General features: G+C 34.3%; 1 protein-coding gene across 1 annotated transcript; it reads right to left on the reverse strand.

Moving 5' to 3' along the window:
* Positions 1–23,259: 23,259 nt before the first annotated feature.
* LOC105486417 (high mobility group protein B1-like) lies at positions 23,260–24,497 on the reverse strand. The gene has a single exon (XM_071093106.1). The coding sequence runs from the start codon at positions 24,337–24,339 to the stop codon at positions 23,725–23,727; it is 615 nt and encodes a 204-aa protein (XP_070949207.1). The 5' UTR covers positions 24,340–24,497; the 3' UTR covers positions 23,260–23,724.
* Positions 24,498–72,089: the final 47,592 nt, after the last annotated feature.

The raw sequence follows: 72,089 nt of genomic DNA on the forward strand, positions 1-72,089 counted from the left end.
TTTCTTGGAGAGGTTGAAAATTTCAAAAAAATGATTCTAATCAATAATGGAAGTTTAAGTTTTTCAACTTTTATTTTAGGTTCTAAGGTACATGTGAAGGTTTGTTAGATAGATAAACACTTGTCATGGGGGTTTGTTGTACATATTATTTCATCACCCAGGTATTAAGCCCAGTAACCAACAGTTATCTTTTTTCTCCTTCTCCACACTACCACCCTCCCCCTCAAGAAGACCCCACTGTCTATTATTTTCTTCTTTGTGTTCATAAATTATTATCATTTAACTCCTACTTATACATGAGAACATGTGAAAGTACAGGTATGGGAACCACTAAGGCATTAAATACACCAAAGACTTGGGCAAAAAAGACATGTGTTTGAATCTCAGCACCAAGAATTTTTTTTTTTTTTTTTGAAACAAGACTCTCACTCTGTCGCCTAGGCTAGAGGGTAGTGGCAAGATCTCTGCTCACTGCAAGCTCCGCCTCCTGGGTTCACACTATTCTCCTGCCCCAGACTCCCGAATTGCTGGGACTACAGGCACCCGCCACCAAGTCCGGTTAATTTTTTGCATTTTTAATAGAGACAGGGTTTCACTGTGTTAGCCAGGATGATTTTGATCTCTTGACCTCATGATCTGCCTGCCTCAGCCTCCCAAAGCACTGGGATTACAGGTGTGAGCCACCGTGCCTGGTCAATACCAATATATTTCTTTTTTTTTCCTTCAAAAATTATTTTTAACAGTTGTACAACATTCTATTAAACGGATGTAGCATAATTTAAATATTGTTAAATTGTATGTTTAGGTTTTTTCCAATTTATCACATAAAAATATATATAAGCAAACGAAAGTAATGTGAGATATCATATTTGTAAATGCTTCCCCACATCTCTGAATTTTTCTTTAGCTTAAATTCCTAAAAGTAGGATAGCTAAGTCAAAAGATAATGAAAACTTGTGTTTTAGCCAAAAACATAAGAAAACATAAATTTGTATTTCCAGCTAACATTTAATTTTTAACAACACTGGATATTGTTCTTCTAAATATGTGGTGGTTCATTATTTCTTTTTGTTTGCATTTCCATGAATATTGGTGAGGTTGAACATTTTTTCATGTGTTTATTATCCATATTCTGTTACAGATCATTCATGTCTCTTGCCAGTCTGTCTGTCTGTCCTTCCTTCCTTCCTTTCAAAATTGTCCGTTTGTAGATGACATGATTGTATATTTAGAAAACCCCATCATCTCAGCCCAAAATCTCCTAAAGCTGATAAGCAACTTCAGCAAAGTCTCAGGATACAAAATTAATGTGCAAAAATCACAAGCATTCTTATACACCAGTAACAGACAGAGAGCCAAATCATGAATGAACTTCCATTCACAATTGCTTCAAAGAGAATAAAATACCTAGGAATCCAACTTACAAGGGATGTAAAGGACCTCTTCAAGGAGAACTACAAACCACTGTTCAGTGAAATCAAAGAGGACACAAACAAATGGAAGATACCATGCTCATGGATAGGAAGAATCAATATCGTGAAAATGGCCATACTGCCCAAGGTAATTTATAGATTCAATGCCATTCCCATCAAGCTACCAATGACTTTCTTCACAGAATTGGAAAAAAAACTGCTTTAAAGTTCATATGGAACCAAAAAAGAGCCCAAATTGCCAAGACAATCCTAAGTCAAAAGAACAAAGCTGGAGGCATCACGCTACCTGACTTCAAACCATACTACAAGGCTACAGTAACCAAAACAGCATGGTACTGGTACCAAGACAGAGATATAGACTAATGGAAGAGAACAGAGCCCTCAGAAATACCACATATCTATAGCCATCTGATCTTTGACAAACCTGAGAAAAACAAGAAATGGGGAAAGGATTCCCTATTTAATAAATGGTGCTGGGAAAATTGGCTAGCCATAAGTAGAAAGCTGAAACTGGATCCTTTCCTTATGCCTTATACGAAAATTAATTCAAGATGGATTAGAGACTTAAATGTTAGACCTAAAACCATAAAAACCCTAGAAGAAAACCTAGGTAATACCATTCAGGACATAGGTATGGGCAAGGACTTTATGTCTAAAACACCAAAAGCAATGGCAGCAAAAGCCAAAATTGACAAATGGGATCTCATTAAACTAAAGAGCTTCTGCACAGCAAAAGAAACTACCATCAGAGTGAACAGGCAACCTACAGAATGGGAGAAAATTTTTGCATCTACTCATCTGACAAAAGGCTAATATCCAGAACCTACAAAGAACTCAATCAAATTTACAAGAAAAAAACAAACAACCCCATCAAAAAGTGGGTAAAGGATATGAACAGACATTTCTCAAAAGAAGACATGCATACAGCCAATAAATACATGAAAAAATGCTCATCATCGCTGGCCATCAGAGAAATGCAAATCAAAACCACAATGAGATACTATCTCACACCAGTTAGAATGGCAATCATTAAAAAGTCAGGAAACAACAGGTGCTGGAGAGGATGTGGAGAAATAGGAACACTTTTATACTGTTGGTGGGATTGTAAACTGGTTCAACCACTGTGGAAAACAGTATGGTGATTCCTCAAGGATCTAGAACTAGAAATACCACATGACCCAGCCATCCCATTACTGGGTATATACCCAAAGGATTATAAATCATGCTGCTATAAAGACACGTGCACACGTATGTTTAGTGTGGCACTATTCACAATAGCAACGACTTGGAATCAACCCAAATGTCCATCAGTGACAAGACTGGATTAAGAAAATGTGGCACATATTGGAATAGAATGGCACATATGGCACATATGGAATACTATGCAGCCATAAGAAAGGATGAATTCATGTCCTTTGTCGGGACATCGGTGAAGCTGGAAACCATCATTCTCAGCAAACTACCGCAAGAACTGCAAACCAAACACCGCATGTTCTCACTCATAGGTGGGAATTGATCAATGAGATCACTTGGACTCTGGAAGAGGAACATCACACACCGGGGCCTATTATGGGGAGAGGGTGGTGGGGAGGGATGGCATATGGGAGTTATACCTGATGTAAATGACGAGTTGATGGGTGCAGCACACCAACATGGCACAAGTATACATATGTAACAAACCTGCACGTTGTGCACATGTACCCTAGAACTTAAAGTATAAAAAAAAAAAGAAAAAAAAACCAATATATTTCTTTTGTTGCCCTGGGAAAGTCACTTAGCCAGTCTGGGTCTGTTTTCTGTCTTTCTGGGTTTATATAGAGAGGATTGTTATTATTTGCCTTGCAGGGCCACTTTGAGGATTAAGTGTGATATGTAATATATAATAAATAGGACCTGACCAATAAATGTTAGTTATTATCTTTCAAAAATAAAAGAACATGTGATATTTGGTTTTCTGTTCTTGCATTAGTTTGCTAGGTATAATGGCCTCCAAATCCATCCGTGTTCCTGCAAAAGACTTGATCTTATTCTTTTTTATGGTTGCATAGTATTCAACGGTGTATATGTACCATATTTTATTTATCCAGTCTATCACTGACAGTCATTTAGGTTGATACCATGTCTTTGCTATTGTGAATAGTGCTGCAATAAACATTTGCATGCCTGTGTCTTTATGGTATAATGATTTATATTCCTCTGGGTATAAACCCAGTCATGGGATTGCTGAGTCAAATGATAGTTCTGCTTTTTTAAAAAAATATTTTTTACTAAATAAGCAGTTTTTAATTTTTTTTAAATTTCAATCCATTTTTAGGGAGCAGGTGGTGTTTGGTTACATTAATAACTTCTTATTAGGGATTTGTGAGATTTTGGTGCACCCATCACCTAAGCAGTGTTCACTGTACCCAATGTACCCAATACATAGTCTTTTATCCCTCATCCCCACACGCCCTTTCCTCTAAGTACCCAAAGTCCAATATATCCTTATACCTTTGCTTCCTCATAGCTTAGCTTCCACTTGTGAGTGAGACTGAGTTACTTCACTTAGAATAATAGTCTCCAATTCCATCCAGGTTGTTGCAAATGCCATTAACTCTTTGAGTAATAACCCGCTTTCCACAATGGTTGAAATAATTACACTTTCATCAACAGTGTACAAGTGTTCTGTTTCCTCTGCAACCTCACTAGCATCTGTTATTTTTTGACTTTCTAATAATAACCATTCTGACTGGTGTGAGATAGTGTCTCATTGTGGTTTTGATTTGCATTCCTCTAATGATCAGTGATACTGAACTTTTATTTCATATGCTTGTTGATCACATTTATGTATTCTTTTGAGAAGTATCTGTTCATGTCCTTTGTCCACTTTTTAATGGGGTTGTTTGGTTTTCTCTTACAAATTTGGTTAAGTTCCTGATAGATGCTAGATAATAGACCTTTGTAAGGTGCATAGTTTGCAATAATTTTTCCCCATTCTGTAGGTTGTTTGTTTACTATGTTGATAGTTGTTTGGGCTGTGCAAAAGCTTTTTAGTTTAATTATATTCCATTTGTCAATTGTTTGCTTTGGTTGCAATTGCTTTTGGTGTCTCCACTACAATGTTTTATAGGCTTCACCTGTTATTATTTCTGTTGAATAATGAAATGGAGAAAACAGAAAAAGGCAGAGCCTAGATTTCTGAGTACTTGCCTGAGTACTTTTCTTGATTATGGAGATAGGTATCTGACAGTTTTCTTTACGAAAATACCAGTGAGGTGTTTTTTTCGTCACTGATAGGACCCGACTCTAACTGACACCACCTGACAGAGAGTTGAAAATTATATAGATGCATCCTTGAAAACAAGAGTATGCTATAATGTCATGGCAATTTTGGCACAGTCCCTAACCTGAGTGGCATGCCCTGCAAATTGCATTCTGTAAGATAACAGAATTTTTGTTTTGCTTGTTGTTTCTGTGTGGATAATAAAATGTAACTATGAGGTACCTGTGATTTATTTTTACTTTTGGAGATTTGTGTAAGGAAACATTTTAAAAGATGATCATGGAATAGGATAAGTAGAAAACATGCAAATTTATATGTTGCTATAAGTAAATAAAACAAATTTCATAGTATCTATCTACATATCTGTCTCTCTGTCCATCTGTCTGTCTATCTATCTATGAATTGGTTTTGGTTCCAATACAAATTGGAATTTGTATTGTAGAGTTAACCCCAAAATGGAGCCACCTGTCGACATTATTGAGTGGTCTTAAACAGCATTACACTGTTCTTAATTTTATCTTCCTTTTATGACAAAACATAGCATCATTATTTCTTTTTAATTTTTATGGGTACATTAAAATAGTTACAAGGCATCATTATTTCTGATCCATGCCTTAATCTTCAGGATTAATTCTTTTAAAAAATGGCTTTAAAAATCAAGTCACATACCAAATGATAATAATTTTTTGAATGACATATAATAATTCCTCCATAGACATTTCTATACCTTCATATATAATGATAAGATGTCACTATGCACAGACTAGAAGTTCTGTGTTAAACTTGACCATTAATTTTTGATTCTAGCATTAACTTGAACAATCTATGACACATTTTTTATAAAGGTATCTGAGGTTCTGAAATAATTTTTCTTTTTTTCTAAGTCATAGAGTGCCTTCTCTGCCAGGAAATATATGTCTACGTAGCTCAATTAAAAATTTAACACCCCCTTATTCCTCAGAGTGATGATTTTGTTAAATTCTGTTTAACTGATATCCTTAAACTTAATGGTTCTTTTTTTCACTCTTATCAGTTATAGAATGTCACTATTCTTTCACAACTAACTGATTCCTCAGTCAGCCTTGCTTTTTCCCTGAGGCACTGATACAGGAAGATCGTAAATTCTCTCACTGTAAGGAATTAATTGGCTATACAATACATCCAGCCTAGAAAACTCACTTGCCCAGCTCTGCTGCTGTTTGAATATGAGAGTTAAGACCACTGTAGAGAGGAAGTAGAGAATGGTGTCTCTGTTGTTATTGAACTCTATCTAGCCTTGTTAGTTTTGAGACTTCAAATAGGTTAATGGTCTGGACCATAGCTGTTTCCTCATGTGTGTAGACTGAATATTTATAACATTTATCTATGTGTTCTGCATTATTAAATATGATGATATGTGTAAAGTGTTTAGTACATATTTGTCACATTGATTGTTTAATAAATATTAGATGACATCATTGTTGCTGTTATTTTACATCAAGTTCCAAAGGGAGCTTGTATCCTAAGAACCCTCTGGGATACATCCCAAATTTACTAAAAGTCTTCTGTAACTTATGATATTGAACTAAATAATATGATGCAATAGTTTTCTATAATTTAACGTTAAATATTTTCTGAAGTTATGTTTCTTTTTCTAGAGTCTGCATGTTTACTGTTGGCTTAAATATGCTTTTTCATAATTGAAGAATTTAAAAATGTTTCATATGTTTAAAAGAATAAGTGTATTATGATATAGCCAACTACAAACACATCTACATACAAAATCATACAAAAAAATACGTTTTGTTTTTTGAGATGTGCTAGCACTGGTTCTGCCTTCAAACAGGGCAGAAAATAAGATGATATCAGAGGTTTTGCCAGCTCTGAACACATAAACATGTGCAACTTCTATAAACTAATATGCAGTACATCTTGTTTAAATGCATTGCAAGAGCAAAGAGGCATTTTGTTTACTTACTGAGATTTGAATGATGAATGTTTTGAATACTTCAGGGCACATTCTAATTATGTCTCTATTCTTTCAAAGAGCAAGATAGAATATATGGGGATGTTGAATTATAACATTTAAATTAATAGCAAAATTATTAATATATTGTAAAAAAAAATCTTTACCATGGTAAATATATAAACATAGCAAAAGGGCAATTTCTCCCTATTCTGAGCTGATCAATGATCACTGGAAATGGAAATGAACATCAGGCTTGTCACCCTTTCTTGCTCCATGTACGGGTCATTTTATCTTCTCTTTATGCATATAGGTTACATGAGGGGAAGTGTGAACACCTGAAAAAGATAGATGTTCAGATAGAAAGGAGAAAGAATAGATACTTGTAGGCACACAGTAAGATACTTACATATACAATATGCTCATATGTTTACAAAAAGATATTTATTAGATCTCTTGTTTTGTTGGGTTTTGATTTTCTTTTATGATACGGCATTAAAAATGCCCAATACTATTTTTAATATGTTTACTCTAGAGCTATAAATGCTTTAGATGAGATCCAGCATTATAATTTTCTGCCAGTTTAATTGTTGTTTTAAAATTTCTAACTATTTATTTACTTATCTAGGGATCTCTTAATTATGAAAAAGTAAGTGTGCAAAAGATGTCATTCAGTTTAAGCACTAATTAGCCTCTCTACTTGATTTAACATGATCTCCCCCTCTCGTAATGATTTCAATCAATCAATAAGCATGTAGATATGGGCACCCAGAAAGTATATTCAAAAGCATGCTGTCTATGTATGATTGGTTTGCTGGATCCATAGTAGGGCAATAAGCTTTGCTCTTTCAGAAATTTGTGACTTAAACTTAAAATGCTTTGCATTGAGGTAGATTAATGATAATGTCCTAGAGAAACATAGGTAAACATTTTTGCTCCTAAGGACTCTAGAAGTTCTAAGATTGGTGGCTTTCTCAAGATTTTGTGGTTTAATTATATCTTCTTTTCTATGAAATAATACTGTATCCTTCACAAATTTTTCCTCTGTTCTACAGATCCAAAGTCAATATTTCTCACTGGAAAGGAAAAGCAATTTAGCTCCAACAATAACAAAAAGTGAAATTTTATTGTAGTTGAAATGGCAGGAAAATAAAGCCATCGATATCACCCTTCATCTCTTAATCATTTCAGACATGGATTTGGGCACCAGTGCATGTAGCTACCAAATAATCTCTTCTGAATGAGTGGAAATGGTCAGTTATATAAAAGCTTTAAAAGTGTAGGTCTGTAAAAAGTATAAACCCATAATGATACCAGCTATTCTTCCCTGATTCTCCAATGCTCGCAAAACAGATGAGCAGACAGACTCCATCTGTCAAGGAACGTTGTAAAGAAAAAACATATTGTTAATTTCACTTGAGCTGCATTGTTTTTAGCTGAACCTCTGCGACTATTTTTTTTAACATTTTGGAAACTTACTTCTTGCTAGTGATTTCTTCTACTGCTTGAATTTAACATGGACATCAAGTTGTGTAGCCTAAAGCAAATATTTGTTTACTGAAGGTTATTGTGTAACTTGTAAGATAATTAATGTTTCTGTTTTACACTTGACACTTAATATGTAGTGACATTTACATCTGTATATTTCAGTAAGCACATATTCTACAAATCCAGATCGAGATGAAATTCCCCATTGCAGTATTGACTGTTTCAATAAAAGATATTAGAAGAAGCATATTACTCTTTATATAGATATTTTCATTTTCAAATTGTATAGTTTTTGCAGGGTGTATTATGTTGCAAATTAACTACAAAGATGAAGAAAATTACTAAACCAATCATGTATGGGATAGATTTTTCCTACCAATACGACTTTATTCTAAGAGATTGTGTTATAATTACCAAACAAAGTACTCTTTGTTGTGGCTTCAACCAATTTTCTCTTGTTTGATTTACAGTTTTGTGACGTCTTTATGTATAATAAACTATAAAATTTATGCTAATATAAACAGATTATTTCTATCTGTTCTTTTTAAACAGTTCTGTGACTTTATCATGAGGAAGAATACATAGTTACTTAAACAAATAGTGAATTTAATTGATTACATTGTACGTGTGTATGTGTGTGTGCATGTGTGTCTGTGCCTTGCTCATTTGTGGGTATACAATTCTGGACTAGGCTATAAGATATAATATAGGGCCTCATAAGTTTGCTTGGAAAGTAAAATATATACATATGTATATATAAAAGAGAGCAAATATATATATATAAAAAAGAGAGTAAATATATATATGCAATATATATGTATGGACACATATCTGTATATTAACAGACATATAGACATGTGGACAGATATGTAGATAAATAAAGCTATACTACAGAAGATAATATTCGATAACATAATATGAGCTGCATAATGCTTGAGGCATTGCGAAGGTGTGTCATGATGAAGAGTTTTCCGACAGGTAACTGTGGTACTAGGCCCGGAAATAATTATATTTTCATGCAGAAGAGAGATAGAGGGAGAGAAATGTTGAGAAAGTGTGAGATAAAATAACCTGGCAAAGAGCATTATAGTCTGTATTTTAGTGCTATGTTAAATGTATTACATAGTTTTTTATTTCATTCTTGTTTGTCTTATTTAAGACAGAAAACAGACAAGAAGATAGATATAGCTTTGATTAACTAGTCAGGCCGAATTCTACCCAATTGCAGAATGTGATTTATTCAGATGATATATCTCTGTTAACTTTTAGTGTAACATACAGGATTTCAGTTTTAAAAATAGTAATAACCATGCTTTAAAAATATGAGCATTCTACAATTATCTTTTAGATTTAGTGTTCTCTGCAACTATTTGGAGATTCATTTAAAATATCTATTAAAATATTTATTTCAGCAAGTCATTACTTCAACACACATCATTTTGCATCAAATGATTAGTACATCTTTGTTTAAATAAGTTCTCCATTTATTTATGTGAAAATGAGAGATTAAGAAGACCTGCTGTAAATTATACAATATGACACTAGGAAGCCCAATGGGAATAACTTTTAACATAGGCTTTCAAAAAAAAAATGTATACACGCACACACACACACACACACACACACATATATATATATATATATGATTTGATGAAATTAAAAGCCTTAAGTTCTAATACATTTTAACTGATGTCTGTGGTGTTACATTCTTGGGTATTTATTTTAAAGTATTGATTTATTTGTGTATTCATTTTAAGGCTATTGACTAAGAGTGAACATTGTTGCCTTATAAAGCATGCTAAATGTGACAAAGTAATTTCATTAACATGTTTCTTTTTCCTACCCTTTTTCCCCTAAAGTATCCCTGATAATGTAAGAAAACTAAGTGAAGAGGCTAACAAATTTAAGTGGAAAAGAGTGGCATAAAAAGAAGAAACACAGCATCTCTCTCGGATAGGCCATAAACCTTTAAGCAAGGAGAGTGATGATTGGGTAGAATTCCAAGACCTTTCCTGCAAGGGTAGAAGTTGTGCTTCCTTTTGCTAAGTATCAGAAGACCTTCGAGGAGTGGTAAAGAGTCTTTGAACAGAGTTTCTTTAATTCACATCCAGCCCAGGTTTAATCCACATCTAACCTAGTGACGTCTGTTAGAATTTATTTTTGTTATTTTATAACTAAGGGAGCAAGTGCCTCTTTTCTTGCTTCAGTAAAACAATATTGTATGCAGATGAGGTCTATGTATGCCTTGCATAGTAGCTGATGCTCACTTTCACAATAACAAATGATCTGTGTTTGAGCTATGTAGTTTCTAATTTACTTTTGAACAGTTTTCACTAAGTCATTCACTGGAACAAGAAGTCCCATTTAAACACTGTGAGCTTTTCAGGATAGGGCTAAGTTATTCTCATATTACCCATCAATAAACAATAAATGTTATTTTCATTTCAAAATTATAAGTTGATAATCCATTGAATTTTCCATTTTAAATATTATCTTAGGTCATTCCTAAGACAATCTCAAAAACATTGCTTCCTTGACATTCCAGAATACCAATTTTGAAAAACTATTCAAGTGTTTAAACAGAAAAGAAGGGAGTTTATGGTAGTGGAATACATCAACATCTCTAACAGAATACTTTACCTTAAGGAAAACAGGTCTCAACTTGGAAACAATAAAAATGTTAAGGATTGGCCGGGCACAGTGCTCACGCCTGTAATTCCAGCACTTTGGGATGCTGACACGGGTGGATCATGAAGTCAAGAGATCAAGACTATGCTGGCCAACATGGTGAAACCCAGATCTAGTAAAAATACAAAAAAAATTAGCCGGGCATGGTGGCAGGCACCTGTAATCCCCGGTACTTGGGAGGCTGAGGCAGGAGAATTGCTTGAACTTGCTAGGCAGAGGTTGCAGTGAGCTGAGATCATGCCATTGCACTCAAGCCTGGGCAAAAACAGTGAAACTGTCAAAAAAAAAAAAAAAAAAAAAGTTAAGGATTTGCTGATATTTTAATTTTTAAAAAATGTCATAAAGATCAACAATTTGATTTTTTCTTCTTTGTGCTTTCACTAGGATGGAAACATTTAAGATGTTTACCAACTTTTCCTAAGTAATATCATATCTACGATTAATTTTAAAACTCATTTGCTCATATATTCAGTTATAAGCTTCCTATAAAACATTGCTGCATATTTTCTGTTAAACTCATACAGCTAACACATCTGACCAAAAGTGTATTGTTTCTGTCTTTGCAATATTTACCAATTGTTATAACAGACAATTGTGATAAGGGTAATAACTCTTCTTTAATACACCACTTATGGTTTACAGTTACTTAAATAAACCTTGCTATGCTACAGAAATCTTAATAAATCATAAGGACAAGCTTGGTCACAGTGACTTGTTTCTTGATTACCTGAAAGCATACTGGGTGAATTTTGACCATTCTAGCAACTTTCTATATGGACACATTTGATTTCTATAATTAAATATCTGTTTAGATTCCAGATCTTGTGATTTTGTCACAGCTGACTTCCTGACTGATTTATTCGTTGTCTTCACATGAATATGTTACATTCATATACTGCAGGTTTTTCTGCATCTTCCTGCTGTTCCTTTGGGATAGGCATGGAAAACAAAACATCTCACCTTACAGCCTCACATTTTTATGGGCATTATAAGGCTATCTTAACACACCTTACTTTGACTGAAAATGATGAGTTTCATCTTTGTGCCTCATTATTTTTTGTCTTTGATTTGTTAGGAATTGTGAGTTCTAAAGCAAACCTTCTGACGAGGGCACTATTTTTCCTAAAATTGCATTAGTGAAACAGAGAGTCAGGCTTTTCTTATAGACCACACCACATCTTCTAATTTCATTTGATTTAAAAAGCATGTGGACAATTTTAACATATGTAATATGTAATTTTAGGTAATGACAAGCCCAAGATGAGCAAGATCATCTCAGTCCCAAGATGATAACCCTGGTTCAGCAGATGAGAAGTTACTGGCTAAAGAGTCGTCTCTCTTAACTCTGCCAGCTTCTCTACAGTAACCATTATTATCATAGGAAACTAGCCAATATTTATTTTAATTAGACAATAAATAACACGTATCTAACTTATCTAGTGAAAGTGTCTTATCTACCATGGACCTTAAAGATAATTAGCTGGCTGATTTTATCTGAGATTCAGTTTTGGGGTGGGTCCTGATGATAGTAAGGTACTAAATATATGATTTTTCATGGATTGTTATAGGAATAATTAAATAAAAAACAATAAGAAGCATGAAAAATGAATAATGAAATATTTTTACTTTAACTTCTGATTTTATTTATAGCAATAGATCGTAAAAATGATAAAGTCAAAAATAAACATTGAAAGTATATTATAATTATGAGCTTATGTTAAAAATGAATGTTTCAGATATTCAGAACATTCATACAATTCAAATTTTAAAACCCATCCTCACCTAGATAAGCAGGAAATACATGCATCATTTACATTCTTCCTCCTTCTTCATGTTCCACATTTTACTGCTCCTCCACCTTTTTTTTTTCTAGTGGGAGAAGATTAAGATTCTTTTCTTTAGATATTTTTCCCCAAGTCATTTAATTTAAGCTTCAAAAGTGAATTAAAACCCAAGCCATTTCATCTCTCTGCTGCTCCACATTAAAAAAAAAAAAAAAAAAAGTATTCATTTTTTTTTTCTTGGTAGGTTTCACTTAGTGTAAGAGTGAACAGGAAGAATCACATCAACAGAAGGGCTAACAAAGTACAAAATCTACATTTTGAAACCTGATAAATTATCTGCCCTCCAAAACTATTTTTTCAGTTACCATTAGAACAACTCAAATAAAATTTTAGAGTTTCTGAAACTGAACTAATGTTTTACCCTTCTGCTGTGTACAAGGATAACAAGAGAAGCTGGGTTAATCATTTTAAGATTCTAAATATAGGTAATCTAGGACCTTAGATGTGTTATCTTGGTTTCAAATTTTCAGCTATGATTTCTCTCTCTGGATAAGGAAAACACATTACCTGAATTATAGCAAAAACACAAAAATGCTTTTCTAAGGAATAAATGAAGTAATGTATATGCATGTGCTTGGTAAGTAAAACATCTGATGTAAGCAAAAGATATTCTTGTTTGCATAATTGAAGCAACAAGAATAATCAATTTAAGAAATAATAAATATGCTAAAGATTCTATAATTATTACTGTTAGTAACCATTTACAAAAATAAGCTTTTTTGTAGAGCAATTTAGGTTCATAGAAAATTGAGTAGAAATTACAGAGAGTTTCTCTATAGCAACTGTCCCTAAACACAGACAGCTTTCCCAACTATGGCTGATCCATACCACAGTTGTATATTCATCACAATTGATGATACTTATTGAATATGGCACATGTTCAACATTACAGTATCATATAGACAAGTTTCACTGCCATGAAAATCTTTTGTGCTATGGCTATTCATCTCTTCCTCCACTAAACCCTAGCAACCACTGACTTTTTACTGTTTCCATCATATTGCTTTTTCCAGAATGTCATATAATCATATACTATGCAGCCAGGGACATACTGCATGCTTCCCGACAGGCTTTCATTAGGTTTATTTGGATTAGGAATATGAATTTAAATTTCCTCCATGTCTTATCATGAGAGTTCATTTTGTTTTAGTAATGAATAATATTCCATCATCTGCACATACCACTGTTTATCCATTGACTTTAAGAAAAACGTGTTTGTTGCTTCCAAGTTTGGCAATTATGAATAAATGGGTTGTAAACATATATGTGCAAGTTTTTGTATGGACATAATTCTTCAATTCATTTGGATAAATATCAAGGAGTGTGGTTTCTGAATCACATGGTAAGACTATACTTATTTTGTAAGAAACCAAGAGTTTTTTAGGGTGGATGTACCATTTTGCATTACTACCTACAATGTATGAGAAATCCCATTGCTCTGCATTCTTGTTAGCATTCGGTGTTGTCAGTGTTTTTCATTATGGCCATTCTAATAGATATGCAGCGTTATCTCATTGCTGCCTTAATTTGCAATTCCTTAATGACATATGATGTTAAAAAAAAACAACTTTGCATGTATTTACTTGCCATATGCATATCTTCTTTGGTCAAGGATATGTTAAAGAAGTATTTGAGTCATATTTTAATCTGGTCTTTCATTTTCCTATTGCTGAATTTAAAGAGTTCTTTGGTAACAGTTGTTTATCAGATGTGTCTCTTGAAAATAGTTTATACCCAACCTGTATCTTGTATTTTCATTATCTTGACATTGTCTTATACAGAGTAAAGTTTTTAAATTTTAATTAAGCCAAACTTATCTATTTTTTCCTTCATGTATTCTGCCATTGATGTTGTATCTAAAAAGTCATCACTATACCTCGGTTACCAAGTTTGCCCTTCTGTTATCTTCTAGGACTTTTAGTGTTTTGCATTTGATATTTAAGTCTATTATATATTCAGAAATAATTTTTATGAAGGATTTAAAGTCTGTGTACAGGTTCTTTCTTTGCATATGTATGTCTAGTTGTTCCTCTACTATTTGTTGAAAAGACTATATTATATTGTCTTTGACTATATTATAATATAATATAAGACTATATTATATTTGTCTCCATTATATTGTCTTTGTCAAAGATCAATTGAAGACAGTTACATGGACCTATGTCTGGCCTCTCTATTCTCTTCCCTTGATTCATTTGTCTATTGTTTCTGCAATACTTCAATGTCCTGAGGACTGTAGCTTTAAATAAGACTCAAAATTGGTTAATATCCGTCCTTTTACTGTGTTCTATTCTTTCATAATTGTGTTGTCTATTCTGAGTCTTTTGACCTTTTATATAAACTTTAGAATGAGTTTGTTGATAGCAAAAAATAACTTGCTGGAATTTTCATTAATATTACACTAAACCTATATATCAAATAGGGAAGAACTGACATCTTGATGGCCTTGATTTTTTTCTATCCATGAACATGAAGAATCTCTCTATTTATTCAATTAATTAAAAATCTTAATCAGAATTGTGTAGTTTTCCTCATATAGTTCTTGTACATATTTTGTTAGACTTATATCTATGTGTTTTATTTATTAGAATGATAATATAAATGGTAATGTTTTTTTAATTTCAAATTGTAATTGTTCATTCCTGGTATATGGGAAAGTGATTAACCTTTGTATATTAACTTTGTATCTTATAACCATTCTATAGTCACTTATTAATTCCAGAATTGTTGTGTTGATACTTTTGGAATTTCTACATAGACAATACATTATTTGTGAACAAATAAAATTTTATTTCTTATGTTCCAGTCTGTATTGTTTTTTATTTCCTTTACTTTTCTTATTGCAATTTCTAGGACTTCCAGTATGATATTGAAAAGCAGCTGTGGGAGGCCACATGCTGGTTTTATTCTTGATCTTAGCAGAAGAGTTTTGAGCTTCTCACAATTAAGTATGATGTTAGCTGTAGGTTTTTGTAGATGCTCTTTATCAAGTTGAAGACATTCCTCACTCTTACTAGTTTATTAAGAGTTTTTATTGTAAATGGGTTTTGGATTTTGTAAAATGCAGTTTTTTTCTGCACCTACTGATGTGATTATGTAATTGTTCTTCTTTAGCCTGCTGACATGGTGGATGACACTGATTGATTTTCAAATACTGAACCTCCCTTGAACACCTGAAATAAATCTTACTTGATTACAGTGAATAATTCTTTTCACACATTGTTGGATTTGATTTACTAATATTTTTGAGGATTTTTGTGTGTATGTTAATGAAACATATTGGACTATTTGTTTTTCTTGAATATATTTGTCTGAATATACAATCATTTAATTTTTACAGTCAAGCAAAAAAGATTGTTTTGATCAGTGTCAGCACAAAAAATATAGCAAAGTCTTTTTATCTGTGTGAGTCATCTGCCGTGATGTAAATATGTGAAAAGGTACTCCACATCATGTGTTGTCAGGAAAATGGCAATCAAAACAAAAATGAGTACCACTATGTTGTAGGACTGATAGGGTTTGACTGTGTCTCTGCCCAAATCTCATCTTGTACCTCCCATAATTACCACGTGTTGTGGGAGGGAGCCAGTGAGAGATAATTTAATCATGGGGGTGGGTCTGTTTCATGCTGTTCTCATGACAGCAAATAAGTCTCACAAGATCTGATGGTTTTTAAAATGAAAGTTTTCCTGCTGCCATCCATGTAAAACGTGACTTGCTCCTTGCCTTCTGGCATGATTGTGAGGCTTCCCCCGTCATGGGGAACTGTAAGTTCACTAAACCCCTTTCTTTTGTAACTTGCCCAGTTTCCGGTACGCCTTTATCAGCAGCGTGAAAGTGGAATAATACAAAGACTTTCTCCTTCGTTCAGCTAAAAATCGGGTTCTTGTCACACAACCATGAAAGATTAGCCTTGCAGACGCTTTGAGAAAGACAGGGTTTATTGGGTGAAAAGTAAATAAAAGGGAAACAGGGATTCTCAGCAAAGCCAAAGGCCTGCTAGCTGGCTTCCCGCCTCACTGATCAAATCCCCAGTAACCACACAGGAACAGGAGGGGCCAGGCTACTGGCGCAAACTTCCGTGGCTCCTCCCTGCTCTGTCAGTGCACAGGCCAGTTTTAGGTTCTCCGGGGACCATTTTATACTTGGGTGTCTCATTCCCACCTCTAAAGAAGTACATCTAACTGCCCTTGTAAGGATAAGGATAAGGATAAGGATAAGGATAAGGATAAGGATAAGGATAAGGATAAGGACAAGGACAAGGACAAGGATAAATATAACAATAAGAAGCAGGAGCGGCAGTGGGAGAAAGAGGAGGAGGAGGAAGAGGAGGAGGAGGAGGCAGAGGCAGAGAAGGATGAAGACCTATCTTAACTCCTTCCTGTTGACAGGGGGCGCTGTTTTAGGGAAAAGGCAGTCAGATCTCCCTCAGAGAATTATCTAAGAGTCCCTAGCAGAAAATGCCCTCTGTCCAAGACTTCAGTTGCATGACTGTTTGATGGCTTGAAGGCAAGAAGAGATAAACCTAATTATTAGAAAACATGTATCAAAACAAGAAAAGGAGGAGGTAAAGACAACTCAAAAATCCTGAGGCCTTTTACCAGTTTGCACAGGGAGAGGGAGGCTGAAATCCTGACTGGTCAAAAACTAATGTTTTCCTGGCATGTTGGGCTTCTGAGTTCCCTTTCCCTGTGCCCAATCGTAAGCCACCCAGTTTAAGGTTTGGGAAATTAACTCTTCCCTGTTTGGAGGATGCACCTGAGGGGAGTGTATCCTGTAGCACACAGACACAATTACCTATCAATAAAGAAAGGACAGAGGAGGAGAAATAAAAAAAGAAGACTTTTTTTTTTTTTTTTTTTCAAAGGAGTCCTAGGAGTTCAGGATGCATTTGAAAGGAATACAGGGATGAATGGTTACTCATCTAGAAAAAGGGGAACAGGCATCCCTGGTTCCTTTCACTTCCTAACAAATACCCAGGGTATGTGAGAGAGAGGAGGAAGAACATCCTCTTTCCCTCTTCCGTCCTTGGATCCCTGAGCACCAGTGACCTTGGCAGGTGCCAGCCATTGGTGTCTAAGCGGCTTGCATCCATCATCCATGAAACAGGGAGTGCTTAGAGAATAAGAAAAATCTACTCTCACCTATGCAAGTAGGGAATATCCACTACGTTCAGTAGTTTTGGAGTTCCCTAGACCTCATTTATGCCATGGATACTAGTATGACCTTTAGCTATGAAACAGGAGGCTTGGCTTAATCAACAGAAATTAGCCACACTCACCTGTGCCATGCCTTTTAATCTTTATTATCATCTTCCTCTGGATCCCTCAGATTCAGTTTTTCTTCCCAGGGCTTTGATTGGAAGCTTGAAATTGAGTTTAGTACAAAAATGTGTCTTGGGGGTTTGTGGTTGCATGAACTCTTTATCATAAGCCAAATGTTAAGGTGAAGCTGTGGAATTGAGTCCTCCAACAAGAAAGAGAAAAGGATGTCTAGTGACATGCCGACATAACTGGTGGCTTATATTTATGCTTGCTAAGATTTAGGTGCATGGTTCTTGCCTTTGGTTAGCTCCCGTGATCTTATTTTCCCAAAATTGTTAGCGATGGGCATCCTATTCATTCCCATCACCTGGGAGGATTTGCAGGATAATTGTTAGAACTAGAATATTAATCCAGATTTTTATATTACCCATCTCCTTTTGTTTCTTCTGAGCTGCAGTCAGAGATCTCTGATATGTTCACAGGAAAATGCAGAGTTAATACAAAATATATGCAAAAACTTAAAAATAACTAATGAATTTAGAGTTTAATGACAAATGTATGATAAATTTTGGAACATAATTTATCTCTGTCCAGTACTCATTTTTTTAAAAAAAGCTAATCATGATAGGACTGAGTTGTTTGCACAATAGACTTTACTCTTATACTTGGCCAGATTATTTGCATAAAGTGCAGAAAGAACAACTATTTCTACACAGGTCTTTTAGATTGGCTTTGTGGAACAGATATAGAACTCTGTTCCACAAGGAATGTCAGATAACTCCTATTAAAGCTGAACCCAGCCATGGGTTTGTATTCTCAGATATCTGTGAGTTGGGTGATCCTTTCCTCTTAAGGTTCCAAGACAAATTTGGAGCTCCTGGACTTGTTAGAAAGTGACATTCTTTACTGACCACAGGTCAGAAATCCTGTGCAGGGACTGCGTAGGCAAAAGTATTAGGCCAGATTTTTCCCAAGGGGCTTTTGTCGGCTCTGCAAGTCAAGCTCAATTCCTTAAAGGGAAGAACACCCTTGTAGTCTTGTTTACAAGCTTTGGTAAAACAACAACTTTCTCCAATTATGTCCTGTTGCAAAACAAAATGGATTCTTATTGCACTGATGCAAACAACTATATTGCCATAAGTTAAGAATACTCACAGATAGTTTTCAAATTCTATGGGAACCAGGCAAAGAGAAAAAAAAATGCTCCAGATTTTATTCAAAGGCATATCCTATATTTAATTATCAAGGTCTGTAAATAGTTCAAAATAAATTTCCTTGACTCTGAAAAACACAACAAGGATTAGCAATATTCCAACCAAAAGTCAAAAAGTTTACTTCAGTTTCCTGAGTTCATTCATTTAGCTCTTGTTTTGCTTTTTATTTGTGAACATTTTAGCTCTTCATGAGTCCTGTCCATTTTTCCTTTATTCCAATGTTACAGACTGCAAAGTTATCAGAAACCTGTATTTGACAGCACCTTCATGCTCTATAGCTTATTATAAATTATCTTTTGAGAAGGATTAAAACAAGACAATTCTCTGTGAATAACAAAATGTCCAGTACAGTTACAGTTAGAAACACAATTGACAAAGACATTTGGTTGTCCCTGTGGTTTACGATAACTTAACATAACCTTAATTATCATTGATAGCATGTGCTTAGACATTAGAATTTTAGAAATCACATGCAATTTTGGAACATAAATTAGTACCGTTCAACAAAATATAAACTAAAAAAGATTGAATATCATTTTTGCAACCTTATGTAATTAAATATGTCAAATAATTCTGTTTACCTCTTTTCTGGATGTTCCAAGGGCTTTCTGAACCATCCAAAAAGCCAGTCATCAGGAAAGATAATTTTGAAACTGAATTTTGATTTGGGGAAGCCTGTTAATGATGTTAAATATTTAAAATAATTGATGTTATGAAATAGAATTCCAGATTGCCATAATTTATTTATTTTGTCAAAGTGATGACTCAAAAACTTAAAAAGTAAAAAATCATTTATAACCCTTTATAAATTTTGGCAAAGAGCATATTAGTATCTTAAGATTACCTTGTTGTGTTTTTATTTCAATGCTCAATTTACAGATAAACCATATAATGCTTTTTTTTTTTTTTTTGCATTTAGTCAACCTGTTTATACATGGAATTTTTGCAAGGCTAATTTTTACAACTCTTTTACCACTAGTTTGAACTTTTAGCTTTATCTTATCTAATTTAAGACAATTCTTTAACCGTTGGCAAGAATTTACATTTTTATGCCTTCTGACATGGTTTGGCTGTGTCCCCACCCAAATCTCATCTTGAATTCCCATGTGGCATGGGAGGGATCCAGGGGGAGGTAATTGAATCATGGGGGCAAGTCTTCCTCGAGCCGTTCTCATAGCAATGAATAAATCTCATGAGATCTGAGGGTTTTAAAAATGGGAGTTTCCCTGAACAACTTTTGCTTTGTCTGCTGCCACCCATTAAGACATGACTTGCTCCTTTTTGCCTTCCATGATTGTGAGTTTTCCCCAGCCAGATGGAACTATAAGTCTAATAAATTTCTGCTTTGGTAAATTGCGCAGTCTCAGGTATGTTTTAATCAGTAGCTTGAAAACAAACTAATGCACCTTCTTATAACCTTTTACTAAGAAAAACATTTTACTGTTCTTATGCGCCTTGCATGTAAATCTATTTCCAGTAGTCTCAATTATCTGTCATAATGGTAACATTTAGCAATTTTTAACTTTAATGTAAAGCCCGGTAAGTTGTTTTGATTATGTGTTAGGTGCAGCCAAGGTTTGACTCCTTCCAGCATTGGTAAGTGTGTGGTTAGTTCCATATGTTTCCCAGGCCTTACTAAGTTGTACAGTTCTCAAAAACCAAAAAGCAATTTATAACCTCAAAACATTTAGCAAACCTTGCATCCGACCTGCATAATTTAGTTCACCTATTTACATTTTGACAACATCTGCATTTTACCGATAACCTTTAGGTCTGTTTTTACTTCCCAAGGATTCAAGTTACATGAACTGAAAGGTAACACAACTTTTATCTTCCCTTTTAAAAAATACCTGATCCAAGTGCTTATCTTCCTTTAAGTCAATTAATCAGAGCTCTTTTGTAGATATCACACACAACATGCATAATGACACAGACAAGCAGAAGAAAACCCAGTCACTGGGTGGAGCCCTTTAAGGGACAGGGCTAGGAAAACATGCAGATATCAAACCAAAGAGGATTCATTTCCTAAGCTTTATCCATGTCTCTGCAAAGGACATGATCTCATTCTTTTTTATGACCGCATAGTATTCCATGGGGTATATGTACCACATTTTCTTGAACCAGCCGATCGTTGATGAGCATTTGGGTTGATTCCATGACTTTGCTAATAATGCTGCAATAAACATACATGTGCATGTGTCTTTATAGTGGAATGATTTACATTCCTTTGGGTATATAGCTAATAATGAGATTGCTGGGTCAAATGGTATTTCTGGTTCTAGATCCTTGAGGAATCGCCACACTGTCTTCCACAATAGTTGAACAAATTTACTATCCCATCAAAGGCATAAAAGCTTTCCTATTTCTCCACAGCATCACCAGAATCTATTGTTCCTTTATGTTTTAATAATCACCATTCTTACTGGTGTGAGATGATATCTCATTGTGGCTTTTATCTGCCTTTCTCTAATGATCAATTATGATGAGCTTTCTTTTTACAATATGTTTATTGGCGATGTGAATATCTTCTTTTGAGAAGTGTCTGTTCATATCCTTTGCCCACTTTTTGATGAGGTTGCTTTATTTTTTCTTGTAAATGTGTTTAAGTTCCTTGTAGTTTCTGGATATTAGACCTTTGTCAGATGGGTAGATTGCAAAAATTTCCTCCTATTCTGTAGGTTGCCTGTTCACTCTAACACTGTCAGTTTCATTTGCTGTACAGGAGTTCTTTCATTTAACTAGATGCCAATTGGTCAATTTTGGCTTTTGTTGCAATTGCTTTTGGTGTTTTAGTCATGAAGTCTTTGCCCATGCCTATACCTGAATAGTATTGCCTAGGTTTTCTTCTAGGGTTTTTATGGTTTTGGGTTTTAAATTTAAGTCTTTAATCCATCTTGAGTTAATTTTTATATAAGATGTAAGGAAGGGATCCAGTTTCAGTTTTCTGCATATGGTGAGCCAGTTTTCTCAGCACAGTTTATCAAATAGGGAATCCTTTCCCCGTTGCTTATTTTTGTCAGGTTTGTCAAAGATCAGATGGTTGTAGATGTGTGGTGTTATTTCTTTCTTTTTTTTTTTTTTTAAACCTCTGCAATTATTAGTTTATTAGTATCATCCAGGACTCAGATGTTCAGTATTCCTCCTGAAATTACATAAACAAATGCAAATGGAAAGAATCCAAGTCAAAATTATATAACAAAACAGCACTCCATCACAAAAGCGTGTAAAATTACAAGAACGCTATTTTAAAATACTGGCACTTTAAGAAAACGATAATCTCGAAAAACCACAAAATTGCCAAATTGTTCCCTAAACTGCTAAGCAGATAATGACTAATGAGTTTGTTTTGTAAAGAAAAATCATTCAAATCAATTGAATAATTCATACTGAGATGCAAAGTTTAAGTGTCTTCTTTCCTCCTATCTACTTCGATTTATAAAGGGGCAAACCATAATATAGGAAAATACACCCTATTTTGAATGTGGCATCTTCATTTTAAAAGCTGGCCCAATTAATTAAAAATACTTGTAATGGAAAGTCTCGTTTCCTGAGCAGTCCATATTGAGATAAATGGGAAAAGACATCTATAGCCAGCATTTTCATAGTCTTCACTGAGACTAATGTCAACAAAAAATTTAATATGGCAATCTTGTATTTTAAGCTCACGCTTTTGGGGATACATTCTCAGGTCTTCTTTAATGTGGGAACTGCAAAATATAACTGCCATTACATGGTAATGGGAGTTAAAGAATAGAGTCCTCATGTAAAGGTTAGAACATACTTTTCTATTAGTCCTTCAAGGACAGACTTTCAAAATGTTTGATTCTAATAATCCCATGCTTTGAGTAGACTGATTACTCTTCAGTTTGTAAATGTAAATGGGCTATGTGAAATTTCTTAACTGATCAAGATTTTCGATGTTCAGTTATGGATGAAAACTATCTCAACTTAACTTTACCCCCATTATGGTATGCAGGGTGTGTAGACAAAAGCTTTTTATTAGCTAACTATATGAAAGGATAAACACTGTAATAATTCATGTGATTCAAAATGGGCAAAAGCAAAAGACTAGCTTCCCCTCAAGAAGAAAAATTTCAGACCTATGAAAAGGACAACAATACTAATAAAAAAAATTGTATTTACTTAGAAGCATTCAGAATGTCAACAAAACAGCTGCAACTTTTTTTTTTTTTTTTTTGCAATTACAGAGTGGTATTCAGTTAACAGAACAACAATTATTTCGTATAAGCTGCATCAGAGACAACTGAAGATGAAAAAACTACCATCCCCATATATAACTAATTTGTGCTGTGCACCAACAAGAACCTGCTTTAAATTTCCATGCCAATTTACAACCCCCATACTGTACCAGGCAAGGTTAGTGGCTATTGAAAATACCACCAGGACAGGGCTATCTAAAGACACATTCGGTAGTGTGTTAACTATACAAAAAAAGACACTGTACAGTTTAAAAACAAATCTTACACAGCCTTACATTTCAATTTTTTTCTTTAAAAGGAGTGAGTTGTGTACAGGGGGGTTAAATGCTTTATAGAAAAGAAAAAAAAAACTGCGCTAGAACCAACTTATTCATCATCATCATCATCTTCTTCTTCATCTTCATCTTCTTCATCTTCCTCCTCCTCCTCATCCTCTTCATCTTCCTCATCTTCCTCCTCTTCCTTCTTTTTCTTGCTTTTTTCAGCCTTGACAACTCCCTTTTTTGCTGCATCAGGCTTTCCTTTAGCTCGATATGCAGCAATATCCTTTTCGTATTTTTCCTTCAGCTTCGCAGCCTTCTTTTCATAAGGCTGCTTGTCATCTGCAGCAGTGTTATTCCACATCTCTCCCAGTTTCTTCGCAACATCACCAATGGACAGGCCAGGATGTTCTCCTTTGATTTTTGGGCGATACTCAGAGCAGAACAGGAAGAAGGCCGAAGGAGACCTCTTGGGTACATTGGGATCCTTGAACTTCTTTTTTGTCTCCCCTTTGGGAGGGATATATGTTTTCATTTCTCTTTCGTAACGGGCCTTGTCCGCCTTTGCCATATCTTCAAATTTTCCTTTCTCTTTAGCAGACATGGTCTTCCACCTCTCTAAGCACTTCTTAGAAAACTCTGAGAAGTTGACTGAAGCATCTGGGTGCTTCTTCTTATGCTCCTCCCGACAAGTTTGCACAAAAAATGCATATGATGACATTTTGCCTCTCGGCTTCTTAGGATCTCCTTTGCCTATGTTTAGTTATTTTTCCTCAGCGAGGCACAGAGTCGCCCAGTGCCCATCCGGCTCTCACTTGCCCCGGCGCTGTCTCTATGGAGCTCAATGTACTGCAATGGCTGTGAGAGCGGGAGCCAGACCGTGTGGTGTTATTTCTGAGGTCTGTGTTCTGTTCCATTGGTCTATATGTCTGTTTCAGTAGCAGTACCATGCTGTTTTGATTACTGTAGCCTTGTAGTATAGTTTGAAGTCAGGTAGCATGACTCCTCTAGCTTTGTTCTTTTCGCTTTGGGTTGTCTTGGATATATGGGCTCATTTTTGGTTTTATATGAACTTCAAAGTAGTGATCTTCTAATTCTGTGAAGGAAGTCAATGGTAGTTTGATGGGAATAGCATTGAATCTATATATTACATTTGGCAGTATTGCCATTTTCGTGATATTGATTCTTTCTCTCCATGAGTATGGAATGTTTTTCTATTTGTTTGCGTACTTCCTTATTTCCTTAATCAGTAGTTCGTAGTTCTCCTTGAAGAGGTCCTTCACATCCCTAGTATGCTTTCTTCCTATATATTTTATTCTCTTTGTAGCAGTTCTGAAAGGAGGTTCACTCATGATATGTCTCTCTGTTTGTCTATTGGTGTATATAAATTATTGTGACTTTTGCACGATTTTGTATCCTGAGACTTTATTGAAGTTGCTTATAAGCTTAAGGAGTATTTGGGCTGAGATGCTGTGGTTTTCTAAATATAGAATCATCAAATGCAAACAGAGACAATTTGACTTCATCTCTTTCTATTTGTATACCCTTTATTTATTTCTCTTGCCTGATTGCCCTGGCCAGAAATTCCCAAACTTTGTTGAGTAGGAGTGGTGACAGAGAGGATCTTTATCTTGTGCCAGTTTTCAAAGGGAATGCTTCCAGCTTTTGCCCATTCAGTATGATATTGACTATGGGTTTGTCATAAATAGCTTTTATTATTTTGAGATATGTTCCATCAATATCTTGTTTATTGAGAATTTTTAACAGGAAGGAATGTTGAATTTAATCAAAGGCTTCTTCTGTGTCTATTAAGATAATCATGTGGTTTTTGTCATTGATTCTGTTTAAGTGATGGATTATGTTTATTGATTTGCATATGTAGAACCAACCTTGCATCCCAGAGATGAAACCGACTTGATCATGGTGAATAAACTTTTTGATGTGCTGCTGGATTTGGTTTACTAGTATTTTTTTGAGGATTTTCACATTGATATTCATCAGGTATATTGCCCTAAAGTTTTCTCTTTTTGTTGTGTCTCTGCCAGGTTTTGTTATCAAGAAGATGCTGGCCTCATAAAATGAGTTAGGGAAAAGTCTCTATCAATTTTTTGGAATAGTTTCAGAAGAAATGGTACCAGCTCCTCTTTGTACCTCCATAATTTGGCTGTGAATCTGTCTGGTCCTGGGAATTTTTTGTTGGTAGGCTAATAATTACTGTCTCAATTTCAGAACTTGTTATTGGTCAATTTAGGGATTTAACTTCTTCCTGGTTTAGTCTTTGGAGGGCATATATGTCCAGGAATTTATCCATTTCTTCTAGGTTTTCTAGTTTCTTTGCATAGAGGTGTTTATAGTATTCTCTGATGGTATTTTGTATTTCTGTGGTATCAGTGGTGATATACCCTTTATTATTTTTTGTGTGTGTCTTTTTTATTTTTCTGTCTTTCTTCTTTATTAGTCTAGCTAGCTATCTTTTTTTTTTTTTTTTTTCCCCCAAAGAACCAACCCCTGGATTCATTGATTTTTTTAAGGATTTTCCATGTCTCTATCTCCTTCAGTTTTGCTCTGATCTTAGTTATTTCTTGTCTTGTGCTAGCTTTTGAATATGTTTGCTCTTGCTTCTCTAGTTCTTTTAATTGTTATGTTAGGGTGTTCATTGGAGATCTTTCCAGCTTTCCAATGTGGTCAATTAGTGATATAAATTTCCCTCTTAACACTACTTCAGCTGTGTCCCAGAGATTCTGGTACATTGTCTCTTTGTTCTCCTTGGTTTCAAAGAACTTCTTGATTTCTGTATTAATTTTATTGTTACCCAGGAGTCTTTACATGTGAGATAGGTCTCCTGAATTCAGCACATCGATGGGTCTTGACTCTATCCAGTTTTCCAGGCTGTGTCTTTCAAATGGGGCATTTAGTCCATTTACATTAAAGTTAATATTGTTATGTGTGAATTTGATTCTATCTTCATGATGCTAGCTGGTTATTTTGCACATTAGTTGATGTAGTTTCTTCGAAGTGTCATTGGTCTTTATATTTTGGTGTGTTTTTGCAGTGGCTGGTACTAGTTTTTCCTTTCCATATTTAGTGCTTCCTTTAGGAGTTATTGTGAGGCAGTCCTGGTGGTGACAAGATCCCTCAAAATTTGCTTGTCTGGAAAGGATTTTATTTCTCCTTCATTTATGAAGTTTTGTTTGGCCGGATATAAAATTCTGGGTTGAAAATTATTTTATTTAAGAATGTTGAATATTGGCCTCCATTCTCTTCTGGCTTGTAGGATTTCTGCTGGGAGATTCACTGGCATAGGTTACTATGTATCAAAGAAAGTAAAATCTTATTGAAAGTGAAGCTGACAGCTTGCTCTTTAATTGACTAACTAATGCAGCATATTTTCTTGGTGATAGAGAACATTTGGAATATTTTAAATATTTAAATCACTGACAAGCCAACAACAAATATTGTGTTACATTAGTGCAACTAATTTAATTTTTTATTTGCAATTAAACAGAATTTTGTCTACTGAACAAAAAGTTTTAGATTACCAGCTTTACTTTTTTTGTGTGGTCCAGTAGCTCTTATTTAACACTTCTTGTCTATCCATGCACTTTTAAGTTAATTCGTTAATATAAAGTGGACACAATATGCGTAACAAATGAATTGTAGGCAAAGAAGTCCCTGATTGTATAATACACATTATGTAACTTGTTAATAAGTGAAGGGAAGTTAATTGCATGTTAGAGTAGCAATAGTATGATTTCAGAGGTATTGGTGAAGGTATGATGTTAATTCTGGGAGGTGGAGATACATGTAGATATCATCTGGTTTCTAGCACTGATGCTGAATGAACTATGCTCTCACACGTTTTCTAGAATTCATTTCAACATTTATTTCTGCATTTAAAAGAGTGAATTTTACTATTGTGCTGGCTTATTTAACTTGAAATTGAGTTGAAAGAAGAAAGACTCCTTCGATATTGAAGGGTTTTTTTTCTCTCAAAATTTATTTTCAGAAATGGGAAATGGAAATATAGCCAACAACTCATAACTAACAACAACTTTAACCAAATAATTTTGAAGTTTGTATGACATGGCAGCCCAACGTTTTTCATTGTCTTCTTGCTTCATGGGCAACTAGTCACAGGCCCATTAGCATATAAAAACAATATTGATATGCATTGCTACATAGTTTTCTCTACAGTTATGTGTCATATATTAAATTCACTCATGTATACTGACATCATTGGAATATTAATGTTAAATGTGTATGTTCATTCTCAATTGTAATGTGGGTTAATATTTTGTAAATCTATTTTCTCAGATATTAATGAATTTTATACAAAACTTAGTGCTCTTTGGCAAATGTGTAAAATTAGTTGTAATTGCTTAAATCTGTTCAAATATCTTATTTGCATGTGCTTTATTTTTTTTCTTTTTTGTGTTTTTACAGAAAAATAGCTTAGCTGCTGTCTATTTTGGGTTTGATTTTAAAGTAATTTCCTATCCTGAAAATGATATTTTAGTCATAGAAAATAATGTGAATGAGCTACAAGTTCACTTCTAATAATTCACCAGTCTTAGCTTCTCTTTGTAACTGTCATTTTGCAAATGATAAATTGAAACAATGGTAGCGATAATAGAAATGACAATGACAGCTAAACCATTCTGAATGTTCACTCTTGGTCATCTGTGACACTATGCTATTTACATATTTTAAATAATGTTTAAAATGACTAGATAAAGGAGGTATTATTATTTGACAAATTTTACAGATGAAACAGGTTTGAAAAGTTTGGCTTCATAGATTTAGAATTGAGACAGTTCAGATGCTTAATCTACCATTCAACCTCTGGACACAAGTTTTATGTCACAAAGTGGAAATCATAATGACTGTGTCATAAAGTCATTGCAATGATAAAATATATTCTGTGACTGGTGAAGGATAAACATTTAATAAAGGTTATTATTATTATAGAGTATAAACCTTCTATCCATGATTTTGAACTTATTTTCTTCTATCTTCGGAACTTGGTTCTATTATTTTTGTCTCCTTTCATTTAAATTATCAAATTTGCTCTATCCACTGGAATTTCTATTTTACAAATTTATTTTCATCGACTTTATAGTAAAACAAAAAAATCTGTATTCTCAAAGCAACCCTGAATATTGCTCCATACCTCAAGTTATTCTACCTTTTCTTAACTACTAAATTATTAGAGTATCTTACCAAAGTAATTTACAATAACAGATAACACTTACTACTCATTCACTTAAGAAGTGCATTAGAGTTAGCAAAATGATACATGTGTTAAACTCAAATGCTACTTAGAGCTTAAGATCAATAATAACATTGATTAAAACAAAAATCATTAGCCAGCCCACTCCAAGCTCCAGTCAGTGGATGTCTACGCCACGTAGGTAAACTCATTTAAATTATTTACTGATTTATTGTATTTACCGCCATATTGCCAAATAATATGCTTATAATGCTATTATTGATTATGTCCCTCATAAATAATTATCTATTTATTTCATACTGTTTTATGAGTATACTGATGTCTAATTCTACCCCAACGCACCGTCATTTCTACCTTCCTTCATTTTCTCAATATATTGAAAGACACAGAAAAAGCCTTTTCATCCCAGTTAAAAAACAAAAACAAATACAAATAATCTATCTGCTTTATCTCCTTTTGAAGCTGCTTCCATCTGTCCTGGGTGAACTCGAGTCTGCTGCACATTCCGAGACCAAGACATTTCCTCACAACATCCATCTTCTTGTCTTGTTGGGTTCCTGGTTTTCTGTATTTTATGTCTTTGTCATTTATAACTTATTTTTCCCTTTTGTAGGATGCTTAGTCTGCAGTAGTTTCTTGAGAAAGGCTACATGGAAAGTAAGGTTTCTGTAAAGCCTTGAAAAGAGAAAATAATTGTTGTCTCAATCTTGGTGGTCTCTTCGTTATGGAGTTCTAAATTGATAATCGATTGTTATCAGCATTCTGAAAGCATACACTAATGATATTATGTCTCAGTATTAATCTTAAGCAGTCTGAAAATATTCTGTTCCATTACTTGAAATCTGGTTTTTGTTTATTCTTTTTGCTGCTTTTACAATTATTTTCTTTATTCCTTTTTTTCTCAAATTTTAGATTTATAGTCTTTGAATGAATCACCTTTTTATTTCTGATAATAGATACTTGGTAGAATCTTTCAATTTGGACACAAATATCAATGCTTTTGGATTTTAAAAAATAATACTCTCTCATTTATTTTATCTGCTGACACTTTTCTTTTTTTCTTTCTTTCTTTTTTTTTTTTTTTTTTTTTTTGAGACAGAGTCTTGCTCTGTCACCCGGGTTGGAGTAGAGTGGCATAATCTCGGCTCACTGCAGCCTCCATCTCCCAGGTTCAAGTGATTCTACTGTTTCAGCCTCCTGAGAAGCTGGAATTACAAGTGTGTGCCACCATACCCCGCTAATTTTTTTTTATTTTTAGAAGAGATGGGTTTTTACCATGTTGGCCAGACTGATCTCGAACTCCTGACCTCGAGTGATTCACCTGCCTCAGTCTCCCAAAGTGCTGGGATTACACGGATGAGCCACCGCGCCCGGATATGCACACACTTTCTAAAATACATATAGTTGGAAATTGGATTTCCTACTATAATAGTTTATTTTTCTTTTCTATTTTCTATTTCTGCCTTTTCCCTTTTTACTTTCTAGGAGATAGTCTCAACATCATTATGTTGTAGGTTTTCATAAAATTTCTATTAATCCTTGGCAGTTGATTCATAATTTAGAGTGAAACATTAAAAGCTTATTGGGACTTCGTGTTTATTTATGTGTGTAGATGGATGAAAGGGCTTGTTGAAAGATGGACTTCTTTCATAACGAAATTATATTGTGGAACACCAAATCGTTTAGTACTGTAGTTTTTGTTACGGTTATTGTTTATTTTTTGTTTTTTCACTTTTTAAAAAAATATTTTTAGGCCAGACAGTTTCTATAGAGATGAATTTTCAAATCTCTGGCCTATTTCCATATATCTATATGTATTCTTACTGATTTTTGGAGAAGAAGAGTCAGAATTATAATATGCAATGTGTAGTTTTATGTCCTTTCTGATGGTCACGACAGTTTTTGCCCTCACTTTCACCCTCAGCACTCAACACTGCTATCTCTTGTGTTCCTGAAACTAGGATTACTTTGACTCAATTTTTCCTGAGAACAACATTCCTCAATCACCTTTCCAAGAAGGGATGTTCATATAGTTACATGGTTTGGAAAGGGTATTTGGATAATAACTTCTCCTTCAGTAAAATGTTAACAACTAAATCTTAATCCAATCTACCTGAGGTATTTGGCATTTCTATTCCAGGAAGCATTCAGTGGGTTTTTGTTGCACAGATATCTTGCTTCTTCATGTCATCCTCCTATGCAGGCACTTAACTCTCAGCTTTCTCTGTGCTATAGGTAATTACCCCTCATCCTTCTTTCTGTCTCCGGAAAACGTGCTATACTTCTCACCCACTGTCATCTCCTCTTTAGTATTCTATGTAGTTTTAGGTTTATACATTTATATTTTATCACTGGCATTTCAAATTATGAGAAGAATCAGAGAAAGATACATGTTCCGATTTTCATGCTTAATGATTCCCCTAAATTCTTGACCACTGCCTTCATGAAATCTCCCTTTGCTGTCTCACACAAGACCTATTAATGGCCAAGTCTAATGATCTCATTTAAGCTTGTTTCTCCTTGAATTAATTATATTTGCCAAATTTTCATTTATTTCCTGAAAGTCTTTCCCCTCCCCTTGTTTTCATCACCACATTCTCTATGTTTTTCTCAAAAACCTGCTTCTCTCCAATTACATCTTACATTTGTTGACAGGACAGGAATAGAAAGACTTTAGCATATTTGTAATCCCAATGTGTCTGTGCTGTATTATTTAAATCTCCATGAGGATTTGGCATTGCTACTCTTTAAAATCAGACCAGTCCTCCAAGGAGAGAGAATTATTGATCTATATGCACTGTTCCTTGGGTTCTAGTTGATAAAATTTAAAGATAAATTTATAATAATTCTTCCTATAGTTATCTCATTTCTTTGATTCCAAAATAACTCAACCTCATTTGTAATGTTTCTGACAGTGAGACAATTTTCCAATTCAGTAACATTCCTACTTGTGGATTAGAAAAGAATAAATTAACCCATTTTCTTTAACGAGAGCAAAATTTTGAAACTGTCCTGAGCTAGAAAGAAAAAATTCCAGGCCATTACATTATCACAAGAATAGCATAATAACTATTAAATGTGAATTAGGAAATAACAAAAAATTTGAATACCTAGACAACTCTGTCTACCACTTCAGAAAAAAATGGTGATATCTGTCTCAAAATTTTCATTCTCTCAATTATTGTCATTGTTAGCATATTTAAATATCTGTAGGGTGTGGACATAAAACAAGCTAAAGTAACCTAAGACACACAAACCAACTTTTGAATCAAAATTGCTTTGCTTTGCAATGTCTGTATAATTGTGTACTTGTTTGTTTTACAATTTTTGGTAAATACATGTTTAAAAATAAAAATCTTTTATAAATATGTCCATTTCAATTAATTTATTCTTATATGATCTGAAATATTTAATATTTGACAGATGTTAAATTATAGATATGAAGTACTTAAGACATTTAAGACTTATACTTATATATTTTAAATAACTACAACATACCTAACCTGATCAGTACATAGAATAATGTGTTTCACAGAAAATGTATGATGGCGTTATAAGTTCATAATACTAACTGGTAATTGCTTTTTTGCTATAAAAGTAAATAAAAAATTATAACTAAGCTATGGTTCTTTAAATAGTAATGCATTTTTTTATCATGTGACTGTGTTTTTAAAATTTGTTATAAATGTAAACAGATGTCAGATTTTCAAAGGTAGTTACAGAACTACTCTTATTATGGAGATGCATTTGATATAAGCTGTAACATACAGCTTGATTATTAGAGAGAATGATATTGCATTTTGCTTTCAGAATGGATTTATTTGACCAGAGATATAGTTTCTGTGTTGGATTGTCTTCTTTTGCTGGTGGGGTTATTTTAACTGCAAAGAGATAAGAAAAATGCAGAAATATCTCTTTCTGTCCATTTAAGTCACACCAACAAAACAACATTTTGTAACTATAGAGGTACATTTTTTTTTTACCATGTGAACAATAAAATAAGTGTTTTAGATAAATTCATATTTATGTAAGCTCCTTGGAGATATTACTATCTCAGCCTTCATCGAAAGCCTGCAATTTGCTATATTTCTAATACATGAATCATGTTTTAGTTTATGGTTTGATACTTGTTATGGGTAAAATGCATTTTTTGAAATAGAAAAACCTTTTTATATGGAGTGTGTATAGATGTCATGGTAGATAGATTGATGCCAAAGCCTGTTCACATACCTATTATCCATGAAAGAGAAAAGAAAAGAAGAAATCTCTGGCTGGCCATTATTTTTCATTTCTTTTTGTCAACTATTTTTCTACACCTTCTTTTGTTTTTCAGCCTCTATTTTAGCTCCTTATCTTCTTACTCTAGAGTCCAACTGTCCATCTCTGTCCGTGAAATGTCCTCTCTGAAGCCTCTTTTATAATTGGTCCCTGGGCCCCAAGACACCAGAGCTGCTACCTCTTCATCTCATGATTCCCCTCTCAGCTTTCAGAAATAGTAGCAAGTCCTTTATGCCCTATTCCTGATGATTTTCCACATTCTGTGGTCTGATAGGTGACTCCGCAACTTCTGTAGACCTGTTCTCACCAGGGTCACCAGTAACTTCTAGCTCAGATAGGCAGGGACTGTCTCTCTCTTTCTCTTTATCTCTTTCTGTTCCTCCCTCATTCCCTCACTCTCTCTTCCTCTCTTTAACATATGGTGACATTAATTATTTTCTTCGGAAACTCTATGATATCATGCTACTCTGCCATTCTTTACTACATCTGTACCTAAATCATCAAATGCCACTTTTCAGTCAACTTTCCTGCTGGGATACACTCTTTACAGGTTGGCATTCACTAAGGTACTGCTTTGGTTCCCCTTTTTTCTTTTTGTATATATTCTCTTTCATTCTCCTAGTTGTTCACAAATATTTCTTAAATTGCTACGTTATTCTATGTACTTAGTTATGGTAGATAAAAATATGACACTGCCTCTAAGGGTCATAGTCTAATGAGGAAAGCAAACAATACAAAGATACCATATTGTGTGATAAGTGCTAGCATTATGCATGTATATCTAGGAGGATTTATTTAAATTGTATTCCAGTTAACTCAATAAGAGTGACCTCTGGGCCTAAGTTCAAAGAGTAGAGAAATAAATTACCAACTGAAACAGAATTAGAGTGACTGGACACAAGAGAAAAGCCTTATGCAAAGTTTGGCTGTACATGTGTAAATAACAGGATACTTTTTGTAACTACAAGTGGATTAATATTATTATACCATTGACCACATGTAAGAGTGATGTGAGAGATAAAAATTAAAGAGATAGGAAAAGATTAGAATATAAAAGTCCTTTTATGCCATCACAGATAGTTTGGATTTTATCCCAGCAGTGATTAATAACAACCTAATATTGTCAGGGTCGGCACTGATATTAAGTTATTGTTCTGGAGGGTATATTCTTTTTTTTTTTTTTGAAGTAGTCTCACTCTGTCACCCAGGCTAGAGTGCATCGGCACAATCTTGGCTCACTGCAGTCTCCTCCTCCCCAAGCTGGAGCATATTGGAGTGCAATGAGACTAGATTTAGAAAGGTCCGCTTGAACTATTTCCATAACCCAATCTGAAAAATGGCAGTGCGAGCAAACATAGAGTGAGGGCAATGGATTAAGGAAGACAGAATTTTCCAAGATTAACTGACCAGATGTGTTCAGTGAGGAAATGTTCTAAAATAATTTCCAGATGTCTTGTTTTGCAAGTAGTAAGAAAATGCTGCATTCACTGGCAAATTAAAAACAGAACACAACGACTATGGCAGGTGTGTATGTGTGTGTGTGTGTGTGTGTTTCTCCTATGTTTTTTCCTTTGGGGAAAGAGAGAAAATAAGCAGTCTGAGACTACCTTAATATTTGAAAGATATTAATGCAGAAATGTTCAGTATGCAACTGCATTTACTGTTTTGGAATTTAAGACACCAACTTTGTCTGGACTTTGGGTGTAGATTTAGGAATTGTGTGCATCACACTGAAAGATAAAACCTTGAGAAATGATTTATTTACCATACAGAGAACATGGAATTAAAGAAAGACCAAGTGTGGATTCCTGGTTAACACTATTAATGTTTCAGAGGATTACCAAAAATAAATCAGAAACTGTAAGCAAAAAGGAACAAAATAAAGAAAAGAAATTCTGTGGATGTATATCACACACACATTTTGAGCACTACACGGTTAGCAGTTTCACATGTTTGGGGATAATGACTTGCAACTGTGAATTGAACTTAATAGTGAAGAGTTTAGCCATTAAGTAGCTAGTGGTGATTTGGAGATAAAGTGACAGTAGTAGGTGCTGGCTTGCTAATTCTCAAGGAGTGAATGGAGAACAGTAGTGATGGCTTGATTTGAAGAAATAGATATATATACTGGACCATTAAATAAGAATTCCTTTGAGATCTTTGTATAAGTATTTTACCTAATCATATACACAAGCAAACATTCCAACAAAAAGTGAAACGTTTCTTTTATGGGTAAAAGAGATAAATGATATTGTACAGATCTTAAAGGGACAATTGGAGGTGATACAGAATATTGTTGAAGAGATTTATAGATAGGTATAGATAGATATATCTATACATATATACATATGTTAGTATATATATTCATATACATATGCATTTGTATATATATAAACACACATATTCTTTCTTGCATAAAAGGTATCCTACTACACACACACACACACACACACACATTTTTGCTCCTAGAACATTTGGTTTAATAATATACTCTGAATCATGCATGCCATTTCAGAGAGACTGCACTGCTTATTTTTTATAACTGTCTAGTATACCAATATGTGGATGTATCCTACGGTATTCAACCTATCCCTAGGCATGGTATTTTCCCCACACTTATTTTAATATTATTAGTAATACTGTGATGAATAGTCGCCTACATATGTTGTTTTCATGGTTGGATGCATATCTTCAGAAGGAGTTCCTAAAAATTGGAACTACCAGTTTAAAGCCTAAACACATACTGGCTTTGCCAAATTCTACTCCATACAGTTTCGAACACTACACACTCTCAATTCCAATATTTGGGATGCCCGTTTCTCCATAGACTCAACAGATTCTATTGTCAAGCTTTTATTTTATTCATATTTTTAATCTGATATAAGAAATGGTATCTCAACCTATTTTTCATTTGATATTTGCTATGGTCTGAATATTGATGTTCCCCACAAAATTCATATATTGAAATATTAACATCCAAGGAGATGGTATTAGGAAGCAGGAACTTTGGAATATGATTAGATTATGAGGGCGGAGATCTCATGAATAGGATTAGTACCCCATAAAGGAGGCTTCAAGGATTTACCATGTGAGAACACAGTGAGAAGAGGCAATCACCAGACATTGAATCTGCCAGCACCTTGATCTTGAACATCTCAGCCTTCAGACCTAAGGGAAATAAATTGTTATTGTTTATAAACTATCCAGTTTACAGTGTTTTAGCTGTCCAAACAGACTAAGACAGTTGATTTGGTTTGGCTGTGTCCCTACCCCAACTCTCATCTTGAATTGTAATCCCCACAACTCTCATAATCCCCATGTGTATAGGGAGAGACCAGGTGAAGGTAATTGAATCGTGGGGGCAGTTTCCCCCACGCAGTTCTTATGATAGCAAGTTAATTCTCAAAAGATCTGATGGTTTTATAAGTGTTATATAGTGCCTCCTGCAGTCACTTTTTAATGAGTTTTCTGCAGTGTGCCAAAAGGAATCAGCAACTGGCTGGTATAAAATGATCAATTATAACCATGTTGTTCAAAAGGTTTTTTTTTTTTTTTTTTCAATTTTGTAATTTATCTATTTAAGCCTACTGTGGAATTTAGAAATCTAATATCCAGTATAACTCTGTGAACATCAAATACTCATAATGTTTTACACTCAAGAGCACAGAATCCACAAGGGCAAAATATCAAGGGGTAAACCAGAGTAAAAGATAATGGAATTTCCATCACCACTTTCTACTATCAAAGATATGTAACAACACTAAAATAAGTCTAAACATTACAAAATTTAACCTAAAATATATACAGTATAGTTCACAATTATGTTATCCATATTTGGACTGTCTGGTGTAGAATGATTAGGTGCAGGACAAATCAGAGAAAGAAGACCCAGCGAGGGGTTTCACAGAAAGCCAGGGAGAGGTGGAATGGGCAGGGCCATGATTTGGATATAAAGAAAATAGAAGGCCGGGCGCGGTGGCTCAAGCCTGTAATCCCAGCACTTTGGGAGGCCGAGACGGGCGGATCACAAGGTCAGGAGATCGAGACCATCCTGGCTAACACGGCGAAACCCCGTCTCTACTAAAAACACAAAAAATTAGCCGGGCGAGGTGGCGGCGCCTGTGGTCCCAGCTACTCGGGAGGCTGAGGCAGGAGAATGGCGTGAACCCGGGAGGCGGAGCTTGCAGTGAGCTGAGATCCGGCCACTGCACTCCAGCCTGGGCGACAGAGCGAGACTCCGTCTCAAAAAAAAAAAAAAAAAAAAAAAAAAGAAAATAGAAAAATAAAGGACAAAGGAAGACACAGGCAGAGAGCATATCAGGGCAAAGAGAGACAGAACAGTGTCAAAACCAGGCCATTTGACATGCCTGAATCCAAGTAGCCCTATCAAAAACAGTATAAATCTCTGCGTTTTTACTTTTGTTTTTAAGAAATATTTTAAAGACTTATTTTCTTATATAAGTTTTTGTTTCACAGAAAAATTGAGAAGGTATAGAGATTTCCCATACAACCTCTGCCTCCACACATGCATAGACTCCTTCATCATCAGCATCTGCAATCTGAGTGGTACATTTGTTACAATTGATGAAGGTATATTGACACATCATAATCACTCAAAGTTCAAAGTTTACATTAGGGTTTACTCTTGGTGTTGTGTACTCTGTGTACAAGGTATAATGTTATGTATCCAGCATTAGAGCATCTTACAAACTATTTTTATATCTCCCACAATCCTCTGTACTCTGTCTTCTCATTCCTTTCCACTTCCAATCCTTGGCAATCACTGATCCTTTTACTATCTTCACAGTTTTGCCTTTTCCAGAATGTCATATAGATGAAATCATATGGTAGGTTGGCAGACTTTTCAGATAGGCTTATTTTGTTTAGTGATATGTATTTATGATTTCTCAATGTTCTTTTGGAATAATAATAAATAATGAAATAGTTTGTCATATTTTAGTGCTAAATAATATTCCATTGTTTGGCTGTACCACAGTTTATTTACTCACTTGCCTACTGGAGGACTCTTGGTTGCTTTCAAGTGTTGGCAATTACGAACAAAGCTGCTATGAACATCAAGATGCAAGATTTGGTGTTGATGTAAGTTTTCAGCTCCTTTGGGATACATACAAATTGCTGGATCATATGATAAAAGTGTATTTTATTTTGCAAGTAAATGCCAAACTATCTTGCAAAGTGGCTGCACCATTCTGTACCTGTAAGTAATGAATGAGAGTTCCTGTTGCCTCACATCTTTATCAGCATTGATGTTGTCAGTTTTCTGGATTTTAGTCATGTGGCTAGTTACTACAGTTTTGAAAAATATTTAGGCTATATGTAATAAGGATTTGTCTGCAGGCTTTCACTCCCTGCAAACAATTATTATTATTTGTTTCACTAATAATAACAAATAAATATTATTATCTATTTGTAATTTTATTTGACTTACCTTCATGGTATAGATTGGATCTATAACTTCACTATGATCTAATACTTTAGAAATTTGAAGAGAATATTTGCATTAACCTATGTATTTTTACTATGAGTGTAATACATGCTTAATAAGAAGTAAACTAACTACATCACAGAATCTCATAAAAATAAAAATTTGACATATTTCTGTTGTTTACAAATTATTTATATTAAGATTTTAATATATATTTTTCTAAAGTATATGCATATATATTAAATATTAGTATATACACACTAGGGTATCAATTAAAAATATTAAAAATGTTCATTATTTTATATTGATATTATAAGAAATACTACTTTTTATTATAAAATACATAAAATGTATTCATAAACAAATCATCTGTATTTAATGAATCACTTCATGTTAAATATTAGTTTATTTTCAGTTTTTATATTAAAGATTGAACTCTTAAATCTCAAAGTTCAAAATTTAAAAGGATCCAAAATCTGAAACTTTTTGACCACTGACATGACACTCAAAGGATTGTATTATATTGATGCTCAAAGGATTGTATTTATGTATTGATAACACCTAGACTCTGTATGTTTTATGTATTAATTATATTTTAATATCTGGTAGTCAACCTTATTTTTCTGTTTCAGGAATTTTGAGGCTAATCTCTCATGTCAACTACTGTGTCTCATCACTTTGAGATGGTGCACTGGTTTTTAAGTGGAAATGAAAGTTTCAGAGACAATTTCAGTTTTATTACACACACTCTCCACTTACGTTAATAAATATTTATTTATCATTGTGATATTTCTAATATTTTAGAATAAACTATAAAATTTTACAGAAAAATAAAGTGGATATTTGGCAAACTTTATTTTCTTTTACACATGCTAGATATACAAAGTCTGGATTTACCCATAAGTTTTTCTACCTTGAAAGTCTAGGTTTCCTAATAATGCTATGCATCTGTATTTTCATTTTTCTTAGCTATTTTCTTTCTTTCCTTTATTTAACATATCTACAAAATGAATAACACATGTTATGTAATGCTTATACAAATAAAAATGGTTTTACTTGCCATAAAATAATTATATTTTAATTAAATTATTACTTTAAAATACATTTAAAATGTAATGAAAGCTTAGCTAAAAATAAATTGAATATATCCATAATAAGCACTGAAACCTGTAAATCAGAATATTTTTATAGGTAAAATAAATTGAGTAATAATTATGTTTTGAAGTGAAACATCTTTAACAACAGAGGTAAGTTTCAGAAAGCAATTCTATAAAGATAGGTCTTTTAAAATTATTGAATTCAAGTTTGGTCACTTAGCTGTTTCTATTTAGAATATACTCTGTGTGTGTGTGTGTGTGTGTGTGTGTGTGTGTGTGTATGTTTTTTTTCTTTTAATTTCTCACTCTGAGGTAAAAATATTATTGGCACAATTTACCATAGATTAAGTGGGAAAGTGAATATTTCCCAGACACATAGAAAGCAGTTGTTAAATGCAATTTGTTTGATTCAAATAATCACCACATTCAAATTATGTAGTATATCTTGATCATTCATATTGCCTATGACCTTTTTATTCACTGTGGTCAAGCTCCACATTGGCCCACTCCTTCTGTATAGCTTACTGGCTTCTTCTCATTGTAGCTAACCAATAGGTTATCACACATTAAAAAGTAAACTTTACATATCAAAATAAAATTAATGCTGTATAGTATTGATTGGCTCCTTCTAGGGAAAAAAATCACTTATGAAGTATGTGCATTGTAGCAATATTATGAATATATATTTTTATCTGTTCTCATATTTCACATTCTGTTCTCTGAACAGGAAGGACACAGGCTGCTATTTTTATATCAGATGGTGCTGGTGGGTGACCTACAGTATGCTCAGAATCCAAATAAAGGGAAAGATCAAAAAGGAATTTTTTATGAACCAATGGATCTACTTTTATTTTCTTCTGTCAAAACGTCTTTTATCAGGGGTCCTTTCCACTGATAACTTTGAGATGCCAGTCTCTAGAGTTCTAATAATTTCAACAAGCATTTCAGAGTGAGGCAGAAGACTCAGCACAGTACCAAGCTTGGTGAAGAATCTAAATTATAAATACATTTCTGAATAGTGTTTAAAGACATGTCCAACTATATCTCCAAGGAAGAATAAAATATCCTTTTATGTTTGCCCTAAAAACAAAGTCAAAATGCTTTTAAAGACATTTTCGATTACACTATTCCATGGTCTGTAATAAAATATTTTTAAGTAAAATATTAAGAAAATCCTTGCTTCTCACAGGGAAATGTTATTCTTCTCAAATTCACAAGGTCTTTGTGATTGATCTTGTTTCTCCCGCCTGTTCTTGTCTCAATTACTAGAACATTAAGAGACAAATTTAAAATCAAACAAAGTAAATATTTTGATCCCTATAATTGTATTTTCATCTTGAGCACTGTTTTTATCTCTAATAAGCTTTATAATCTAATTGTGGCTTTCATTTGTTTTAATCTATGTTAAAACTTTTTTGAAAAGAGATAAAATGTGAGTAAACAAACGAACAAAAAATAATGCCATGTATTAACCTTACATTTTTATATCTTAATGCATTTTGGGTAAGACCTTCTATTATTATTATAACTAAGATGGATGACTATAGAGACACAATAAAATTGGGAAAATATTTTTTAAATACTGTTTAATGAAGGAGTTTTATTTTCTATCTCTAAAAATATTATTTTAAAAATGTTACTATTCTGTAGATATATAACAGGTTATATAATTTTTTTAAAATTACATATATATAAAACTACAAATTTTATAAATTTGTTATAAAATATAAATATAAAGTTATCAAAGTTTTTCCAACATTACCAAGAAAACAGGGGAACTCTCTAGTGGTTGTGTTGTCATGTACCACAAACTGTGTTAGGCATTTCTTTTCTTGGTGCCTATAGAAGCAAAGAAATGGATAATTTGAGGACTTTCAAAATGAAGAAATTCAGTGTACTATAAAATAAAATTACACGTCATTTTCATAGAGGTGAGAGACCACAGATAGGTGTTACTGCAACATCAATATGAATACGGCATAATCAATTGGCCTTGAATTTTGAAGACATAAATTTGTGAAAAATGTGGCCTTTTTGGTCCTCAAACTTCTACAGAGAGATTTTATAAAAAGATCTGAAAATACATGTGTATAGCTGAAAGGAAAAAGAGAATGGTATTCATTCACTGAGACTAATGTTAGCAGGAAAAGTGTGATAAGCAATACCATATTATCATGAGACTGGACTTCTAAAGGTTACTGCGAGACTAAAATCAAGATTGTAACAAGTAAACATTAGGCAATAATTATTCCATAGAAAACGATGCATATTTCCAAAATAAAGGATTGCTGCAAGCTTAACAGATATATACTAGCTGTAAAGTCTAAATAACTTGTTGAACTATGAAAATAGTAAAGATAATTATCATTATTGCAGTAGTAGTTGAATTTCTTAACATATACTCATTTTATATAAGATGCATATGTACCTATCATAAGTTATGATTCCAAAGATGAAACAAAGTTCATTAAAGTGCTCATTTTGTAGTTATAGGAACATAGATAAGGGTAGATGACCCTTCTCTGCTTCTATGTTTTTTCTGATATAATTTGTGGACAGCCACTAATAATAGCTGCCCTCCGATTTCACTCTAAGAAATTAAGAGACATCAGATGCTGACAGAGAAAATGGTGTCAAAACCAATATTGTACTCTCAACATAAATGATTCAGTTGCTGTGTCAAGTGAAAATGAAAATGATTTTTGACTGCTGATAGACATTTTCTATGCTTCTTCCATCAGACAGTTCTACTAAGGGTGGACCAGACAATAGATGTGTGTGCCCCTTAGATCTAATAATCATCTTCCCCTGGGAGGAAGGGATGCTGGGACAACAGGATAACGATTATGGTAACTTTTTGCATTCTTGAATCCTAAAAGTATTTTTAAATTATTTTCAACCAAAATTTTTCTCTAGTTTCTTTTGAAATTTGTATAATTCCTAATCATAATATTCCAATCAAATTTATAAAGCTTGTTGTTTTAAAACTTCAACATTTTTGCTAAAATTTCCTTTAGACAGAATCTTAACGAGGACATTAACATTTTAAATTTAGTTAGCATTAGGAAGGGTTATTGCAAATAAGTGATTGGAAATACTTGTGACATCAAAGCTTTAAATCTTCAAGTCTCATATGTCTGGGGACAGACAGCCTCATCTTAGCAGTTTGGCTCTGCCTCCCAGGAAAACATAACCCCTGCAGAGCCCTAGGCTATGTAGACAAGGACCTAACGGTTCCTCTGCAGATCTTGTCTTCTCAACAACTATGGAGGGTGAAGGGAGGTGCAGATATTTAACACAGGACTTTTGGAGAAATAAATTCAGTGATAATCCAGGTGATTTTATTGGAAAATGATAGATTTATTATATAATCCATATAGAGACAAGTATAATAATGTAGAATGTTTCTCCATAAAAATTAATAGATGACCACTGTGCTTTTTTAAAAAATTAACCACAGGGGTTACTTCTGAGAATATTTAATAATTAATGGTTTTTACACCAATCTTTAGAGCTTGCTTCCTGTGGGAAAGGACCTGCTAAATTTACCACAAAAAATATGGTGAAGACATGCAATTCCATTAATAAATAGATTTGGATTAATATACATGAGTGCCTTTTATTTTTCTTTGAACTCCCTGACATCTTACAGAATTGTGTTTGAAATCCGAACAACCTAAAATCTGTCTCCATGGAAATGAGGATTAAAAGTATTAAAAGTATTTCAAACTTAAAAAGTAGCAACCATGGAGTCTGTGATCCATATATATTTGCATGCTAGTTGTGTTGAGAAGACGGCACCATTCTGCTAAAGGTTTCCTTATGTTCACATATTCACTAACTAAATACTGCTTGTTTTCTTATGCAAACTGCAATCTCTTTGAGGACTTGTCTTTTCATTTTTCTCCTCCTGTACAATTAAGGTGTGGTTTTCTACCTTGCAAGTGCACAAAGAATATATGCTTGATGAATTAATTAAATCTAGAAATTTTAAAACCCCAAATGGAGATATTGTGAGTGCAACAATATTAATAAATTATTGAAATTATTTGACTAACAGATAGAGATAACAAATTTCATCTCTGCCCCAGACTCAACCACAGATGGGAGATATATGGGATTCATTTTTCAATCACATTGAGATCAGTCATTAATTAAGTGTAATGCATTCTCTGCATCTTCTTTTCTATGTCATAATTGTCATAATCTTTTAAATACAACTTTCAAGCACTACTGTTTATACTGCTTTAAGTAATACTTCTTTCAAGTAATACTACTATAGAGAAAAATTTCAACTAAAGGTTAAATCTTTTCATCAGATTTTGACTTTAGTCAAGAGAAATGAATTGTCTTAATAATTATAAACTCTAAGTAATTTATATTACACATTAGGTATACATGAAAAGAATGAGCGTTCAAGACTTGAGAATTTTATTCAAGACAATATCTTTGAAGGAGAACCTTAAACACTTTTTGAAAAAAAGAAATAAGACAATAGAGTATAACTGTATAACATGTTTTTTGTTTGTTTGTTTGTTTGTTTGTTTCTGAAGCTAATAATGGGAAAAATAAGAAGGAATATTTTGGGTAAATGTCATTAAACACATGCAATTTACTCTTTTGCTAAAGGCATGACATTTGGAGTCAGATGGCCTTTTTGTTATTTTCTGGCTGTGTCACTCATCAGCTATATGACCTTGGGCAAGTTATTAAATTATTTATACCTTAGGTTTTCCATACTAATAATGAGGATGATGAAAATAATATTTTCTACATCATAGCATTTTTTTCTGATGATTCACTGCGTTAATTTATATAACACAGTCCAGAGTTGCAGCCCCGCAGATAGCAAACACGTGGTGAATGAGAGCTATTATTCTCTCTCTGTTTCACTCTCACTTCCCCTTTCTCTGGCCTGAATGCCTGTTATATATTGGCTTTACTTGGATTTCCTCTTTAAATTGAAGGTGAATATAATGCCTTTACTTTTTGGGTTATTGGCTCTATAGATGGTCCTCTTCAGTTGCAAGGGACAGAAACCAATCTATTTTTCCTGACAACCTCTGAAATAAAACTATGGAAAAGTTAAATGGCTTTAATATAAGTTCTTCAGGAACTTGATTGGAAGCCATTTCTATATTGTATCTTATTTATGTGCACCTGCTCCCAAACTGGCAGCTTGAAATGGCACATCTGACAAAAGTTTAGATTCTCATCTGATGTTGCCTTTATCCTGACAGATAATGCTAGCCTATCTGAGCTTTCTAATCTTATCTTAAACACATCTTTAACTGTAATCATAAATAAGCATCATAATTATTTTTCCATCAAGAGTATTTTTCCATTATACATATTTAGAGAAGCTGTAGTATTTAAAATTGTTGTTAGAGGGCTTAAAGCTTCTAAAAAACATTTTCCGAACCTTTCATATATTGTACTTAGGGTATCTTCATCCACTAAAATGGCTTTCTATTGTTGTTATAGCTATTTGAAAGGCCTTTGACTACTACTAATATAACAGAATGTCGACAGAAGATTTGATCACAGGCAATATAAAATTAAGTTATGCAACATGAAATTGTAATGGTTAAAAAGAACCTTGGGAGTGAGAGGGGCAGGGGAAATAGGGACCAGGGCAGATTTTTCTCAGGGCTTGAAAACTGTGAGATCATATTTATATGATCTCAGAGCATTAAGAGGTCACACTCCATTTATAATGTAATGAGGTGACAGTACAATTCTATAACTGGATTTAAACTTCAGTTCCTTGTTATGTTTACTGTAGAGCCAGTATTGACTGGGTAACAAAGATTCTCTATGGTTGTAAAATTATTATTTGTAATCCTGCCCTTTTAAGGAGCTTCTTATCATATTTTATAATATGAAATAAATAACTAGGTCTCTTTAGTCACACTTGAAAACTTTCCGTGATCCTGCTTGTGTACATGCCATTGGCATTTCCGTGTACTGAATGAAAATTGCAATCTATGAATATGGTTTACTTGACTAATATTTATGTTTATTTGCTTACTGGTACTTGATCTGGATTCTTGGTTTGAATTGCCTTCATTTAAAAGTTTATTATTTTGTTGTATATTTGAATATATTTACATTTTCTTTGACATAGTTTAGAAATTGGCTTGGATTGGGGTTGAGAGTGTTATTATTGAGTAAAGAGGGAATGAATTTGTTATTACAGAATATATCTCATTTTACATTCCAATTTCCTCATAGTGATTATATACAAATTCAAGTTAATTACAATTTCTTACTATGGACTTTCATTCTAGACAACAAGGAACATTAATTTTATTTAATACAATATATAAATTTAGACACACAATAGAAAAATTCCTCAATTTGCAAGAAAACAAGACTGACAAGAATATCTTCTTAACTACTCAAATTACTCAAATTATCATAAACAAATTAATTTAAACACAGATTTTAGGCCAAGCGTGGTGGCTTACGCCTCTAATCCCAGCACTTTGGGAGGCAGAGGCGGGCGAATCAAACGGTCAGGAGATCAAGACCATCCTGGCTAACACAGTGAAACCCCGTCTCTACTAAAAATACAAAAAAAATTAGCCGGTCGAGGTGGCAGGCGCCTGTAGTCCCAGCTGCTCGGGAGGCTGAGGCAAGAGAATGGCCTGAACCCGGGAGGCGGAGCTTGCAATGAGCTGAGATCGCGCCGCTGCACTCCAGCCTGGGCGACAGAGCGAGACTATGTCTCAAAATAAATAAATAAATAAATAAATAAATAAATAAATAAATATTTAAAAAAGTAAAATAAAAATAAACACAGATTTTAAAGATGTATGTAATTTTCAAATGAGATACACTGCAATATATTTTTGTACTTTATAAATAAAAGGGAATTGTTTAAACTTATCTTTCTCTGTAAATTAATCATTTATTACATATATATTTTATGTTTAAATATAAAGTAAGAAGTTGAGTAATTCACATCATTTTCATGACACAAATTACAATATATTGTAAAACTGCTTATACCACACATTATCGAGAATTGAGGACCAACTTGTATGCTGTCATATATGACAAAAGAAAAAATATTAGCTTGAAATAAACCTAGAGAGAAATATTTCCTGAGTCAACTGGCAGAGTTCTCAAAAAATGTAATAGAGTAAAAACTACATTTTTAGCATTCGAAGTAAATATGAGTTTGTTAATTAAGCTAAGCATACAAGCAAAATAACTTTTTTTAAATTTTTCTATATTAAAAAAGTTTGAGGCAAAAAATATTTTGAGTTCTTGAAATTAAAAATAAATAAAAGCAGTTAAAATTCTTCTTTCTTTCAGTTCCACAAACTCTGCTATTCATCTTAAGCTTCTGTGACAAGTAAAACTCTAGGTGCTTGCAAAAATGAAAACTGGGTTAATTAGATGAAAGATAACCCTAGATATGTCATCAGTTATAATTTTGTTGAAGGAATATAACATTTCATATATAAATTTAAATTTACTGTATATTTGATGCAATTGCATTTAAGGAATGTAACATGAGGTAGAATCTTGAAGTAAAAATGTAACTGAAATGTCAATATGTTTATAAAGATATTTAAAAAACAATTTTTGGGTTACCCAAATATATACTTTAGATCCTTCCTGTCAGTTATACATTAGGTCATCATGAAGTAAGGGTTATGTGATAAGTTTTAACTCAGGAGTCTTCTTTATTTTGCAAAGACTATGTAACTCTTGACATTGTAGATGGTGACTTGGAAGTTACTCTGGAGTGTTATTCTTGTCCAGCAATTATAAAGTGGATCTGGTTGTTCAGGTCTCTAATTAAAAATTCTCGGGAGGGGAACAATTCAATAAAAATCCAAATGACTTTGTAAGAAAATTAAACAGATTTTTAAAATATAATTAATTTAGCAACAAGTATAACAAACTATAGTTTGTATTACACAAATGTATTTCTTTATAAATTTCAATATTTACTCACTATGCTTTTGTGATATCTTGACATAGGAAGCAAACCTTGTTAGTGGTCAGCAGTGTGTTTACATGTATTGTCTTATTTTTGGTTTACATGCTCATCTTCGTGAAGTTTTTGTGTTGTTTTGTGCAGCAAATTTATGGCCTTGTGAAATTTGCAACATGTAAGGCCTTCTTGCTTTACTTTTCTAAGACTCAATCTTCTTGTCATTAAAACAGGGGTAAAAATAGTAAATGATACCATTTAAACAAGTCATTTCTTTAGGCTTAGATTTTAATATGTTAGTGATCTAATGTAGATGATTCCAGAGTTTTTTGGCACTTTAAATGATTACTGATCATCATCTCATGGGAGGTGCATTAAAATACTAAATGGTCTGGTCAGGAAACTTACGTTGTTGTCCTTTAATAATGATATATTCTGTTTAGACTATTATTTGTGCCACTAATTACTGACATGTCATTTTGTGATTTTTGTATTGTATTGCTTTTTATATATTCTTTACAAAGTTGAGTTTTTCCAACTTATCTAACTCAAGAATAAGTCTTAGATTTCCTGGTCTAGCAAGGACCTCTCTTCCTATACAATCTCAATTCACATGATTTTCCTGGATATTTTGTTAACCACAATTTCTACATTAAGCAACTCTATCTCTGCTCTTTCTCTGGGTCTTTGTGATTCTCCTAATTTCTTCAGACTCTGCTCTACCAGTGATTGTCTGGTCTCTTATCTCACAGTGGAAAATCATAGTCATCTTGTCTGTATAAAGGAAGTAATATCTGAGCATTTGTCTCTAGGATGAGTGTTCTTGGATCCTCATATTTCTTTATTTCTAACAATTTCTCCTGTGGAGTGAGTCACTGTTCTGCTCCACTGCCAAAATAGAAACTATTCTAACATATTAATTATTTTCTTTTAACACTTAAAACAGCAGCCAAACTATGGAGCTTGTATATGAAATATTGAACCCCTGCTTTTTTGAGTATTTTACAATTATAAACTTTTTTATCTCTATATATGAATTATAAATGATATAAAACTTTCTGAGAAACGAAGGCATTTAATATTTAGTTTAAGTTCTCAATATGATTGACCCTAGCACACCCAGAGTGCCCCACATCTCCTACTTTTCCTCAGTATAACATCAGTATCCTTCGAAATGTTCTTTTTCAACTATTTCTGTGCTTTAAGTCTGGATATTCTTTCAAAGAAATAGCTGCAGAAATGTGTTGACAGTTTCATTACATTTCAGTAAATATTTTCCCGTATGTATATAGTGAATAAAGTAGTACATCAACTCCTTAATTCAATGGCTTCCAAATCCAGAAATAAGCATAGTTATGAGTCAAAAAAATAATAACATTAACACTAAGTTATGATGGTGTGCTGGAGTCTCGCTCTGTCGCCCAGGCTGGAGTGCAGTGGCAGAATCTCAGCTAACTGCAAGCTCCGCCTCCCGGGTTTACGCCATTCTCCTGCCTCAGGCTCCCGAGTAGGTGGGACTACAGGCGCCCGCCACCTCGCCCGGCTAGGTTTTTTATAGAGACGGGGTTTCACCGTGTTAGCCAGGATGGTCTTGATCTCCTGACCTCGTGATCTGCCCGTCTCGGCCTCCCAAAGATTTACCATTCTTAAACAACTCCCCTTTGTTATTTCTGGTTAAAAACTAAGTTTAGCAAATGCTAATCAAGGAATCTTTCCACTTTGGCCTCCTTTATTTCTGCCCACATTCCCTAATTTTTGCTCATTTTGGCAGCTATTCCCACGACCTTTTGTCCAAAGCTTGCTCACATGATGCTTTCAGTCTCCTAAGTGAATTCTCGTCCTCCTCTCAAACCCCTTACTTCTCAATCTTTAATCTAAACCTGTAATCAGCTGTTGCTTATTTGCTCAGAGCCACATTCCTTGTGCTTTTCAGAGCACCAATTATTAATCTAATAAATGAATATGTTTGGCCCACTAATGGATAAAGAATAGAAGGGAGTTATATTTTAATTACACACCTGGCAAGAGTGGAGTGTCCTTCTTATGAAATGCCCACTCACAGTTTACTTTGAAGCTTTTACTTTAATGAACCTTCTGGGAAAATGATTTATTACTGGAGGAAGACATTCTTGTTACAGAAAAAAATATCAAAACTTCATTTTCTAAAAAAAAAGGCAGTTTGAATTCTGTCCAACTAAAATAGATTATGCACATTCTGCTCTCTGGGATAGTAACTGTAAACAGGATGATGATATTATTATGCTGGCAAGTGATTAAATTTAGACCAAGAGTTTATGTACATATTTTGGACTAGTTATGAACATCTATTTCTCCCCACTATAGAATAAACTATCAATTGCCTTTTTTCGGTGGACAACCTTACTGTTATACAGATTTCAACAATAATTCATGAAAAATATGCTACTATGAACATTTGATACCAGCACAGTGGCCATGTATATGAGTTTACTTGTTTCACGCTCAGATATTTCCAGGTAAAGAAGTTCACAATAAGTCCTGTTAAAGTCTCTAAAACCTGTTTTTGGTAGAACATTGCCAGGATTGATAACTTATAGCTGAAAGGGCATTTTATCATATGACAGATGAATAGAGTGAGTTTAGCATCTTTCTACTACAATTCAGACCTCATAAAGCAATAAATGCTGATTCTCAGAACCCTGTGCTTCCTTCAGGCTCTATGTCTGTCCTTGGGCTTTATGATCATTTTACATACAGAACCAGTATTAAATCAGAGTCACAAAATTCCGTACCTTTTCTATGTTACTAGAGGATTGAAGCACAATATCAGGTAGTACAGATACCTCTGCTGAAACTATTCTGTTTAGTTTGGTTTGACTGAGGATGTTTAATCTTTGGAATATCACAACTGGGACTCTAGGTGCCAAAAGCAAAGCTAGCAAGAATATTTGCATTTACACTTTTACATTATTTTTGAATAGTTCTTCTACACAAATCGAAGAAAGTGATTGTTTTTTATTATGTGTCCTTAGGCTTACTACATACCTTAAGTTAAAAACCCTTCAACTTTTTATTTGAATTACAAAGTTAATGCTTTACACTGAAAACTTATTCTCAGACAAAAAGAGCAATACAAATTCTGCTTCACACATTTATTTAATCATCATCTTTTTATATTCTCAATGGCTTACTAGGAATCTTGATGAAAAAAACTTGTAAAACAGAAAATCTTGATTTTGTAAAAATAAAATTCAAACTCAGTTTTGCATTTGGATTTATCATATCACTCTATCATAAATTAAAAAATAAAAATTACACAAATGATTCAAAGCTCTTACCTAGGACTAGAACTGTCACCCTACATTTTTTTATTATTATTTTTTTTCTGGAAGAAAGTATTTTGTATATATATATAAAAGTGCATATTCCATGGATATGGCAAGTAAGGGAGTGATATTTAGAAAATAAGAAAAAACTAACTTGGGAAAGTCCACACATGTAAATTGTTTTTATGTTAATCAATGATGAAACTATGCAAGGCAAAGTCATTTTCATTACGGCACTTAATATTATTTTGAAGCGCTAAATAATTCTAAATAGATATATCTTAAGGTTTATTTATTTAAAAATAAGAATAGTCCTACCTATCTTGTTCCTTTGAAGACCCAGGGAAACGTCTCTTTCTATGGAAGGAATTGGTAGGACTATTGGCTAAGTGAAGGTTGAAATCAGTGGAACTATGGTGGAACACACGACTTGAAATAGAAAGTGGTAGTTGTAGCATTTCGGTAATTGGTAGTGGTTTTGATATTGGGTAGTATGGAAGGGTTTAGATGAAATCTAAATTCCAAAAGCTGGGTCAAAGCAGGAAAAAACATCCAACATAACAGCAAAAATCAAAGCAGATTGCAAAGAAAAGAAGAAGTTTTTAGGAAAATTGCAAACACCAAGGATGTTTCAAGTTCAAGTTTGACAGCCAAATAGAGTCCTGTAGTCACAGTACCTAGGTTTAAATTTTGACTAGAGTATTTACCAGCTCTGTGGAATCAGGCAGGATAACCCTTAAATAATTATTTTTTGTTTTGTTTTGTTTGTTTCTTTCTTTCTTTCTTTTTGACAGTCTTGCTCTGTCACCCAGGCTGGAGTGCAGTAGCGCGATCTCGCCTTACTGCAAGCTCTGCCTCCTAGGTTCAAGCCATTCTCCTGCCTCAGCCTCCCAAGTAGCTGGGACTACAGGTACAGGTGCCTGCCACCATACTTGGATAATTTTTTGTATTTTTAGTAGAGACTGAGTTTCACTGTGTTAGCCAGGTTGGTCTGGATCTCCTGGCCTCGTGATATGCCCACCCCGGCCTCCCAAAGTGCTGGGATTACAGGCGTGAGCCACCACACACAGCCAATACTTATTTTCTAAAAGTAAAATGGGAGTAAAAGTCTTATCAGCTTTATAAACAGCTGTGAGGATTAGAAAAGATATTAAATATAATATCTTAGAATAAGATTTTAGAATAATGCATGGCATATTCCCAGGATTTCAGTACATTTTAACAAGGTATGGCATATTAAGAAGTTCTAAAAGTGGGGCGGAGCAAGATGGCTGAATAGGAACAGCTCCAGTCTCCAACTCCCAGCGCAAGCGACACAGAAGACTGGTGATTTCTGCATTTTCAACTGAGGTACTGGGTTCATCTCACTGGGGAGTGCCGGACAATCGGTGCTGGTCAGCTGCTGCAGCCCGAACAGCGAGAGCTGAAGCAGGGCGAGGCATCGCCTCACCTGGGAAGCGCAAGGGGGAAGGGAATCCCTTTTCCTAGCCAGGGGAACTGAGACACACAACACCTGGAAAATCAGGTAACTCCCACCTGATTTGCTTAAATACTGCGCTTTAAGCAAACAGGCACACCAGGAGATCATATCCCACACCTGGCCGGGAGGGTCCCACGCCCACGGAGCCTCCCTCATTGCTAGCACAGCAGTCTGCGATATCGCTGCAAGGCAGCAACGAGGCTGGGGGAGGGGCGCCCGCCATTGCTGAGGCTTAAGTAGGTAAACAAAGCTGCTGGGAAGCTCAAACTGGGTGGAGCTCACAGCAGCTCAAGGAAACCTGCCTGTCTCTGTAGACTCCACCTCTGGGGACAGGGCGCAGTAAAAATAACAAAAAGAGCAGACACAAACGACTCTGTCTGACAGCTTTGAAGAGAGCAGTGGATCTCCCAACACGGAGGTTGAGATCTGAGAAGGGACAGACTCCCTGCTCAAGTGGGTCCCTGACCCCTGAGTAGCCTAACTGGGAGACATCCCCCACTAGGGGCAGTCTGACACCCCACACCTCACAGGGTGGAGTACACCCCTGAGAGGAAGCTTCCAAAGCAAGAATCAGACAGGTACACTCGCTGTTCAGAAATATTCTATCTTCTGCAGCCTCTGCTGCTGATACCCAGGCAAACAGGGTCTGGAGTGGACCTCAAGCAATCTCCAACAGACCTACAGCTGAGGGTCCTGACTGTTAGAAGGAAAACTATCAAACAGGAAGGACACCTACACCAAAACCCCATCAGTACATCACCATCATCAAAGACCAGAGGCAGATAAAACCACAAAGATGGGGAAAAAGCAGGGCAGAAAAGCTGGAAATTCAAAAAATAAGAGCGCATCTCCCCCGGCAAAGGAGCGCAGCTCATCGCCAGCAACGGATCAAAGCTGGACGGAGAATGACTTTGACGAGATGAGAGAAGAAGGCTTCAGTCCATCAAACTTCTCAGAGCTAAAGGAGGAATTACGTACCCAGCGCAAAGAAACTAAAAATCTTGAAAAAAAAAGTGGAAGAATTGATGGCTAGAGTAATTAATGCAGAGAAGGTCCTAAACGAAATGAAAGAGATGAAAACCATGACACGAGAAATACGTGACAAATGCACAAGCTTCAGTAACCGACTCGATCAACTGGAAGAAACAGTATCAGCGATTGAGGATCAAATGAATGAAATGAAGCGAGAAGAGAAACCAAAAGAAAAAAGAAGAAAAAGAAATGAACAAAGCCTGCAAGAAGTATGGGATTATGTAAAAGACCAAATCTACGTCTGATTGGGGTACCTGAAAGTGAGGGGGAAGATGGAACCAAGTTGGAAAACACTCTTCAGGATATCATCCAGGAGAACTTCCCCAACCTAGTAGGGCAGGCCAACATTCAAATCCAGGAAATACAGAGAACGCCACAAAGATACTCCTCGAGAAGAGCAACTCCAAGACACATAATTGCCAGATTCACCAAAGTTGAAATGAAGGAAAAAATCTTAAGGGCAGCCAGAGAGAAAGGTCGGGTTACCCACAAAGGGAAGCCCATCAGACTAACAGCAGATCTCTCGGCAGAAACTCTCCAAGCCAGAAGAGAGTGGGGGCCGATATTCAACATTCTTAAAGAAAAGAATTTTAAACCCAGAATTTCATATCCAGCCAAACTAAGTTTCATAAGTGAAGGAGAAATAAAATCCTTTACAGATAAGCAAATGCTTAGAGATTTTGTCACCACTAGGCCTGCCTTACAAGAGACCCTGAAGGAAGCACTAAACATGGAAAGGAACAACCGGTACCAGCCATTGCAAAAACATGCCAAAATGTAAAGACCATCGAGGCTAGGAAGAAACTGCATCAACTAACGAGCAAAATAACCAGTTAATATCATAATGGCAGGATCGAGTTCACACATAACAATATTAACCTTAAATGTAAATGGACTAAATGCTCCAATTAAAAGACACAGACTGGCAAACTGGATAAAGAGTCAAGACCCATCAGTCTGCTGTATTCAGGAGACCCATCTCACACGCAGAGACATACATAGGCTCAAAATAAAGGGATGGAGGAAGATTTACCAAGCAAATGGAGAACAAAAAAAAGCAGGGGTTGCAATACTAGTCTCTGATAAAACAGACTTTCAACCATCAAAGATCAAAAGAGACAAAGAAGGCCATTACATAATGGTAAAGGGATCAATTCAACAGGAAGAGCTAACTATCCTAAATATATATGCACCCAATACAGGAGCACCCAGATTCATAAAGCAAGTCCTTAGAGACTTACAAAGAGACTTAGACTCCCATACAATAATAATGGGAGACTTCAACACTCCACTGTCAACATTAGACAGATCAACGAGACAGAAAGTTAACAAGGATATCCAGGAATTGAACTCATCTCTGCAGCAAGCAGACCTAATAGACATCTATAGAGCTCTCCACCCAAAATCAACAGAATATACATTCTTCTCAGCACCACATCGTACTTACTCCAAAATTGACCATGTAATTGGAAGTAAAGCACTCCTCAGCAAATGTACAAGAACAGAAATTATAACAAACTGTCTCTCAGACCACAGTGCAATCAAACTAGAACTCAGGACTAAGAAACTCAATCAAAACCGCTCAACTACATGGAAACTGAACAACCTGCTCCTGAATGACTACTGGGTACATAATGAAATGAAGGCAGAAATAAAGATGTTCTTTGAAACCAATGAGAACAAAGATACAACATACCAGAATCTCTGGGACACATTTAAAGCAGTGTGTAGAGGGAAATTTATAGCACTAAATGCCCACAAGAGAAAGCAGGAAAGATCTAAAATTGACACTCTAACATTGCAATTAAAAGAACTAGAGAAGCAAGAGCAAACACATTTGAAAGCTAGCAGAAGGCTAGAAATAACTAAGATCAGAGCAGAACTGAAGGAGATAGAGACACAAAAAACCCTCCAAAAAATCAATGAATCCAGGAGTTGGTTTTTTGAAAAGATCAACAAAATTGATAGACCACTAGCAAGACTAATAAAGAAGAAAAGAGAGAAGAATCAAATCGACGCAATTAAAAATGATAAAGGGGATATCACCACCGACCCCACAGAAATACAAACTACCATCAGAGAATACTATAAACACCTCTACGCAAATCAACTGGAAAATCTAGAAGAAATGGATAATTTCCTGGACACTTACACTCTTCCAAGACTAAACCAGGAAGAAGTTAAATCCCTGAATAGACCAATAGCAGGCTCTGAAATTGAGGCAATAATTAATAGCCTACCAACCAAAAAAAGTCCAGGACCAGATGGATTCACAGCTGAATTCTACCAGAGGTACAAGGAGGAGTTGGTACCATTCCTTCTGAAACTATTCCAATCAATAGAAAAAGAGGGAATCCTCCCTAACTCATTTTATGAGGCCAACATCTTCCTGATACCAAAGCCTGGCAGAGACACAACAAAAAAAGAGAACTTTAGACCAATATCCCTGATGAACATTGATGCAAAAATCCTCAATAAAATACTGGCAAACCGGATTCAGCAACACATCAAAAAGCTTATCCACCATGATCAAGTGGGCTTCATCCCTGGGATGCAAGGCTGGTTCAACATTCGCAAATCAATAAACATAATCCAGCATATAAACAGAACCAAAGACAAGAACCACATGATTATCTCAATAGATGCAGAAAAGGCTTTTGACAAAATTCAACAGCCCTTCATGCTAAAAACGCTCAATAAATTTGGTATCGATGGAACGTACCTCAAAATAGTAAGAGCTATTTATGACAAACCCATAGCCAATATCATACTGAATGGGCAAAAACTGGAAAAATTCCCTTTGAAAACTGGCACAAGACAGGGATGCCCTCTCTCACCACTCATATTCAACATAGTGTTGGAAGTTCTGGCTAGGGCAATTAGGCAAGAGAAAGAAATCAAGGGTATTCAGCTAGGAAAAGAAGAAATCAAATTGTCCCTCTTTGCAGATGACATGATTGTATATTTAGAAAACCCCATTGTCTCAGCCCAAAATCTCCTTAAGCTGATAAGCAACTTCAGCAAAGTCTCAGGATACAAAATTAATGTGCAAAAATCACAAGCATTCTTATATACCAGTAACAGACAAACAGAGAGCCAAATCAGGAATGAACTTCCATTCACAATTGCTTCCAAGAGAATCAAATACCTAGGAATCCAACTTACAAGGGATGTAAAGGACCTCTTCAAGGAGAACTACAAACCACTGCTCAGTGAAATCAAAGAGGACACAAACAAATGGAAGAACATTTCATGCTCATGGATAGGAAGAATAAATATCGTGAAAATGGCCATACTGCCCAAGGTAATTTATAGATTCAATGCCATCCCCATCAAGCTACCAATGAGTTTCTTCACAGAATTGGAAAAAACTGCTTTAAAGTTCATATGGAACCAAAAAAGAGCCCGCATCTCCAAGACAATCCTAAGTCAAAAGAACAAAGCTGGAGGCATCACGCTACCTGACTTCAAACTATACTACAAGGCTACAGTAACCAAAACAGCATGGTACTGGTACCAAAACAGAGATATAGACCAATGGAACAGAACAGAGTCCTCAGAAATAATGCCACACATATACAGCCATCTGATCTTTGACAAACCTGAGAGAAACAAGAAATGGGGAAAGGATTCCCTATTTAATAAATGGTGCTGGGAAAATTGGCTAGCCATAAGTAGAAAGCTGAAACTGGATCCTTTCCTTACTCCTTATACGAAAATTAATTCAAGATGGATTAGAGACTTAAATGTTAGACCTAATACCATAAAAATCCTAGAGGAAAACCTAGGTAGTACCATTCAGGACATAGGCATGGGCAAAGACTTCATGTCTAAAACACCAAAAGCAATGGCAGCAAAAGCCAAAATTGACAAATGGGATCTAATTAAACTAAAGAGCTTCTGCACAGCAAAAGAAACTACCATCAGAGTGAACAGGCAACCTACAGAATGGGAGAAAATTTTTGCAATCTACTCATCTGACAAAGGGCTAATATCCAGAACCTACAAAGAACTCAAACAAATTTACAAGAAAAAAACAAACAACCCCATCCAAAAGTGGGCAAAGGATATGAACAGACATTTCTCAAAAGAAGACATTCATACAGCCAACAGACACATGAAAAAATGCTCATCATCACTGGCCATCAGAGTAATGCAAATCAAAACCACAATGAGATACCATTTCACACCAGTTAGAATGGCTATCATTAAAAAGTAGGGAAACAACAGGTGCTGGAGAGAAAGTGGAGAAATACAAATGCTTTTACAGTGTTGGTGGGACTGAAAATCAGTTCAACCATTGTGGAAGACAGTGTGGCGATTCCTCAAGGATCTAGAACTAGAAATATCGTTTGACCCAGCCATCCCATTCCTGGGCATATACCCAAACGATTGTAAATCATGCTGCTATAAAGACACACCCACACATATGTTTATTGTGGCACCATTCACAATAGCAAATACTTGGAACCAACCCAAATGTCCATCAATGATAGACTGGATTAAGAAAATGTGGTACATATAAACCATGGAATACTATGCAGCCTTAAATAAAAGGATGAGTTTGTGTCCTTTGTAGGGACATGGATGAAGCTGGAAACCATCATTCTGAGCAAGCTATCGCAAGGACAGAAAATCAAACACCTCATGTTGTCACTCATAGGTGGGAACTGAACAATGAGAACACTTGGACACAGGGTGGGCAATGTCACACACTGGCGCCTGTCGTGGGGTGTGGGGAGTGTGGAGGGATAGCATTAGGAGATATAACTAATGTAAATGATGAGTTAACGGGTGCAGCACACCAACATAGCACAAGTATACATATGTAACAAACCTGCACGTTATGCACATGTACCCTACAACTTAAAGTATAATAATAATAAATAAATTAAAAAAAAAGAAGTACTAGGAAAAAGGAAAGTTATAAAAAAAGATCTCTTTCATATTTTAAACTGCCCAATCTGTTCCTAACTTTTGCAAAAATAAGCACTTTTTGGAAATACTACTAATGATGTAGTGTAGAAAGTGAAACAACTTATTTCTCTAAATGTATTTAAAATCTCTTGGGATATCTAGTTGACAGTAATTATAATCATTTTCTTATGATTATCTGTCTTCTCCTGAAATTGAGAAATCAATGTTTCCTTTTGTGGAAGTAGAGAATTATAAACCCAATTACTGTGACGCTCATTGGTCAAATCTATGCTAAAATTTTAGGTTTCAAGTCTCACTCATTAATGTGTGGGTGCCCATGTTCACAGGCCAAAGAGAGCCTAGTAAAATGGTTCTTAATTCCACTGAAGTAGCAGGGCTAGCTAGAAATTGACCAGTGTTAAATGCGAACTTTTGTGTGATAGTGGGGAATGTTGACCCAACTGCCTTTTAAAATACAAAGCAAAAAGAGCTACCTTTTGTTCAAGGCTATCTTTAAATTTGCTCTCATAAGTACATCCACAAAAAATACATTAGCACTCACAATAATACTTACACAGTCAGGTAGATACTCTTATTTTTTAGTTTTTTGAGATAGAGTCTCACTCTGTTACCCAGGCTGGAGTGCAGTGGCAGGATCTCGGCTCACTGCAACCTCTGCCTGCCGGGTTCGAGCAATTCTCCTGCCTCAGCCTCCTGAGTAGCTGGGATTACAGCCGACTGCCACCACACCCAGCTAATTTTTGTATTTTTAGTAGAGATGGGGTTTCACCATGTTAGTCAGGCTGGTCTGGAACTCCTGACCACAGGTGATCTGCCTGCCTTGGCCTCCCAAAGTGCTGGGATTACAGGTGTGAGCCACTGTGCCAGGCCCAGATAGATGTTCTTAAGCTGTAATTTTTGTACAAGATAAGCAAAATTACATCCAGGTAATCTACCCAAAGATAACTTATTTTGGTCTACCACTAAAATCATTTTTCTTAAGCTCTTCTTATTTTTTTATGCATGAATTAGAATCCATTAAGATCTATTAATTATATTAAAGTATGATTACACTTCAAATCCTTCTGACTGATTCTCAAATATAAGACACTTTCTGGAAATTACATTCCATTATGTTCAGACTGACATAAGTTTCATGGGGCATATTCTTTCCTAAATATCCATATTTCTTCTTTCTCTATCACATGCTGGTGAAGGTGGGACATGCGTCATCCATCATGGCAAGTCACAGAAGTAGGGAAAGGTGTAAAAATGGTGTAAATACTCAATTGTTAATTACATAGTTTGGATATTTAATGAACATTTTTTTCTAGTTATTTGAATATATTTTCTAATGTAAATTTTATGGTTTTTAAAAGTTAGATTAAATAGAAAAGGAAGTACCTGTCTAATTTTATAAAGATCCCTCATTTGTGTCTCAGCATTAACCAAAAATAGATGGATAGTTTGTGCATTGTCAGAATATTTAAAATAAACATTCTGGCTTTTCATTGTCATTGTTTTGTTAATTCTTCTTAATGAGACTTTTGTGCCCCATTTTCTGGCTCATATTTCCCTGCAGATTTCTCACTATCTGGCTAATCCCATGAGGAGGCGTGCTGTGCTCTTCATCTCCGCCACGTACGCAGCTTGACCATCTGAGTTTTGCATGTAAAATTTCCTAGGACACTACTTGCTTTAACGTGGAGCCTGTTGGGTTTTATGCATTAAATTACTTTCTAAATCTATGGGGAAGTATTAGATTTACTGTTATGTAATATATTTTAAGATCTTTAAAGCAAACTTTTATTATATGAGAATTAATAAAATTAATAACGCCTTTTGTTTTAGACACATTCTGGGCCTAAAATTCAAGGATGACTTTCAAATGGAAAAAATAATATGAGTGAGAAAAAAAAATCATTCCCCAAGTCTCTATGGAGGCTTCTGTGTTTAAATGATTTAATGTAACTGCAGAGTAGCCATATCTGGGCCTCCTCTCCGAGATCTCCATAAACTCTCTTTCCTGATACTATAAATTCAGAAAGAAAAAATATTATCTTAGGAGCTAGAAAATCATACCTTTGCTTTATTTAACCGAGGCTTTAAGAAAAACTTAAATATAAAAAGTAGCACTTGCTTATGGTAAATTTTTGACTACTGAAAGTTGTCTCCTTAAGTGAGAAAAAGTGATGCCATGACTAAATGGAAAACAAGAATAAGTGTGCATAAATTCACATATTTTGTCTATATTCAGAATGCTACAAAAATGGAAAAAATTGTTCCTGTAATCACCAGCTGAGATCACAGGGGAATATGCTTATAATACATGGTAATAATAAACCTCTCATGGTTTGGGTATTTGACAACATACAGAGAGTCACCCTATCATTTTGAGTAAAAACAATCACAAATATTACAGAGCAACTATAGTTAACAAGAGGAATTTTTTTTGTTCTTGACTTCCATAATATTTCAACTTTTTTTCCTAAGGTTGTAGTTTAAACGTAATAATGGTTTTCAAAATATCCTGTATTTGATGATATGAACAAATCAGAACTTTCAATCAAGGAACATCCTTAAGTGAGAGATTTGCTTGAAAAATTATTTATATGATGTGAAAAACCTGTATTTGGCAAGAAAGACACAAGCAATGTAAGTGATTTTCTAACGTCCCAATAACAAATTAGTATTGAAACCAGAGTACAAGTTTACAGTTTTCCAAATCCCAGACCCATGCTCCTTTCATGCTGTGCACTCCTGTCATATGCTTGTTTCAAAAGAGCAATTTCACATGGACATATACATTTTAAGTGCACATTTATTGCATTGAAGTGGATCTGTGAGATACGGTTGTATTTTTTTTTCTACCACTCTGAACTCAACAGGAAGAAACATCAGCTAACACAGTACCTTATTTTTATTTTATTTTTTTTTTTGAGACAGAGTCTCGCTCTGTCGCCCAGGCTGGAGTGCAGTGGCTGGATCTCAGCTCACTGCAAGCTCCGCTTCCCGGGTTTACGCCATTCTCCTGCCTCAGCCTCCCGAGTAGCTGGGACTACAGGCGCCCGCCACCTCGCCCGGCTAGTTTTTTGTATTTCTTAGTAGAGACGGGGTTTCACCATGTTAGCCAGGATGGTCTCGATCTCCTGACCTTGTGATCCACCCATCTCGGCCTCCCAAAGTGCTGGGATTACAGGCTTGAGCCACCGCGCCCGGCCCACAGTACCTTATTTTAGATGGATGTGAAATGATGTTGAATTGATGAATGAATGAATCACAATCTTGTGTCTGTTTTTGAATAGTCTTCATGGAAATAATTCATTATCATGTATATGTAGATACAGAAACATCATTTTTGTGTTTTCATTCTTTCATCAATGAGACAAAATGAACATTAAGCAGTCAAATAATAAATCCAGATTATAAACAGGTAGTAATAATTCAGTTTCTAATATTTTGCTTAAAAATTAGCTAGTCAAGCTCAAGGAGACATCCCTAAATTGAGGCTGGCTTGAAAAATCACAACTTTACATAAAATTTTAAATCATCCACATGAATGAGATCATATTGCTGTTTATATTGTCAGGTGTCTTAACTCATCTCACAGCTAAGTAGAAAATGGTTGTAAGTGCTGGCACTTACTAAGTTAATAAAAATGAACTTCTGTGAATTGCTTAAATATTGTCATATGTAAAAGCATTTTATAATTACCCAGACTTTAATTAAATATTTGTGTGTTTAATTTAAAGGTCATATGGATATTGCTATGTTTTTACACATAGTTGGGAACACATGAGTGGGCAGGGTTTTAGAATAGTTCAGTACGTTTCATTCAGAGCTTAGATACACTAATGACTTTGAGGTGTGACTGTGGAATAATTTATTCCTTTTATAACTACAGTGCTCCTTTTACTCATTTATGAATTGCATCTTTTTTATGCTCCTGAATTTTAAAATTTTTGCCAGAATTCATTGAGCACTCATCAAGGAAGCATCCTAATGCAATGTTATTCTTTTTTATATATAACCACAAATGAAGATTTCTTAGAAAAGAAGCCTAGAGAAATAAAAGGCATTATGTGTGTTTATTATGAGAAGTAGAAAAAGGACATACGTGGAGGGCATATTTGAGGAGTCTAATTGGTCCATAGGCAATACAACCATATCTGCTCTTGCTGACAGACTCAACTATTTATTTGTGCAAGAGCAAAAGAGTCTAATTGTTTTAAGGACACTTAGCAATTTATGGGGCCATTGTCCTTCAGCAGTTTATTCTAAGATCGATATTTGTAGCAGAGTCAGAGCTTGGGAAGTGACTCCATTAATAAATAGATAAAGCACACAAGCAATGACTGTGAATGTAATAAGGAAGGAGATTGTGTTTCTTCCACAAATATCAGTTGCATCATTTCAGAAAGCTATCAAGGAAAACAATGAAAATAAGCACTGAAATGGAATTTGTTATTTACCTTCAACTATTAAATATATTCTTTTGCTCTTTTTTTTTTTTTTTTTTTTTAATTGAGACAGAGTCTTGCTCTGTCACCCAGGCTGACAGTGGTGCAATCTTAGCTCACTGCAACCTCTCCTCCCCTCAGGTTCAAGTGATTCTCCTGCCTCAGCCTCCCAAGTAGCTGGAATTACAGGCATGTGCCACCAGGCCTGGCTAATTTTTGTGTTTTTAGTAGAGATGAGATTTCTGCATGTTGGTCAGGCTGGTCTCAAACTCCCGACCTCAGGTGATCCGCCTGCATCAGCCTCCCAAAATGCTGGGATTACAGGCATGAGCCACCATGCCTGGCCTTTTTATTCTATTTTCTGTAGTTTGATAATTGTTTGAATTAGTATATATTGGGAAACTGTCACTTTTAAAACTAAACTTTTTGCTTCACTCAATAAGAATATTCAATAAATGTTATAATTGCCAACAATTTTAAATTTTCTGATAAATTTTTGAAAGCATCATTATTTTCAACTTCCTTTAAAATTATGTAACACAAACATGCAAATTTAGGGATTCCTCCATCAAAATTTTGTTAGTAAAATTATTCTTAATGGCTAGATCTAGTTGAAAATTAAGTAGATAAATTCAGTATCTTGGGCCATCACTAGGTTTTGTCATCTTAAAATGATCTCTAACTCTGTTTCAAGTATTTTAGGTAGATTTATTTCTAAGAAAATTTTTACAACTAATGGCACTTATTAGAAAATAAATTTAGATAATTTGAAAGACAATACATGGAAAAATACTTTAGATGTTATTTTTCTGTCAGAAATAGAGTGTTTAAGCCTAATAGTTGGAAAGAGACAAAGAATATTTTTCTTATTTGGAATAATAAAGAAATATTTCAGTAAGTTTTTAAAAGAGACTTTTTATGGGAAAGCAAAGATAGATTTTATTCTTCTGTTATTAGGACAGACAAATGTATCTTTTCCTATATTATTGAATTTAATTTATTTCAATTTATTGGAGCAGGACAAGCCACAGACAAAACTTCTCAGATACCAAGTTAAAGACGGAAGGGCTTTATTCAGCCGGGAGCTTCGGTAAGACTCATGTCTCCAACAACCAAGCTCCCTGAGTGAACAATTCCTGTCCGTTTTAAGGGCTCACACCTCTAAGGAAGTCCGCGTGAGAGGGTCGTGATAGATTGAGCAAGCCGGGGGTACGTGACAGGGAGCTACATGCATTGGTAATCAGATCAGAACAGAACAGGACAGGGATTTTCACAGTGCTTTTCTATACAATGTCTGTAATCTATAGATAACATAACCGATTAGGTCAGGGGTCGATCTTTAACTACCAGGCCCAGGGTGTGGTGCCGGGCTGTCTGCCTGTGGATTTCATTTCTACCGTTTAGCTTTTACTTCTTCTTTCTTTGGAGGCAGGGATTGGGCATAAGACAATGTGAAAGGTGGTCTCCTCCCTTATTATCAGTTAATTTTTCCTTACGGGATACTTTGGCAACATTAATTGACAGACTGTAAAATAGTTTAGTTCAGGTCGTAGTTCAATTGCAAAAGCCAAACCTTTCAAACACAAAATAATTCAAACACCCTACATTTTTTTTTTCTTAGAAAAAAACAAATGTTATTTATTTTCTAAAACAAATCAACCAAAAACATACATACACACAAACACACACGCCCCCAAACAGGCAAAACAATAAAACCCAGACAGTTTTCCAGAATTTTATATAAGCTAAAATTACTTTTTAACCATGAAGCTTGTAACTTCAATGAGAAGTTTCCTTGGCAGGAAATGAAAAGTGTTTTGAAGGAATTGCTTATCAATCACCATTGTAGAAGTCAAGTAAGAAATTAAAATATGTGTTATATATGCATCCAAATAATAAAGAGAAAAAATTAAGCGTTCCAAAAACATGTTTGGGAAAAGACGTTTTTAAGGTTATATTTTCAATTCTTACTGGTTATTGTACTTGCTAATTTCATTCTCTTTTTTCTGTTGAAGCATGAAAATTCAAGAAGGTAGACTGAGTAAGAATGATGAAAAGTTTTCATTTTCAACTGTTTTCTACTGAGTCATTTTTTCATCCATAATGCAACTTTTTATGGGTCTTTGATCCAGCCCCATGGCTGTCAAAATGATTGATGAGACTGATGCTTAGAAAGGTTCAGAAACATGGATTTCTGGGTATTTGAACAAAAAAGCAGTAAAAGTTCTGTGAAAGTTATTGGTCAATGTTCTCATGGATCGAGAGGCATGTATGACTAAACAAAGTACTTTTAGCAGAAAACATTTACTTCTAAATTGATGATACCTTGACTGTTTGATGGTAAATTGTAGTTGAATCATTTTCATAAACTTAGCCCACAGATATTTAAAGATCACACAATGAAGCGCTTACTTAGGACCAGTGTTCAATTCTACCATCTGTGTGCTCCGCAATTGACTGAGAAGTAGGTATAAATCCATATAACTCTCAGTTACTCCTAAAAACGTACCAGTTGCATTCTTGTGTAAATTTCCCTTTCTTTTGTGTGTGTTGCTTATGTATACAGAGACAACATTGATTTTTTTTCTAACAATTTGTTCATATTCAACTTTGTGTAAAAAAAAAAAAAAAATCAACTGTAGAGTTAAACAGACCAGTGTTCAATCCTTCGTGCTTCCATTTACCAAATTATTCTCTATTTTTCACCTATGGAATGTTAGTAATAGTCATATATATTTCCCACAGTTGCTATGGGCATTTCAAGGCGTTAAATCATCACGCAGATAGTAGGGTTTAAACAAATACTTAATTTTCATCCTTTCAGTGTTTTTCAAATCAAGAAATTGTAAGTTTGATGGAAAACATAAAGAAGTGAAAATAGCTACTATTCAATGCAGATTGTCCAAAATATTTGTAATCATAAAAGAATAGCTTTCTTATTAATTACACAAATTGTTAACATTTACCTAGTACACAGAAAAGAATTGGAAGGCTCGGAATCAAATAAAAAAATTTTAATAAAGGACAAGAGTAATTAAAACAGATTTGCAATATTGTAAATGATAAATTTAATAAATATAAATGGATACTAAATAATTATACACACATATTCACTTTATTGAAATCTACTTGTCTGAATTTCTCATTTAATTACTAAAGAAATGTCATAATAATGTAAAATTAAGAAACTTAAAATCTATAAACATATGTTTTTTGTGCTTTTTCTATGAGACAATAAATATGTTTAGATGATTTTCCCAACTTGATCTGGTAATCACCAGAATGTAAGCTCTTGGAGACCAGAGGTTTTTTTTCTGTTCTTAATGTATCCAAAACACATAGAACAGTTTCAAACATGGAAGAAGGATTTTAGAAAATAGTTATTAAATGAATGAGTAACTAAGCGAATGAATCAATGAGCAATCCAGATAATACGCAATAGTAATCTGAACTTTGCTAACCCATTAAAACAAGAATGGGTGTCAACCCTACAAATGTATGTATTATTAACCCTTTTTCACATATATAAGAAGAGTCACAATTAAATTCCCAAACTCGTAAAGCTAGTAAGTGATACAGTCAATATAGATTCCTAGGTCATTTGACTTTAGCTTTAAGCTTATAGTGGAAGTTTTGTGCACAAGATTTCAAATAAATACAATGTAATTGTTTTAGGGAATAAACTCTTTATTTTTAGCATTTATACAAAATATTTACACAAACATTGCTAATGAAGTTATCTTAGAAAAAAATTAGAAAGTATAGTCGCATGTAAAATAGTAAAAAACTAGTTTGTCTACATTTACTAACACAGTATTACTCATAAAATCACACAATAGGAAATATTATTTAAATAAAAATGAGGACATTAGTTACTGTTGGTGTCAAAATCTGCTTAGAAATACTAATGACAAAAATCTCCTTTTTATACTTTCTTAAATAAAAGTTTATTACTTTTACATACCTAACCAGAAATTAATTTTAAATTGCTTACATTCTTTGTACATTCTATGCTTTAAAATACGTATTTTCTTTTATTATAATAATAATGCATTTTACTTTGAGATCTGTGACAGGAAGAAAAGTGTGAGAAGAATGTAATGGGCTAAACTTTCTCACTTTTATTTGATGATGAGTGTTTTCCAGTCATTCACAATTGTCAATAAAAATACACAAATAATGATAAGAAACTGTTGGCACATCAGAGATTATGACAGTTTGATCTTTTTTTTTTTTTTTTAGAATAAGTTTGAATTCCCAAGGAAATAAGTCATTTTTAACTTTAATTATGTATTTCTTAATTATATTACTCTGGTCCATATTTTAGATGTTATTGGGGTTAACTCTCTGAACTTCTGTAAATGTTCCATGAATTTTTTATATGATGACATGTTCTGTTTTCTTTTGCACATTAAAAGTCTCTGTACATATTTCAGTCAGTCATATGAGGTTCTATGATAGGGCAAACATGTTAATCTTACTTTCATCATTTAGTTTTAAGATTTCTACATCTGTTTTAAAAATGTTTGAATATCTGCTATATGCACTTTGATATTTTACCTTCTATTATTTGGAATAAATTATTAATGTTAGTGTAGAATTTTTTAACCTTATTTTCTTTAATATTCAATAACAAGAATTAAATATAATTATGCACATCTTGATGTAAGATGATACGCTTATCTTATTTTTATGTCTTCCCTCATTCTCCACATATTTCTCAATTTCAGGTGCCAGAATATAGATTCATATAGTTAAGTTTAAGCCAGGCATGGTGGCTCATGCTTGTAATCCCAGCAATTTGAGAGACTGAGGCAGGCAGATCACTTGAGGTCAGGAGTTGGAGACCAGCCTGGCCAACATGTTGAAACTCCGTCCTAACTCCTAACTAAAAATACAAAAATTAATCGGGTGTGGTGGCAGGTGCCTGTAATCTCAGCAGGAGAATCGCTTGAACTCAGGATGAGGAGGTTGCACTGAGCCTAGATCTGAGATTGTGCCAGTACACTCCAGCCTGGGAAACAGAGAGAGACTTTGTCTCAAAAAAAAAAAAAAAAAAAAAAAAAATTCATATAATGAAGTTGAATATATGATTTATAAAATATTGTATCTGTTGTTCTGTGTTTGCTAGTACATTCCCTAATCTTGTAAAGTACATTCATTTATAATTACCTCTATTTTATCTTATATTTTTTCCCTGTAGGTTCCTTTCTCTCTTTCTTTCCCTCCCTCCCTCCCTCCCTCCCTCCCTCCCTCCCTCCCTCTCTTCCTTCCTTCCTTCCTTCCTTCCTTCCTTCCTTCCTTCCTTCCTTCCTTCCTTCCTTCCTTCCTTCCTTTTTCTGTTTCTCCTTCCTTCCTTCCTTCTTTCTTTGCTTCCCTCCTTCCCTCCTTCCTTTGTTCCTTCTTTGCTTTGTTCCTTCCTTCTTTCCCTCCTTCCTTCCTTTGTTCCCTCTTTCCTTTCTTCTTCCCTTCTCCCTTCCATTTTTTTATTTCACAATTCCTTCCTTCCTTCCTTCTTTCCTTCCTTCCTTCCTTCCTCCCTCCCTCCCTCCTTCCCTCCCTCCCTCCCTTCCCTCCTTCCTTCCTTCCTCCCTCCCTCCCCTTTCCTTCTTTCTTTCTTTCTTTCTTTCTTTCTTTCTTTCTTTCTTTCTTTCTTTCTTTCTTTCTTTCTTTCTTTCTTTCTTTCTTTCTTTCTCTTTCTTTCTTTTTCTCTTTCTTTCTTTCTTTCTTTCTTTCTTTCTTTCTTTCTTTCATGCACACTATTCATCTTTTCATATGTTCCTATTCATGAGAAATACTTTCAACTATTCATTTGGGTTGCTGAAATAAATATAATCAAATGAATTGTTGTCAATACCCTGGTGTGTCTCTTTTATATATATATATATCTTTATTTTTCAAGTTCCACTTTCTGCATACATCTGACAAACATAGTTTATTACTTTGCTTTTTAAATTTTTGTTTACGGTTTCTCAATATAAAGAAAATAAGGGATGTTTTAGAATGAATTTTTAATAGTCTTTTTAATAAAAAAGAATAATTCTATACTCATCTTGTTCTTTAATATATTTTGAAATTTTACAGTTGATGAAATAGCATGCAGTAGTATTAATAAATTAATGAAGTATGAGCCCAACATTATCGCATTTTAAATATAACGTTGAAACCCTGTTCCTTTCCTATATCTTATGTTGTATATAAGTGCTGTCCTTTAATTTTTATCTCTCTTCTTTTTTAATTCAGTAAGTGCAAAGAGAGTTCAAAATATATTAGTGATTTTTAAATTCACATCTATACTGGCATTCTTTCTTTAGCCATTCTTTCCTGTCTCAACACTGATCAATGTATCATGGATATTTTTACTTAAATTTGCTTCGCTCATGTCATAATCAAGATTACTTCATAACAAAACTGAACTTTTCTCCTTTCATGCCAAACTGACTTCATCTTCTGGTTTTCCTACATACCTCTGTATATACTGGCTGTAACAATTTCCAGTTTTTGAGGTCTGGGTTTATTTGTGTGATCTGCCTAACCAGTCTGGTGTGTCTTTCTCACTTAAGGATGTATGCTCTTTCTGAACTTCTGAGTAAAAACATGTTCTCATTGTCAATTTTATAAAATCAAAGTAAAAATAAATTTGTTAGCCTCCTCTTTCCCACTCCTATCCCATTCAAGCCTCTTTCCTGTAATAATTTTTAAATGTCTGTATAGTAATGGAAGTTCTGAAAGGCAAGGGGAGTATCTACCCTGTCGACCACCCCAAATATATCACAATACCCTTAAGGCACCAGAAACTGAACAATATTTGGGAAATATTAAAAAAGAGCGAGACTCCGTCTCAAAAAAAAAAAAAAAACAAAACAAAACAAAAAAAAAAAAAGTGAAAAGGCTGTCTTGTGCTTTTAATATCTTTTTAAAGGTTAAAAAATATTGTGTATAAATATTCCCTCTCTATATGAATTAAGATATAATAAGGGAGCTTTAAAAATACAACACAGATTACATAATTTTAGTATTTAGTATTTCTAGTAGGTTTTGGCTTTTCTATGCATCCAAGATTTTTTTTAATTTTTTTTTTTTATTTTTACGAAGACAGTTTACATACGTAAATTGAACTTCCGGTTCAATCATGTAACATTTTTTTCTGGATATCCAATATTCAGTGCTTGAGGATTGTGTCCTTTTGTACTTAAGATAATGGTTGAGTTTTGGAGTCTGTCAGACTTTGAAAATGAGTCTGTCCCCAGGTCACCAATGAATATGTGACCTTCCGCTAAGTTTTCATTTTGGTCAAAGTCTGTGTGACATTTCAGGGACTTTCTTTCCACAAATCCATGCTACACTTAGGCAAAGCTTAACATCTAAGGAAGATGTGATATTAAATATATAGAAATGTTCAGCCTGGGCAACATGACAAAACCCCGTCTCCACAAAAAAATACAAAAATTAGCCGGGTGTGGTGCAACTGTGGTCCCAGTTACTCAGGAGGCTGAAGTGGGAGGATTGCTTGAGCCTGGAAGGCTGAGCTTGCAGTGAGTTGGGATTGTGCTACTGTACTCCATCCTGGGTGCAGAGTGAAGTCCTCTCTTAAAAAAAATAAAAAAGAAGAAAAGATGTATATAGAAATGTCACATTGTTCAACTGAAAGATAAGCAGGTGAATAGATAAAAGGAAGTTATGTGACAGTAACAAGCAGGACAATTATTCACTTGGGAGACTCCTCTAACAAATTCTAAATATTGAATTATGTGGAACATACAACTCATCCCAAAGTGCTTTTTTCCCCTTCCTTAATAATAGTTCAATAATATAGAGTAAAATAGAATAAAAATCTGATAATTATAAGAAAAGATAACTATAACTATAGATGAATTCCAATGATCATAATCAACTTGTTAAAAGGTACTCTGTCAAGATAAACTTCTTATACACACATAGTAGGCAACAACTTGACCAAAGTTTGGTGGAAACATTAGGTTCCAACTCACTAAAGCTCATGCATGTGCATGTGGACATGCAGTGTGTGTGTGTGGTGGGTGCTGGCGGGGCTCTGGGGGCTGTGGGTATGTGTGTGTATGTTCCATAAAGGAATCATAGAATGGCATTGACTTATAATAAGCATATGGAGACATATGAGAAAACTAAATTAAATTCAATATTCATTTCTTACAGCTTTGTGAGTAATTTATTTTCCTTTGTTTAAACATAGGTGGCATGACTTTTCATCGTAAATCAGTATTAATTAATTATGTTCATACATGCCTCTAAGAAAGCCTAGAAACTTAAATATCTTAAAACAATTCAAAATGTGAAGCAAATAAACACATTTACTATACAATAGTTTTGCATTTCTGATCTTATATGAAATATTGTAAGTACATGGAATTGTACCAGTTTATAGGAATACTAAAATTATAAGAAGTTAAAAATATATACATAATATTACCATTAATAAGTTAGTTACTGTGGGTAGCATTTGATTTAATATTTAAATATTTTTGGTTGAGTTACTTAGATCAGCAGCTAAATCAAAGTTAAAAGAAGTGTGCAAGAAACAAGACATTAATATTTGGTGGTTTTTAGCCATTTATTTCAATTTATGTGAAAAAATCAGAGAATAATGATCTTATTAATTAAGATTAATTGAATTAAGATTGACTTAGTGTTCATTTTAGTTAACTCAGGCTGCTGTAGCAAATTAGCGCAAATGAGTGGCTCAAACAACAGAAATTTACTTCTCATTCTGGAGTCTGGAAGTCCAAGTACAGGGTGCTAGCAAGATGGAGATCTGAGGTTTACTAGTTAATTGGTATGCATTAGACACATTAAAATAACCTTTTACGACTAAAATTTTAACGTTGCCTTCTAGTATTGAACGTATACCTTACAATAAAATCAATATTTCAATAGGTTTGCCACTAGTATGCAGGAAACCTTAATGGAATAAATGAGCTGTTAGTTTCTCTTTCAGAACAGGGATATTTTAGGTGGGGCTATGAAAAGATATTATCATGTCTAGGTATAGAAACAAGCATAAGTGAAGTCACACAAATGGACTTTTTATTATTTATTTCAATAATGTCTCCTTTTATCTGCCCTTTGTCCTACTGCTATTTAGACTACCTTCTTGTTGGTCACCTTCCATCTTCCATTATTTTCTGTTTGGAAATTTGCCTCAGTCTCCTATAAAAAACTCAACAATTGTTATTCCTTTTTAATTATCTCAACCTGCCAGATTAATCTGTCCCAAATATTCATGATGTGCATCCATG

Source organism: Macaca nemestrina, chromosome 3 (assembly GCF_043159975.1).
Source record: "Macaca nemestrina isolate mMacNem1 chromosome 3, mMacNem.hap1, whole genome shotgun sequence".
In the NCBI taxonomy this organism is placed as follows: domain Eukaryota; kingdom Metazoa; phylum Chordata; class Mammalia; order Primates; family Cercopithecidae; genus Macaca; species Macaca nemestrina.

Coding starts and splice junctions, on each gene's coding strand:
- LOC105486417 (XM_071093106.1), bottom strand. CDS start 24,339: ATGTCATCATATGCATTTTTTGTGCAAACTTGTCGGGAGGAGCATAAG.